This window comes from Magnolia sinica, chromosome 19, assembly GCF_029962835.1.
Source record: "Magnolia sinica isolate HGM2019 chromosome 19, MsV1, whole genome shotgun sequence".
Lineage (NCBI taxonomy): Eukaryota > Viridiplantae > Streptophyta > Magnoliopsida > Magnoliales > Magnoliaceae > Magnolia > Magnolia sinica.
In genome coordinates this window covers 58,645,425-58,717,513 of record NC_080591.1, presented here as the reverse complement: position 1 = coordinate 58,717,513, position 72,089 = coordinate 58,645,425, and the positions used below count along the sequence as shown (strand labels likewise).

At 42.0% G+C, this 72,089-nt stretch overlaps 2 protein-coding genes and 2 long non-coding RNA genes across 8 annotated transcripts; 1 reads left to right on the top strand and 3 right to left on the bottom strand.

The window, feature by feature from the left end:
• Nucleotides 1-10,943: 10,943 nt before the first annotated feature.
• LOC131235265 (uncharacterized) lies at nucleotides 10,944-12,193 on the top strand. The gene has a single exon (XM_058232401.1). It carries the CDS (start codon nucleotides 11,009-11,011, stop codon nucleotides 11,543-11,545), a length of 537 nt encoding a protein of 178 aa, XP_058088384.1. The 5' UTR covers nucleotides 10,944-11,008; the 3' UTR covers nucleotides 11,546-12,193.
• A 17,521-nt stretch (nucleotides 12,194-29,714) lies between these two features.
• LOC131234638 (pentatricopeptide repeat-containing protein At1g64583, mitochondrial-like) lies at nucleotides 29,715-30,418 on the bottom strand. Its single transcript, XM_058231563.1, has 2 exons — nucleotides 30,202-30,418; nucleotides 29,715-30,082 (listed from the first exon to the last, which is right to left on the bottom strand). Exons 1-2 carry the CDS (start codon nucleotides 30,416-30,418, stop codon nucleotides 29,715-29,717), a joined length of 585 nt encoding a protein of 194 aa, XP_058087546.1.
• An 8,294-nt stretch (nucleotides 30,419-38,712) lies between these two features.
• Nucleotides 38,713-44,825, bottom strand: LOC131235235 (uncharacterized). Of its 5 annotated transcripts, XR_009166012.1 has the most exons (7): nucleotides 44,677-44,819; nucleotides 44,478-44,586; nucleotides 43,029-43,130; nucleotides 42,850-42,930; nucleotides 42,315-42,378; nucleotides 41,739-42,199; nucleotides 38,713-38,837 (listed from the first exon to the last, which is right to left on the bottom strand). It is a non-coding gene; the product is annotated as an uncharacterized LOC131235235 (long non-coding RNA). The 5 variants fall into 5 exon arrangements; XR_009166011.1 differs by having other exon boundaries at nucleotides 42,850-43,130; nucleotides 44,478-44,625; nucleotides 44,723-44,825; XR_009166014.1 differs by having other exon boundaries at nucleotides 42,850-43,130; nucleotides 44,723-44,825.
• A 2,037-nt stretch (nucleotides 44,826-46,862) lies between these two features.
• LOC131235236 (uncharacterized) lies at nucleotides 46,863-49,896 on the bottom strand. The gene is made up of 2 exons (XR_009166015.1): nucleotides 48,861-49,896; nucleotides 46,863-46,959 (listed from the first exon to the last, which is right to left on the bottom strand). It is a non-coding gene; the product is annotated as an uncharacterized LOC131235236 (long non-coding RNA).
• Nucleotides 49,897-72,089: the final 22,193 nt, after the last annotated feature.

Here is a 72,089-nt window from a genome sequence, read left to right as displayed (position 1 = left end):
AAAGAACGAAAGACTTCAAACTCACATATAGAAGATCTGATCTATTAGAATTGATGGGATATTCAGATGTAGACTTCGCAGGCTGCGTTGACACTAAGAAGTCTACTTCAAGATACATCTTCATGATGGTGGGAGGAGCTGTGTCGTGAAAAAATGTGAAACAATCTACTACAGCCTCATCCACTGTGGAAGCTGAATTTATTACTTGTCATGAAACATCTAATCAAGCACTATAGTTATAAAGTTTCTTCTCAGGTTTGCGAGTACTGGAGCATATCCCGAAACCATTGAGAATATTTTGCGAAAGGGTTCAGAACAACAAGCATTCGTCAAGGTCGAGGCATATCGGCATCAAATATCTTGTTGTAAAAGAAAGAGTTCAGAATCATCAAGTGTCCATGGAATTCATCGGCACTAAGCAGATGATTGCAGATCTGCTTACTAAATGGCTCCCTATCACCCTATTTCAGGAGCATGTGACATCCATGGGAGTTATTGATCCCACAGATGTTTTCAGTTAGTGGGAGTTAAGCATATTTTGATTTTCACAGACATTTAGATATCTCGTTTTATACTGTTTGTTTTTTTATGATTTTGATATTGTCACGCCCCAAACTCAGAAACCGGGCTCACAAAATTCCCGATCGCCGAATCCGGTGCTGACAGCCTCCGTAGTACCCCATTCTCGGCTCCCAGCGTATATACGCCAGATTCCGATCCTAGGATCCTACAAGGAGGATTTTCTAATGTACATTTATCTCGTAATGAGCATAACCACAAGATTACCCAAATCACAAAGGCAACATCATCATCACATATCCACTAATATAATTGTTTGAATACAATACTGAAAGGGAAATGCATACATAAGATAAATCAAAGCTCCAGAAGACCGCTGCACGCTCTTGGCTCAATGCTGCTGCAACCTAACATCACCTGCACGCATCTATCATGCATAAGCTTATAGAAAGCTTAGAGGGTGGTGTAAGTGTGTGCACAAGGTAAGTGTCAAGTATTCAATACAATGCCATCATCATACAATATCGAAAATACTAGTAATCCGAAAATCATACAATATCGTAATAAACAGAGATACTGACAAGATCATGAATTATCAGAGTAAGCAGAAATACTGACAAGATCATAAATCATACGATAACAGAGTAAGCGGAAGTACGGACAAGTCCATGAGTCAATCAATATCAGAATACGCAATATAGAACAGCTATGCAAATGAGGAGTCATAAAGAGCCAAATATCAGATGTCGAGGATGCGATGCAATATGCAATTCCTGATGAGTTCACGAATAGCGTCAGCTGTACCTAGACCACATAAACGTAGAAACATGGTAATCCAAAATGTCATATGCCACGGATGTAATGCAATATGTGGTGCAAATGGAATGACCATGCTGGAGTGTGAAGTCGGGATGATAGTACGTAGTATCGCAGGCTACGGGGTCTATTACAAAGGACTTCTATCCAAACCAGTCCCATACCTAAATTTAGATAGTCAGACCCAATGTGGTAGACTCCTGATCTCAGGTTAGTCGCGCCCCCAACTGAAATCCCGGCCATGCGAAGGTACACAACAATTAGTTGCACACCACAAGCCCAAGTGGATAGTGAATGAATGAATGCATGAATGAGTATGCAACCCCTGCTCACTAAATCCACATATCAGTATAGTTCATCTTTGGGATCATCATCGGGGTCTATTACACTACGCCAGCTTGCCGCCCCTATCCGAGTGCACAACTGGGTAAGTGGAAGAGACCTCACTATCCGCCTGCCAATATCGGGCCCGGCTCGTCGATAGCGGACCCATTCCTCAAGCTGGTCAAACTCAACCTAGATATTGCCCCCTCACTCAGGCGGGTAAGGTCACACCCCCTCCCAACCGACCACGACACAGTGGGAGATGCGGCCTACTGGTATACGGCCCTCATGCGCTCATATATCCACTCGGTCTCGACGTTGGGGCGTCTCCTGGCCACGGAGGTTTAGGAATTTTCACCCAGGGACATCTATGGTGCCCATATGCTAGAACCAAACATTTTCGGTGTCCCATTTGGCCATCCACGATATGCTTGTGGAGGCTACGGCCCTGATGTCGCTAGGGCGTACAGTAATCATAATGTGAGATGCATGAGTCATACAATCCAGTCATGCATCAATCCTGCGCATACCGCGTGCTCATGTGAGATAACCTCCGCCTATCAGGGAGTCTCATAACAATATGCTCAATGACATATGCAATGATCAACCACATCTCATAACAAACATGCAGATGATGCGTATGGGCATGTATCATGATGCTATGCTGTCACATACTCATAACCGGTATCAACAACCGGCATCGACAATCGACCTCGACAATGTGGACATTTAACCAACATTGCCCCAAGGAATGGCCCACATAGAGCCAAACATATAATGGGCCCACGGCCTCACACAAAGGCCTGATATACAACACAGTGGGCCTTACTCAAAGGACGCATACACACAACAGGCGGGCCCTGCTCATGAGCCTCAAATACATGACATGTGGGCCCTACACATGGGTCTCGAATACATCAAATGGGCCATGAATGCATCACAATGGGCCTTTCTCATGGGCCTAACATACATCATAATGGGCTCCGTCACCTAGCCCTTAAATGTATCACACTGGGCCTCAACTACAAGTTGCATATACACCATATAGGTCTCGACAATTGGCCTCGACAATTAAAATCGACCTCGACAATTGGGATCGATCGATAATCAGAATCGGTCAAATCGGTCACGACAATCGGATCGATTGATATCAGAATAAGCCAATCGATCACGAGAATTGGATCGATCGAATGGAATGACCATACTGGAGTGTGGAGTCGGGATGATAGTACGTAGTATCGCAGGCTACAGGGTCCACCACAAGGGAATCTAGTCCGTTGGCTGGGTTCCTTAGCTCAAGACGGGTCTAACAAGTCCGAAGTTGGTAGGTTTGACACGTAAAAATTTCGCAGTGGGCCCTATAAAGTTTTCACTATTAAAAGTGATGTTTAGATGGTGTGGCCTACCAAAGTTTCAGATTGGCTCCATTCTTTAGCTCAACGCCTAAAACGGGTTGAGAAATAGGATAGACGGCGTACATCAGGGCCCACCATAATATTATATATATATATACACACACACAAAATAAAATATTGCATAAGTCCAGCGTCCAGGAGCACTGACGGACAACCTGGATATTGTACAAGCGTCAAGGTGGGGTCCACACGCCACATCACATGCATCACTTGGTTTCCACGTGTGTGGGGCCTACGCTGTTAGACAGCATAGATAAAACACTTACATCACGTGTGAGGCTCTACAAATGGACGGTGCGCATCAGCACACATCACAGTGGGATTTCCACTACACCGTCTAGAGCCACTGCACCGTCCAGACATCTCTGGACGGTGGGGATTAAAAATACATGCATCAAGGTGGGTTGCCACCATCCAACAGCTGGACGGTAGAGATGAGACCCATGCAATCATGGTAGGCCCACACATGTGGAAGGAAGGATGGTAGGCCCTACACATGTGGTTCCACACACGTGGATGGATGGTACGGATGGTAAGGATATAACTCATGCATCATGGTGGGGTCGGTCACCAAATGAATGGACGGTGAGGATGGAGGCACATGCTTCATGATGGGCCGGGCACCAAATGAATGGGCGGTAGGATATCACGCCTGCTGATACATCACGGTGAAGGTGGGTCCCACGTGGGGCCCACCATAACATTTATTTTCCATCCCACCTGTTGATAAGGTCACACACTGACCCAAATAAATAAATTAATTAATTAGTTAATTAATTTCATGTTAATCCAAAACTTATGAAAATCCACAAAAGTTTCAATGGTGGGCATTCAACACCACTGTTCCTTGTAGTGTGGGCCACCTGAGTTCCTTGCACAGCTGATTTTTGGGGTGGCCCCACAACTAGAAAGGTCCCACAATTGGAATCAAGCTAATGTTTTTGTTTCCAGTCACGTCCAGCGTCTCTGGACGCTGGACGGACGACTGATGGTGGGCCTCACATGCATGGACGATTTGATGCAACACATGCATCATGTGGTGGGGTCCACATTCACCAGCTTGGTGACGTCAGTACACACACTCCATATTAGCCACCCCCACTAGAGATCGATGCCAAGAGCTCAAGTGTTGAAACGAGATATCTCTACTCAGTTTGCCAGTTGAGCTATGGACCTGTGTGTGCACTGCACGGTGGAGTCCCACCGTCTATGATGGATGGTGCTGATAAAATACAAATTAGTGGGCCCCACTACATTAGAACAAATAGAGAGAGAGAGAGAGAGAGACGGTGATAGAGGGACCCCACCACTAAGGGCCCCTCATGGATACAACACATACATCAAATGGGTCCCACAACCTTAAAAATTGAAATTAACGGACGATCACCCACCTATGGCCTCCTTCTTTAGCTCCTTGGACTCCTTGGCTCCTAAGCTCCTTCTTTAAGGGAGTGAGATGAATTTTGAAGGGTTGGATGGTTGGATGAGGGGTTAAGAAAATGGGCCCTTTCTTGCATTCTTCTCTCATTAGAGATTTCCTCTCATGGAAGCTTGGAATGGAATGAGATGGAGAGAGAGAGTGATGGGATGAAAATGGGTGGGTGGAATGGGTGTTGTAAGAAAAGGATATGGATGGTATGGGCTTGTTTGAATTTTAGTAAAAGAGTGATGGGTAGGGAGAGAGAGAGTTTGACTTATGGGAAAAGAGGGAGTGGTCATTTGTACTTAGGATAGGGTGAGGTGGCATGGGGTATGGGTAATGTACTTGACTTGATGGATGTGACATGTTGTAGAGATTCTCTCAAAATTCATAACGCGCGGCGTTTCTCTCGAAATGAACGTGGGCCCACATCTTCTAGCCTGAGTATCGGTTCGGTGTGCGAGTCGCAGCGTTAGAATCGCGGCGACGGCGCGGTGGCTAAGGTGCAAATTTCGGGTCGAGCCGACTTCGGTATACAGGACTTGGCTTAGGTACATGCACAAACGTCGAATACAGGTCGAGAGTTGTCAGAATCCGACCGGGAGGACCGCGGAAGCCTATAGAATGGTATGGAATAGAATACGGGTCTTACAGATATAAAGATTCATTTCTGCTTCTCTATATATATGCACAAATTTTAAGAAAGTAGAACTACAGTCGTGTCTCGTTGGAGACAAGAAAAAGCTTCAGGACCTCTTAAGGATAGGCACATATCATCACACTAAAGTGTGTAATCCTTATACCACATTTTCTAGTTCCTAATTTATGTCGTTAAGATTGAAAGTGTCACGCCCCAAACTCGAAAACCGGGCTCATAAAATTTTCGATCGCCGAATCTGGCACTGACAGCCTGCATAGTACCCCATTCTTGGCTCCCAGCACCCATACACTAGGTTCTGATCCTGAGATCATACAAGGAGGATTTCAAACATGATTTTGACTCTGTACAAGCATAACCATAAGTATAACCCACGAACAATAGCCACAAGAACACCATCACAAAATCCACTCTGATAAAAAAACTTTTAAGTACAATGCGTATGAAAGGAAAATACAAAATAATGATAATAACAGAAACTCCAAAAGTTTGACTGCACACTCCAACTTTGACGAGGCTACGACTACATCCTGGCGTCATCTGCACGCATTAATCATGCATAAGCTTATAGAAAGCTTAAAGGGTGGTGTAAGTGTGTGCGCAATATAAGCGTGCTCAGAATGTAAGGTCAGAGTAATGCGGAATCATGGTGATGAGTATATGAATGCAATCAGCCGTACCAAGGCTATGCGGTGCAAGATATGAATGTTATCGGCCATAACACGGCCATGCGATGCGAGATGCAACTCAAACATACCAATCCTCATCATATATCAGTACAGTTCTCATTCTGGATAATCATCGGGGTTTAGTACACTCTAAATGACACTGCCGCTCTCCAAGCCGCACAGTCCAAGTGAGCGTAAGAAACCTCACTATCCGCCTGGCCAATAGTCTGTCAATACCTATCCGACACATCGATAGCGAACCCATTCACGAGCTGGTCAAACTCAGCCTAGTATTGCCCCCTACTCTGGGCGAGTAAGGCCACACCCCTTTCCAACCGACCACGATACAATGGGAGACGCGGCCTCCTGGTATTCGGCCCTTATGCGCTCATATATCCACTCGGTCTCGACGTTGGAGTCATCCTCTGATACCATCGGGTTTAGAAATTTTCACCCAGGAATATCTATGGCGCCCCGATGCTTAGTAACAATATTTTCGGTATCGATCCTACCATCCACGATGTGTCTATGGAGGTCATAACCCTGATATTGCTAGGGCGTATAGTAATCATGTCACACAAATGTGAAGTGCATGAATCACACTACCAGTCATGCAACAGTCCTGCGCGTACCGCGCGGTCATGAAGGGTAACTCCGCCTATCAGGGAGCCCATAAACAATCTGCCCGAAGGCATATGCTATGATCAGTCACTCCTCATATCAAGCATACATATGATGCGTATGGGCATGAATCATGGATCTATACTAAATAAGTTATGTGGTGATGGGCTCTGTTCATAACGATGATGGGCCTAGACGGACTACACACTACAAGTATGGGCCTATCAATGGGCCCTAGGGAGAGTTACAATGAGGACATTTAACTATCATTACTCTCACATTATGGATGTCAAACCATCATTGCTCCTAAGGCATGGCCTGCCATGAACATCATTACATAAACCACGGTGAAATCACATTACAATGGGCCTGTGAACATCCCATTGGGCCTCGACCCATGAGCCTTGGATACATCAAATGGGCCGCATAACATGGGCCTAAAATACGTCATCTCGGGCCTTATTAAGTGGGCCCCAAATATATCAAATTAGCCTCATCAAATGGGCCCCTATTAAAATGGGTCGTACCAATGGGCCATACCAACTACATACTTCAACTTTTTTAGAAATTATATAAAAAAAAAATCATATCCAAGGATCATCTGGACCATACCACAATTGACAGTGGTGATATTGATTTCCACTGTTGAATCCCAGTGGGCCCCACCATCGTACTTATTTTCCATCCAATCTGTTCATAAGGTCATAAAGACCTGGATTTAGAGGAGAAACAAATATCATAATGGTTCCAAAACTTCTGTAATCCCCCAAAAAAGTTTCAATGGTGGGTTCTATAGTGTGGTCCACCTGATAGGTGGATCTATCATATTTTTTAGTCTCAAGCCTTGAGACAAACTCACCAGATGAATGGATGGTTTGGATGCATCACATGCATCAATGGCTGCTCAAAGCTCCTGCCCGTCCCAGCAGATGGGAAAGGACGATGTGGATGCAATCGGTGGGGTCCACATCCCACGCTGGTCGTACACAGCAGCTATATAGCTGCAGTACATTGCAGCTACGTTGCTGCAAACGGAGCAGTGGGTCCCACATAGGGCCCTCCATCATGTTTATCTACCATCCAAACCGTTGATAAGGTCACACAGACCCAAATGAAGAGGGAAAACAAATTTCAAGACGATCCAAGACCTCTGTGACAACCCCAAAAAGGGTTTGAATGGCAGGCATTCAAATTCCACAACTTATTGCTGTATGGCCCACTAACAGGCAGATCTGCCTCATTTATCTCAAGCCCTAAGGCAGCCCACCAACTGAATAGATGATTTACGGTTTGGATGTAACCCCTACATCAAAGGCGGGGTCCACTGGCCATCCAGCAGCCCATGGCTGGACGGTATGCATAAAACACACACCGTGGTGGGTTCCACCGTTCATAGCCGTGGACGATGTGAATAAAACACAAACATCAGCGGGTCCCACGTGGGGCCCACCGTAACGTGTACTTTCCATCCAATCCATTGATAAGGTCACACAGACCTAGATGCAGGGGAAAAACAAATTTCAAGTTGATCTAAAGCTTCTGTGAACCCAAACAGGGTTTCAATGGTAGATGATCAATTCCACTGTTTCTTATGATGTGGGCCACCTGGGTTCCAGATCGGGCTGATTTTCGGAGGGGGCCCACTTCTCTAAAGGGAGTAACAAATGCACGGTTTAGATGTTTAACACACATCACGGTGGGGCCCACAATTGGGACCCGTATTCCCCTCCCCGTCCGTCCGTCAACCGCAGCAAGCGCTGCCTGCGCACCTTTAGCAGCTGCAGCGTCTGCTGCATATATTGTTTTTTTTTAAATCGCGTATTTTCACGGTTTTTCATGCGTGGGGCCCGCATCGGAAGAATCCAACCCGACCACTGGTTCCCATAGCTCAGGACAAGCCAAACAAGCCCAATATCCGATATATTTTGGTGTATAGGAACGACAGGGGGTATTTCAAGGGTAAACACGCCATTTGCTATGCTATGGCCCGCCCGAAAGCCGGATTGACCCCATTTTTCAGTTCAACTTCTAAAATGGTCTGGGGAAAGGAATGGACAACGTGGATTAGATGTACACATCAAGGTGGGGCCTGCATAAGCAGCCCACCCCAAAAGCATAATTATATATACATTTTTTTTTGTACACCCCACTGTCAGTTCACTTTTCATGTCTCAGCCATGTCCAGCATCCCTGGACGCTGGACGGTTTGCATACGACACATGTATAAGGTGGGTCCCATGTGGACGTGGCACACTTGATTTGGACCAACTTGATATTTGTGTTTTCCCATCTCCCTAAGGTAGGGCCCAAATGGTTTAGACGGTTGGATAAGATATACATCAAGTGAGGTACATCTGGGTGGGCCACATCGCCACATCGTCACACACAACAAAAGTGAAAGAGAGAGAGAGGCACTCACCTAAGGATCTTCTCTCCCTTCTTTCGCCAATGCGATCTAGAGCTCCAAGGGGCGCGATTCAACAGTTGAGATGGGCTTTGGATGGTGGGGATGGGAGATAGGAAGGTGGGCCACACCAAGCTCTCTCTCATGGAGGTTGAGACATGAGTTGCTTGAGAGAAATGAGAGAGATAAGAGAGATGAAAGATGTGATGTAAAGAGAGAGAGAGGGATGTGTGAGAGAGTGATGGGTGATGGGGAGAGTTGACTTTAAGGGAGGGGTGGTTGTACTTGGGGATGAGTGAGTGATGGGGTGTGATTTGTACTTGATTGATATGATTGATGTGATAGATTCTCTTGGGATTAGCAACACGTGACATTTTCCTTGAACTAAATGCGGGCTCACGTCTCCTGGCTCAGGTATTGGATAAGCGCGCGAGATGCGGCATCGGAACCATGGCGACCATGCGGTCCCAAGGGTACAAGTCTTGGGTCGAACCGATTCTGATATACGGAACATGACTCAGGATCGCGCGCAAACACCGATAACAGATCGTGGGTCACCGGAATTCAATCGAGAGGACCGCGGAAGCCTATGGAACGGTACGGGCTAGGATACGGGTCTTACAGAAAGTACTTATGATTGCGCTTAGCTTTACTTCGCCTAAATTAAATGTTGTCACAACTACCACGTTTCAATACTGACAATCTTGATGGACCAGATTGAATAGCATTACTCATATTGTCCAACTATTTCATTGGTTAACCATTTGTATATTTTCTTAAAATCAAAATTTGTTTTCAACATTATTCTATATGACAATCATTGACGTTACTCAATGAGGCCCAAGTGAGAGAATGTAAGAACTTTATGTGGTTAGCTTTACTGATCAACAGTCTGGATTGTCCTGGCAATTGGACTATGTGGTTGAATAAACCAGTGGGCCTCACTTGAGGTGATCCGCTGCGCAACCGTGCGTATTAGGGCTGGAATGTTATAGCTGTCTTACACAGACAACAGTTGAGTTGAACTAGGACACAACAATGTGGAGCAGTGGGAGAGAGTTATGATGGGATTCAAACTCTCATCTCTTTAGCTTCTATATAAGAGAAGAGCTGGATCCCCAATCTAACACAGCGACAGAACTCGAAGTCATATCTGATATTCTGTATAAGGGTGTGAAGGAGTGGAAGACTACAGCATTGGTATTCTGATATTCTTATCTCGCATCTATGACGTTTCAGCTAGATAAGTCATCCGAACCCTAGATCTCCATGTTCTATGCATAGAAGATCCTGGATTTTCGCATCCAAAAATTCTTACACATCATACTTAAAGAGTCTCGACACTAAGATAAAGGATGGTGAGCACCTCACCACACGGTCCACATCCATCAGGTCATTTCAAAACCCTGGCGGGCCACATCACGTGAACTGAAACGTTTTATGCATTATTTTACATGGTATGGGCCGCCTGAGCCTTGGGTCGAGCTTGTTTTATATAGACAAGAACATCATAAAGAGTCACATATGATGGACGGATTGGATGAATCTTCTACATAACAGTGGACAATTTTAACAAATAAATTACAAACATTCACGGTAAAATTAGGGTCATGCTATCTTTCTCATTATGCTGAGTTGCCCCACCCAACCAAACCCCCACCTCAAATTTTCAAGTGGGGCTCGACATTAGTTTTATTGCCTCAAACCATTCCAAATCGGGTCCATCGCCATTTCCGATTACGGGGCACATTGAATGAAAATGGTCACGGGCCATCTGCAGGTCTACATCAAAGAGGTGGACCGCATTTATGGGTCACGTGGACTATAATTTACACAGGTCCTGGTTTTTCGCCATTGCAAGTCTCGATTGAAGGCACGTGTATGCAAATCCAAACCGTTCAAATCTTGTTCCTCGGTCAGCCGTCAAATAAACAAGTAAAAAAAAGCAATGGCCAGCCGTTTAAACCCAGTGTCCAGATGTTTTTTATCATGTACCTGACCCATGATTTGGACGGTCCGGATTGTGGGACGTGCATAGCGGATGAGTTGCTACTGTTTAGTGAAGCGCATAAAACGCACACAATAATTATTTGTTCTGGATTTATCTCAAACAAAACCAAGAGAAGTTTTCAGAGAGAGCGAGAGATATTCCTGCATAAAATCATGACAGTTAAACTCAGCAATCTCGGCATCGGGCTGGCCTCAGTCTTCCTCTTCTTTCTCCTCGCTCTCGCAGCAGAGCTCTTCTACATCGTCTGGTGGCGCCGGAGATTCCGCCGTGAAAATTCCGCCGGAGCTGACATAACCGGCGACCCCTACGTCAGCCCTTCCAAGGAGCTACTCTTCTTCCTCTGCTGGAAGAACCAGTCCCGTGTCGAGCCCGCCGGAGCAACCCCAGGCCACGTTCTCAGCTCCGCCGGAGCCGATTTCCCCTCCCGGCCGGAATCTGACTCCCTCTCCACTAAGGCACGCTCCGATGCGGCGAACGGGGAAAGAGACGACGCGGAATGGACGAAGATGTACGGTCCGTCGAGGGTACTGTTCACGATCAATGAAGAGAGGGAGGTGTCTCTGTCCGCCGCGACGGACGATTTGGAGAGAGGGGTGAGAGAGCCGACGCCCTTCTCGACGCCCTGCGACTCTCCTCTTTTCTACACGCCGTCGTCGTCTCCGCCTCGGGAGTCCAAAGCATCGCCGTAAATCTGACGCCCTTGCCGGAAAACGATGGTATTTCCGGCGGAAATCTCGGCGGTCGTGCTTTCGTTGAATGAAAGCTGTCGCCGGAATCGTTTTTCGCGGCGTTCTTTTACTTGTAGCTGCGCTACCGAGCGAATGTGGGGCCCACGTGATTTAAGCAAGACATCCAACCCGTCCATCAGATGCATGTGCCTTATTTTACTTTCAAGTACTGAAAATGAGCCCGATCCAATCCTTGGGTGGGCCACATAACAGGGAACAAGATGGGAGGGAATGGCTACCCTTGATTTGCACTGTGGCCCACCTGAGTGGAAGAATAGCCTGATTTCTTCATCCAGGCCAGATGAAGGGTTTGAATGGACCGGATTGCAGATACACTACACGGTGGGCCTCCTATTCAAATCAACGGTAGGCGTCCAACAGAACTTGTTCCCTGTGGTGTGGCCCACCTGACTTTTGGATTGGGCTTTGGTGAGGAGGGTAAACTTAGGTCACGCATCACATGGACGGTTTTGATGTCCTGAATTCATAACGTGGCCCCCACTTCTGTACGGTACCACCGCGTCCCGTTAATTGGCTTTTGTGATTTTCTTCTGGAATTGACATTTACATCCTCTATTTTTATATAGTTTCCCTTTCTGTTTGTCGCTATTCTCTTTTGCTTCCAAACGACAAAAGCAAAAGAGCGATGAATTAAAAAAGTGGCAGTTAAGACTTAAGATTAAAAAATAAAAAAATAGGGGCAATAAATATCAATTTCATTTCCAAGGAGTTTTCTACTGTAATTAATAGTGGTTGTTTTTGCTAACGTGAGCCATGGGGTGACATTTAAGTCGTCAGCACGCGTCAGTTGATTGCTGTAAAAGTTGAATAGTGTCATGATTTTATAGCCGTTTGACGATCGTATACGTGTCACTTTGCTATTGCTTGATGAAGAGATGAATGATGGGATCCGCCACGCGTGCTGTGCATAGATTCTACCCAAGCGTTCGGTTGCGAAATGTGGGCCCAATGTATGTTTTGAGAAAAGCTCTGATACTCGCTTGGAAGCGGGTTGGCTGGTGTACTACACACCACCAATCTAGCGTCGAGCGAAGACCACCGCTAACGCTCCTCCATCTCCGAGTTGTACGAACGGTTTAAAGTAGATGAAAGTTACGTGGCCCCATAATGATGTATTTAACATATCCACTCCACCGTTGATCCATTTTGTGAAATCATTTTAGAACTTGATACCAATAATAATTTATATCCAAAGTTCAAGCGGAACACACCAAAAATAACAGTACTGACAACGATTATCCCGTTGAAATATTTGTAGGCTCATCGTAACATTTATTTTCCTTACAATCTCTTCGTAAGGCCAAACAGACCTGGATGAAGAGTAAGTTCAGAAAGTAAAACAAAATATTATATTGATCTAAAATTTATGTACCTTAAAAAGGTTTTCAATGGTAGACATTCAATTCCGACCGTAAGAAGCTCAAGCGACCAACTTGCCAATTGGACAGACAGTTTGGAAATAAATCATACCTCGTGATGGGACCCACAGAACTTAGTGACGTTCACACACCAGCCAGGTCAGTGGTGTGTGGTACACCAGCAATCCAATCTGCTTCCCTCTGGCTGGCTATGATGGATGGTAAGCACTAAGCAGACATTTAGAAATTGCACACGTGGCATGTTAAATTAAACAGACTAAATTATGGTACCTAATGTTGATGTATTAGGAGCTAGGAAGTCGATTGCGTACTGAGTAAACTCCTGATTTAAATATTTTATCTACTCCACTCCGTCCATCCATTTTAACTTATAATTTGAAGGCTTGAGCTTAAAAATGAAGTATGTCTAATTCTAAAGTGGACCACACCACATATAGTGTGAATTGAAATTCCATTGTTGAAAATTTCCTGAGGCCCATGGAAGTTTTGAATAAAGCTGATATTTGTATTTTCCTTTCGTCCATGTCTGTGTGATTTTATGAATAAGTTGGATGACAAATAAATTTCACCATGGCCCTAGCAACATTTCAACGGTGGTAGTCATTATTTCCACTGATTCCCCTGCTGTGGTCCATTTAAGCTTTGAGCATACTTATATTTTGAACTTAACTGTTAAAATGAGCTGAAAAAAAAAGGACGGACCATACATTCATTGTAGGCCCAATTGAGTTTTCGAGTGTAATAAGTAACTCAGTATGCAATCTCATTTTTACGAGCCAAGGGATAGTTGAGCGCGGAATAGGTACTACCCCCAACTGTTCGAGCTCCCGACAAGCAAAGGCAAAAGGCTCTGGGGGCCATTGAGGGGCCACCATGATATATGAATTTTATCCACACTGTTCATCCAATTTTCCATGCCATTTTAGGTTATGAACTAAAAATATCTAATATCCAATAATCAAATGGACCACATATTGGGGATTAAATTTGTACCATTGAAAAATCCTAGGGACCAAAGAAATTTTTTATCAAGATAAATTTTTTTTTTTTCATGTCATTCGGGTGTATATGACCATATCAACAGGTTGGATGGAAAATAAACAACACGGTCCACATTAAGAAGGTTTCAATGGTGGGCGTCCTCAGCGGAAGCGGACTGCGTACTGAGTAACTCAGCAAGCTAAAGCGTACTTAGTAAACTTTGTAGGGCCCACCTATGATGTATGTATCTCATCCACTCTGTCTCAGTTTTATATTATAATTTTATAAGTTTAAATTAAAATTGAACTGTATCCAAATCTCAAGTACACCACACCACAGAAAACTGTGGGCACAATGGCGTCCACCGTTGAAATATTTATAGTGCCAACAGTGATTTTTATTTGTGATCCAACCTGTTTATAAGGTCATACATACATGGATGAAAGGAAAACAAAAATCTCAGCTTGATTTAAAATTTCTTTGGCTTCCAAGGAGTTTTCAACAGTAACAGTTCAATTGAAACTATTTCCTATGGTGCGGTCCACTTGAGATTTGATATGCCGATTTTTGTAACATACCATAAAATGAGCTAGTAAAATGGATGGACGGTGTGGATAAGACATATACATAATTTCGGATCCATAGTTTACTCAGTACATAATCTGCTTCTGTCGTTAGCACCGCTGCTTCCTGTAGTGTGGTCCACTTGAGCCTTCTATTTTTATTATTTTTGGTCTAATAATCTAGAATGATATGAAAAAAGGGATGAACGGTGTGGATGAAAGTCATACATAACGGTGGCCCCTCAGTGGCCTTCGAACTTCCGCTTGTCCCGAGCTCCAAACAGGCAGAGGTACTACCTAGTCCAGGCCCGGATAGTTGCGCACCATGGATTTGGGTAAGCGGTTTGGCTAGTGTACCTCACACCACTGACCTGGTTGGTGTGGGTGCCTGTCGTGCAAGACGGGCGCTCATGCTACTCGAGCTCCGGGTTGTACGAACGGTTCAAGTTCCAGTTTGTACGAACGGTTCAAAGGGGAAGCGGATTGGCTGGTGTACCGCACACCTGCGATATAGCTGGTGTGGTATGTGTCGTGCGAAGACGAGCATTGCAGCTCTTCGAGCTCCCAGTTATACCAACGGTTTAAAGGAAATCAAAGTTATATGGCCCATTAAATGATATATTTATTACATCCACCTTTTTTTTTTTTCATTTTGTTAAATCATTTTAGAGCATGATACCAAAATTGATTTGTACCCAAAACTTAAGTAGACCAGACCCGAGATAGCAATGGAACAATGATTCTCACCCATAAAACATTCATAAGGCCTATCATAACATTTATTTTTCATCTAATTTACTAATAAAGTTACTTAGACACATTTATTTTTCATCCAATTCGCTGATAAAGTCACTCAGACAAGGATGAAGAGCAAAAAAAAAAATCATATCAATCCTAAACTTCTGTGATCCCAGAAGGGTTTCAATGGTAGACGTTCAATCCCCCACAGCTATTTACGGTGTAGATGTGTTGCACTTGATATTTGGATCTGTCTTATTCTTCTGTTCAAGCCTCAAGGCTAGCTCGCCAGATGAAAGGATGGTTGGGATATAACACATCCCTCCTGATGGGACCCACCGAACCTTGTTTCACCGGGTATGTGTGACCTTATGAACAGATCGGATGGAAAGTAAACGTTACGGTAGGCCTTAAGAATGTTTTAACGGTGAGAATCATTGTCCCCACTACTATACGTGGTTTGATCCACTTGAGCCTAGGTTTTTGGATCAAGATATAAAATGATCTCTCCAAATGAATGAATGGTGTAGATATGATAAATACATTATTATAAGACATGTTCCTTTGATATCCTTTGAACTGTTCGCACGACTCGGAGCTCGCGGAGTGTCACTGCTCTTCGCAGGACGCCTACCCACACCAGATAGGTTGGTGGTGAGTGGTACACCAGCCAATCCGCTTCTTATATCCACATCGTTCATCCATTTGGCGAGATCTTTAACAGCATGAGTTCGAAATCGAGTTATTTTCAAAGCTCAATATCAGCGTAGAGAGCCTGTTATAACCTTTATTTTCTATTCATTTTATTAATATAGTCACGAATACCTAGAGGAAGAGAAAAAACAAATATCATATTAATCTGAAACTTCCCTCGGCTGGAAGGGTTTCAATGTTAGACGTTCAATCCCTTATTGCTTTTTTGCAGTCATGAGGCTTGCCAAATGAATGGATGGATAGACATACCTCATAATGGAACCCACAGAACTTGGTAACGTCAGCACACCAGCCAGGTCAATGGTTTGGGGGATTTGAGGGGATTTGGATTCCATCGTTTTGACATCATTAAAGTAACGGGGGTTTCAAATCCAAAGAATTTCACTATACTAATCTATTGATCAAGTAGGTTAGTTGCTCGGTTGTGATCCTATGCTTGTGATTTAAGACTTAGAATTTCATTATTTTTTGTTATGGTATATATTTTAACGGGCTTATTATAATCATAGTGTCATATTAAAGTTATTTAGTAATTAAATTGAAACTTATATAAATATATTATGCATAACTACTTTTGTATTATAGGAATAATGAATCTAAGTTGCCAAATTCAACAAGAGGATTTCAAATTGATGGTATTTCAAATTTAAGGGATTTTTATTCCACGGTGCCAAACAAGGCTTAAAAATGTGTTTATCTCCATTATCGTCATTCCCTGTAAGAACCTAATTAGAGGGAGTTACGTGTGATCTGTATAGATCCGCATAGTGCATTTAAATATCTACAGAAATGTATGGAAAAGATTTCTCGATAATTGTAGCTAGAATGTATCAAATGGTGTCATGTATTGCCTAAGCAATTGATGAAGAAACAATCATGTGTAAATGGTTACAAGATAGGTGGCAAAAGAAGAAGCAGATGAATTCTAAGTAGTGGAGAATGGTTATGGTAACCGTCGGGACATGGAAAGATCTAGATGGTTGGATCAAAGCTATAAATATAAGAATAATGTAAGAAGAAAAATCATCTCATACTAATCCAAACAAACCAAATCTATCTTTCAATTATCATGTCAATTTACCAGCCAAATTATATTCCATAGTGTAATCTTTCACTTTTCCTATCAAGCAAGTTACATTTCTTAGTGTAATCTTTACTTTCCAGCCTGTTGTCTTATATTCCGTAGTGTGATCATGACGTAGGGGGAGGACGTAAGGTTGAGCACCGTCTTCCTCAAGAGGATAACTATTCCAAATCCACGGAACTTCTCTGGACTCCTCACAGAGACTTCTCGAATCCACGAGGAAAGAAAGCAGAAAATAGAAATAAATTCTAATAAATTCGAAATTGATTAATGAATGAGTAAAAACGAGTTCACAACCCTTTAAATAGAGGTACCAAGCAATGGGAAAGAAATCAGAATCAAACTACAACTAAAACTCCTAGAATTCGCGACTTACTATAAATAGTAAACTTACTATTTATAGACGGCCGTGATGTCTACTAGTGCGCAAGGTTTTCGGCCAAAAATAGTAAGTGTCCTATTTGGCTTCACCAAACCGTTCTCCTAATTATTCTAAGCTCTTTTCATGTTGGGCGCAACTCCTAAAGCCCGACGGATGAAGAGTTATAATCAAACTAAAACTTACTATTTATAGTAAAAACGAAATTAAAACCGGAAAACAACCATCGATCAAGGGGTTTTTCGTAATTTCGGGCTACGCAACCCGGCATAGTAGGGTTGGTTGGCTAAAGTAGCTCATTCTACCCCAAAATCATATATTTTACGTCAGATAACTCATTCCGGATTGCGAGATATGCCCGATCTAAGGTCCAATGGTCCGGATCACTTCTGTTGTCGACCGGGCCTTTTCTGATCCATCTTGGCCATGAAACTGTCCGCGACCCGCTCTACATCAGATCAGTAGCGATAATCAAGTAGCTTGTAACTTTTAGCCATAGTTTGAGTTTACTCTAGCGTGTTGAATTTAGTTCATCAATCGGAAATATGTTTCACAGTTGTTCTTCGTGACCGACTGTAAGAATCTCTTTTTCCATTTCATTTTATCTGTATTGACTAGTCCTTTTGTATGGAAGGCAAAGGTCCAGCCCATTATCAGAGGACGAACCCCGCCCTCTGCATATTGCCTGATCTAATTATACACATTAAGTGGGTGGTTGAATAGACAACCGATCTCCTCAAATCTTGGTCATACAGTCATACACTATGTGTCTACCTATCTTCACGCTTTGGGTCATTGTTGTTCAATTTGAATTGAAGCCGCAATTTTAATTCTAGCACACTCACACAGTGTCGAAAACAACGGCAATAAGTTTTTGGCATGCCCGGTAGGACCCTATCTCTAACATACCGGTGTAATCTTGTCAATTATGAATAGAAGAAGTTCTCGAATTATCGGGGTTGATCCCTCTATGCCAACCGCACCACCTCCAGTCGAGGACGTGCAGGTTCCCCCAACCCCTGAGGTTTTGAACTTAAACAATAGTCCAACATTTTTTGCTAGGAATCTGGGAGGAGCATTAACTTCTTGAATTGTTCTTCTACACAAAGTAGTTGTTGTGCTTCGAGATGTACAGATGAGCATTTAGCTTTTGCAAGAGTATGGAAGGGCCTAGGGGGGAACAATTTTGTATTTAAGTTGAGAACAATCGATATATGATAGCCAAACTGAAGCAATGCATTGATTGATAGCTATGATGGCCAAACAGACACCATTGGTAATGCAATACAATGCCAAGGGAAGTTCTATCGGCAATGCAGCTCCGCCGCCACCCATGCCTCTTCCACAACGTAATGCACCATCGATTCCTATCCCAGAGATGAGAAATGCGCCACCTCCTATGGAAGTTAGGTGACTAGAGTGAGAGGCTAGAAATTTTATACCTAAGAATAGGAATCAAGGGTCGCCATGAGGATTCAATCCCCAATAGTTCCCTAGATTCCAGGATAATGTAAACCGATTTGGTCCAAATTACCCGCTAGTCATAGAGCTTCAGTGGATGGATCGTGGCCAGATTGTACAAATTGTCTAGGAAGTTATCGGCCAAGTACTCGGCCGCAACACTATTCTGGTGTATCATAAACCGTACCTATTTGGTTGGCTAGACGGATAAAGGGGGGAGGGAGCACAGACTAATATCGGGGCATAGAGTCACCAGGGGATAAGACTTGACTACAGCTTTGTCCTTTATTCGATCTGATCCGAGCGCAGTTGGATCAATCCTTTCCACAACTCCTAATTTGATTCCCCGTCAGCCTACCCCCATGAGCTCGCTCTTAAAATGAAGTGAAAATCAAGAGGAGGTGCTTTTGAGTTTGCTTAAAGATTGATTTTTCAAAGGCATTTGACAAGATACGATGGAATTTCTTAAAGGTTGTGCCTAAATGGATAGATCAGCAACACCCATAGCCAAGGAACTATCGATCGGATTTTGCCTTATTTTTAGGCAAGCCCGTTTAATCGACCATCGAACATGTTGGCCGGTTTACAATGCGGTATGGAGAATTGGCCAACAACGACATCATAAATTGTGGTTATTTGGCCATTTACTAACGACAGCAGCCTTCACATGGTACTCAAACTTATTGGCAGACTCAATACATACATGGCAAGAGATGGAAGAAAAGTTTCACGCTCAATTCTTCTCTAAGAACAGAGGAATTACTATGGCCAATTTCGCACATTTTTTGCAATTGCCTAGATAATCGTATGAAAGCTAAGTCACACGGTTTAAGTGGGCGAAGGTTGTTATGACCGAGGCCGAATTTGTGCAACTTGCACAAGACGTACTTGAATATAAACTTCGTAAAAAGTTCATAGGTACGGAGTTCATATATTTGTATAACCTAACTAAAAAGGCCTCTAGCTATGAAGAACTCTTGTAAGAAGGAACCAAACAAAAGAACTCGTCCTTAGGGACATATTACAACGGCCCAAATTATGAGATCACAATTGCCAAAGTAGTGGCTAAAAAGCCATTAGAATGTTCCTCCCTGGTCAAAGAGAACTTAACCATGCAGAAAGCTCAAAAGATTTATGCCTTTGACATTACTAGAGTTGAAGATATATTTGACATTTTTTTAGTAAGAAATTTATCAAAATACCCATGAATAATAAGATACCCTAGGTTAATGAGTTGTAAAAGACCGAATACTGTAAATGGTATGGAAATCGATCTCATTCAACTCACAAATGTATCATGTTCAGGAACGTTATCCAGGATCATATCGATTATGGATTACTGAAGTTTCCAGAGAAGGGTGAGGAAGCAATGATGATCAATACAAAGTCCTTCCCATCTAATATCGAAGTCAACATGGTCACGACCAATCTGAGGAATTGGCCACAATTGAAGGTCGATCTCGAACTAGGCAATCAACGAGAAGTGTCACATCGACCAACACAAGGGCATCAATGACCCTCACATTTGAACATCAGTCAGTTGAACGTCGTTAGGAGAGCCAATCAGGGTTCCCAGCTATACAATCGATGCACTCGAAGGACTGTTTCTGAGTGGGGGACCCTCCCAAGCAAAGATGGGGAGGTCAGTACGTGGCCGCTTGGCCAGTTAGAAGTCACAACCGTCACCAACCACAACAAATAACACCCAATCATCGCCCACAAAGGGAGCCATCATCCCAAAGAATAGTCAAACCCCTTACAACACTCGAAGGAATATGAAAACGGTCACACACTTGAAGTTTCCAGTAGTGCTAAAAATTTTGATATGGACCCAGAAACGCCGATGGCAGAGCCAGCGGAATATAGTGAGAAGAAAATCAGAGGAGAATATAATACTTCCTCGATCAGAAGTAAGCTTGCCTAGGCCTTTTTGGAGGATCTTTGTACCTGAGGGCCAGGTGGCAGTGAATACCGTAGAAGTAATACTATCTCTTGTGCTACAAAATCGGGACTCAAATGCTCTCGACAAAACTAATCGATCAATGAGTCCTAAGGAGGAAGATGGTTGTGGTAACTTGTCAAACTATCTCAGCAAAGAATGTTTTCTGATGGATGAATGGTTGGTCAATGAGCTATCATCGACCATTAAAGCATTGAGAATCATCTCACTTGTTGATCCTTCAACAGAACTTGTGGCCAATGAATGTGCAAGTCAAAAAGAAAATGTCTCGAAAGAAGCAGACCCTGAAACACTAAGGGGGCAATGTTCAAGTGATGAAATTGTGTTTGGGACATTGCCACCAGTTGTATTTCATTGCAATGTGGTCTTTAAATTGCCACCTATTTTTCAGGCTAGACCTACTCAGCGGAACAGGATGACAAGCAATGTGGAAGAGTATACCCCCCGGTAATAATATAGCATACTTCTTTTCCATTTGAAGACGATGCTAGAAATTAATCCAAGGTTGATAAAGCGCTGCATGTCAACACCATCACAGTAGAGAGGGGATACATCTGAAAGGGTGATCATCGATAAGCCTACCCATTACATGATGCAACATCTCAAGCCATTATACGTATCATCTCATGTCACGCCCCAAAATCGAAAACCGAGCTCACCAGATTCCCGATCGCCGACTCCAGTGCTGACAGCCTCCATAATACCCCATTCTCGGCTCCCAGCGCACGTATGACAGATTCTGATCCTGGGATCCTACAGGAGGATTTTCAATACGAATTCATCTCATAAGAAGCATAACCATAAGTTTACCCAAATCACAAAAGCAACATCATCATCACATATCTACTAATATCAAAACTTTTAAGTATAATGCATAAATTAAAGGAAATACAATAACAATATTGGAAGCTCCAGAAGTCCTCTGCACGCTCTAAGCTCAATGCTGCCTCAACCTAACGCCACCTGCATGCATCTATCGTGCATAAGCTTATAGAAAGCTTAGAGGGTGGTGTAAGTGTGTGCATAAGATAAGTGTCAATCACACAAATACAACGCCATAATCATACAATGTTAGAAATACTGGCAAGATCATGAATCATAAGATATTAGAGTAAGCGGAAACATACTGGTAAGTTCACGAGTCATACAATATTAGAGTATGCAATGCAGATCATAACGAGTCAAATATCATATACTGAGAATGCAATGCAATATGAGAATTCTGTTAAGTCCGTCTAGGCCATATCAATGCAAAAACATGGCAACCCAGAATGTTAAATGTTGCGGATACAATGCAATATGCGGTACGAATGAAATGACCAAGTTGGAGTGAAGTCGGGATGATAGCACGTAGTATCATAGGCTATGGGGTCCATCACAAGGGACTTCTATCCAAACCAGTCCCATACCTAAATTTGGATAACTAGACTCAATGTAGTAGACTCCTGATCTTATGTTAGTCGCGCGCCCCAACCGAAATTCTTACCATTGCGAAGGTACACGTAACAAATAGTTGAGCCCCACTAGCCCGAGTGGATAGTGAATGAATGAATGAATGAGTATGTAACTCCTGCTTAATAAGTCCATATATCAGTACTGTACATCTCTTGGATTATCACCGAGGTTTATTATACACTACGCCAGTTTGCTGTCCCTATCCGAGTGAACAACTAAGTAAGTGGAAGAGACCTCACTATCCGCTTACCAATATCGGGCCCGACTCGTCGATAACGAACCCATTCTTCAATCTTGTCAAACTTAACCTAGATATTTTTCTCTCACTCAGGCGGATAAGGTCACACCCCTTCCCAACCGACCACGACACAGTGGAAGATGCAGCCTACTGGTATACGACTCTCATGCGCTCATATATATCTACTCGGTCTCGATGTTGGGACGTCTTTTGGTACCAAGAGGGTTTAGATATTTTCACCCAGAGCCATTTATGGCGGCCCGATGCTAGTAACAGATTTTCAGTGTCTCATTTGGCCATCCACAACATGCTTGTGGAGGCTACAGCCCTGATGTCACTAGGGCGTACAGTAATCACAACACACAATGCAAGGTGCATGAGTCATACAATCCAGTCATGCATTAATCCTGCGTATACTGTGCCCTCATGTGAGATAACCTCCGCCTATCAAGGAGTCTAATAACAACCTTCCTAATGACATATGCAATGGTTAACCACATCTCATAACAAACATGCAGATGATGCGTATGGGCATGTATCATTATGTTATAATCATAATCGGTATCGATGACTGACACTGATAATTGGCATCGATAATCGGCCTATACAATCGACCTCGACAAACGGAATCAGCCTCTACAATCAGAATCAACCTCGAGAATTGGAATCGGCCTCAATAATGGGTCTCGACAATCGGAATCGGCCTCAATAATTGAAATCGGCCTCGATAATCGGAATCGGCCTTGGCAATCATGATGTATGTTTTATATTCGATGCCATCCATCTGGACAAGCATGACCCACATGATGAATGTGTTCCATCCAGACCGTCCATCCACCAGCTAAATAACTGCTGGATTGACAGTAGAAAGTTCTGTGGGTCCCTTTGATGGATGTATTTCATCCAAACCGTCCATCCATTTGGCAAGCTCATCTTAAGGTTTGAGACTAAAAATGAGGCAGATCTAATTATCAGGTGGACCACACCGCAAAAATCAGTGAGGGGATTGGAACGCACACCATTGAAACCCTTTTTAAGGTTATGAAAGTTTGGATAAATATGAAATTTATTTTTCCTCTTAATCCAGGTCTTTGTGACATTATGATCAGGTTGGACAAAAAAAATGGTGAGCCTTGGGAATTTTAAGGGTGGAAATCATTATCTCCACTGCTATTTGTGGTATGGTCCAGATGATCCTCCGATGTGATCCATTTCTTCTTGGTTAATGCACTAAAATGATCTCTAAAACTAGAAGAATGGTGTAGATAATGCGGCCCATTTGATGTATGTTGGCCCATTAGTGCAGCCCATATAATGCGACGCATTTGATGCATATTAGCCCATTGGTGCAGCCCATAAATGCGGCCCATTTGATGTATATTGGCCCATTAGTGCGACCCATATGATGCGACCCACTTGATGTAAATTTGCCCATTGGTGCGGCCAATATAATGTGGCACACTTGATGTATATTGGTTCGTTGGCATAACCCATTGATACGGTCCACTTCATGTATATGAGGCCCATTGTGCGGCCCATGTAATGCGGCCCACTTGATGTATATGAGGCCCATTGTGACGTATTTAAGGCCATAGGTTAAGGTCCAATGTGATGTATATAAGGACCATGAGTGAGACCCAATGTGATGTATGTGAGGTCCATCGCGATGTATGATTCCACCATGATGTATGTAATAATGTTTATGGCGGATCATGCCTTGGGAGCAATGATAGTTTGACGTCTACATTGTATGAGCAATGATGGTTAAATGTCCACATTATAACTCTCCCTAGGGCCTATTGTTAGGCCCATACTTGTTGTGTGTAAGCCGTCTAGGCCCATCTTCGTTATGAATAAAGTCCATCACCATATAACATGCTTAGTATAGCTCCATGATTCATGCTCATACGCATCATATGTATATTTGATATGAAGAGTGACTGATCATAGCATATGCATTTGGGCAAATTGTTTATAGGTTTCCTGATAGGTGAAATTGCCCACATGAGCACGCGGTACACGCATGATTGCTACATGACTGATAATGTGATTTATGCACTTCATATTTGTATGATATGATTACTATTCGCCCTAGCGACATCAGGGCTGTGGCCTTCACAGGCATATCGTGGATAGAAAGATTGGACACCAAAAATACTATTACTAGCATCGGGGAGCCATGGATGTCCTTGGGTGAAAATTCCTAAATCCAATAGTACCAGAAGATGATTCCAATATTGAGACCGAGTGGATACATGAGCGCACAAGGGTCGTATACCATTAGACCGCTCTCCCACTGTATCGTGGTCGGTTGGAAAGGGATGTGGCCTTATTCGCCTAAGGGTAGGGGCAATTCTGACTGAGTATGACCAGCTCGTAAATGGGTCCACTATCGACAGGCCAGGCCAATATTGGTAGGCAGATAGTGAGGTCTCTTCCACTTACACGGTTGCGCGTCCAATGGGCGGTGATGTGGTGTAAAGTGTACTAGACCCCGGTGATTATGCAGACGAACCATACTAATATATAGTGCAGATTAGTATACTTGAGTTGCATTTTATTCATGATATTGGCTATGTAAGCCTTACATCATATGACCTTGGTGTGGCCGATAACATTCATGTCTTGCATCGCATAACCTTGGTACAGCTGATGACATTCATGGACTTATCGGCATTTTTTCATTAGTCTGATATTGCAAACTTGCATTTCTACCATATGCACATACTTTCACTACCCTCTAAGCTTTCTATAAGCTTATGCATGACCGTTGCATGCAGGTGACGCTAGGCAGTAGCTATTTAGGAGCAGGAGCATGCTGTAGAGCTTCCAGAGTTTTGGCTTTATTATCACTGTATTTCCCTTTATGCGCATTGTACTCAAAGTTTTTTATCATAGTCGATTTGTGATGATGTTGTTAGTTGTTGTTTATGGGTTATGCTTACTACAAATCAAATTTAAGTTAAAAATCCTCCTTGTGGGATCCCATGATCGAAACATGGTGTATGGGTGCCGGGAGCCGAGAATGGGGTACTACAGAGGCTGACGGCACCAGATTCGGCGATCGAAAATTTTGTGAGCTCGGTTTTCGAGTTTCGTGTGTGACAAGACCTGTTTATCAAATAAATTGCCGTGTGCATTGCTTCTCCCCAGAACGTCTTGGGCAACTTCGCATGGGATAACATGCATCTGATTCTCTCTACAATGGTGTGATTCATTCACTCAGCCACACCATTATACTGGGGGGTCTTGAGAACCGTCTGTTCATGCCATATACCCAGGGACTTACAATACTCATGAAAGTCACCGATGTATTCATCACCATTGTCAATGTGGATACACTTTAATAATCTACATGTCTCTCTCTCTCTCGACCATAGCATGAAACAATTTAAACATACCAAAGACATCGTCCTTGAATTTCAAAGTATAAACCCAAACCCTCCTAGATGCATCATCTATAAAAGTAACAAAATATAATGTCCCACCCAAGGTCTTTGTCCCCATAGTACCACAAATATCAGAATAAACAAAATCTAATGCATGTACTTTATTAACATGAGAAGAAGATTTAACAAATGAAACTCTATGTTGTTTCTTTGATAAACAATCAATACAAGTTTTGAGAGGTATACCTGTCACGTCTAGAATGAGTCGCTTCTTTGCTAGTAGTTAAAGCCCTTTTTTCACTCATGTGGCCTAGACGCCTGTGTTACATGTCAATAGCTGAATTTTTCGCTGCGTTCAACCACCCTTGCACACAATGACACTTACCTTGTATATGGTGCAACACTTCTTTCCTCTGGCGACGATCAATGAACCCTTGATGAGCTTCCAACGCCCACTAATAAATCGGCTTTCATAGCCATCATCATCCAACCTTTTCGTCGACATCAAGTTAAGGTGAAGGTCTGGAATATGCCTTACATCCCTGAGAACCAATGTGCAGCCTACATCGGTCTTTATACAAATATCAACAACCCCTATGATCTTCGATATGCCAGAATTTTCTATCTTCGCGGTCCCAAAGTCACCTGACTCGTAGCTTGTGAAGAAATCCCTGCGTGGAGTCGTATGAAACGAGGCTCTCGAGTCTATCACTTAGTTAGTGTCCTGACTCATAACCGTGAGGCAAATATCATGATTTGTTGAAAGAATAAATATAACATTGTCATCTGAAGTGACCGCAGTGGAATCTGATTCATCTTCCTTCTCTTTTCCTTTTCCTTTCTTGTCGTTCTTATTCTTACGACATTCATGCTTATAGTGGCCCTTCTTGCCACAATTTCAGCATTCAACATCCTTCCTAGTACTCGATTTGCCTCTTGATTTATCTCGGGTCTTCTCACCTTTTCTGTTCTTTCATCTCCCCCGTTCTTGTGTCATAAGGGCCTCTTGCTAAATGGACCCCTGAGACTTCCTCTTTATCTCTTCATTGAAGAGACAACTAGTTACTTATTCCATAGACACTTTTCCGTCTGGCACGGAGTTACTCAGAGACACCACCAATGTCTCTCAACCATTAGGCTATGAGCTAAGCAATAACAAAGCCTATAATTCATCGTCCAGGACCATCTTCATGGTGGAGAGCTGTTCAATATATTGCTGACTTTATTCATGTGCTCAGCCACAGAACCACCATATTTGAACTTGAGATTCACAAGTCATCTTATTAGAAAAAATTATTACCACCTTCTATAATTCAGAACCATTAAGACTGATCATCCTTGATGAGCCAACTTCCATAATTCAGAACGGATCCCACTCCTTTCAATAAACCTGGATGCTTTGATACCACTTTGTTTGGGGCCGTTGTACAAAACCTTATGATCCAGCCTCCCAAAAACAGAATTATGGGATAATAAAGCAATGAAATAAATCAAAGCATAAACCACACAACACAAAAGATTTTTACGTGGAAAACCCTCAAAGAGGTAAAAACCACAGGACCTCATCAAGATCAACAATTCACTATAAAGTAGAACGTTACAACCAATCACAAGCACACACCGCTTGGATCAAACCTTCTTCACTCACGCAGGAGTGGATAAACAATAAGAAAATAAAGAAAAATGGAGAAATCTCACCGATCACGAGGACGCAGAAGCACTGAGATGTTAAGTATATAGTAGATCACCTCTACGAGCAGAACCTCCCTTCCACAAGCTTCCTCTCTCTCTTTCTCTCTCACACCTTTGATAGTCATAAACCCTTTAGCAAACCCTTATGAAGCTTTAGGAAACCCTCTTGCCTTCCCTAGAACAACCCTAGGGACCCCTATTTATAGTTTAGGCAACTCCCTTCTACACCTCTATGAAAACCGCCTCAAATTTATACAGTCTGCACAAAATCCGGACATGAATCTGCATAACCTCAACTGGTCGAGCGAACCTTCGATTGGTTGAGCGGACCCTAGCTCGACCGGTTGAGCAGAGTCCTCGATTGGTCGAGTAGCGCGGAAGAATTAACACAATTGGTCGATAGACTTTAAGTCGAGTCAGGCCTCGACTGGTCGAGCACCACCCTTGACCGGTCGTGCAAGACCCTCGACCGGTCGAGCCATGAGGAGAAAATCCCCATCAGAAACATCTTAGAGGATAAATCCTACTTGAAAATTTATTTTTTTTTAAAAATGTTTCTAAAGTAGCATTTTGATTTGATAATTCTAACTATGTGATTTATGGCTCTAAACAATGGGAGGGTTGTAATAAATTGGCCCCTTTGAATGGGTTAGGATCACCTGATCGACATAATTCTGGCACCATGGCTTGCTCTTACCTATATGAATGCATGTGAATAAATCAAACCAATAATAAGTCAATTATTGAACCAAACCAATAATAAGTCAATTATTGAACCATTTAAAAGGTACGGGGACTGTGGGATGTTAGGAAAATCCTATACACATACATGATAAAATGCTCAAACACAACTAACTTTACCTAGTTCTGTGAAAACTCGAGAACTCATTTCACCTAATATGCACATGCCATCTATTTAGCTTGGATGAATGGTTGAGCTTGCAACTCAACTTAAGATTCTCTCCCACTCTACTACGTCCCACCTAATTTTTAGATTAGGTTGACTTTTAAACCATAGGCATGTCGTTAGGTGATTCTCATCCAATGGATTTTGTGCACACATCAAGTAAAATGAGTTCTCAAAAGGTTTTCACAAGTTCTCGTGAGAACCAACCCATATGTGAAACTGGTCTCCTAGGAGTAATGTGGCAGATCTTACAATGAGAGCGAAGTGGGGTGACTCATGTGGGCCACAACGTGATGTGTACAGTGAAATCCACTTCAACCATAAGATGTGTCACCGTGTTATCATGACTCATGAGGCCTAAAAATCAACTCAAAGCTGTCGCTCGAAAACGAAAATCATTTTTCCGGACGTATTCCACATGGAGATGGGATATCGGGCCAATATGGAGCCCACATGACGTATGCAGGAAATCCAACCCGTCCATCAGATGCATGAGATTATGCTACTCGTAGATACTAAATATGAGCCTGAAAGGTGGGCCACAGAACAGTGAACAACATGGGAGGGAACGCTTACCCTTAATTTGCACTGTAGCCCACCTGAGTGGCATGACAGCCTGAGTTTTTTTCTGAGATGAAGGGTCTGAATGGACCGGATTGCAGATACACTACATGGTGGGCCTCCTATTCAAATCAACGGTAGGCGTCCAACTCACAACTTGTTCCATGTGGTGTGGCTCACTTAAGTTTCTGATTGGTATTTGGTTGGCAGGGTCAAGTTGAGGTCACGCATCACATGGACGGGTTTGATGTCCTAAATTCATATGTGGGCCCACTTCTGTATGGTACCGCCGCGTTCCATTATTCAGTTTTTGTGATTTTCTTCTGGAATTGACATTCTCTCTCCATATATATATCCCCTTTTCTCTTTGTCGATATTCTCTTTTGCTTCTAAGCAAAGCAACAAAGGCAAAAGCGATAAATTAGAAAAGTTGTAGTGTAAGATTAAAAAAATAAAAATAGGGGAATTAAACGGCGATTTCGTTTCCAAGGACTTTTCTATTGTAATTTATAGTAGTGGGTTCTTCTAACGTGAGCCCTGGGTGGCATTTAAGCCATTGGCACACCTCGTTGGATTGCTGGAAAAGGTTGAATGGTGTCGGACGCAGATTAGCTACTGACAGGTTGAGTATAAACAACAGAGTTAGGACTACATTTACCCTCTCCCTTCTCCATTTTCCGAAGCAACCCAAGAGTCATTCCATTGTTCCCCGACTTGCAAAGACCGTCAATTAGTATCCCGAACGACACCACATTATAAGGATATCCCATTTCTACCGTCTTCAGAAAGAAACTACTCGCTTCCCCAATCCGCCCTTCCATACAAAACCCCTTAATAAAAGTAGCCAGAGTCACGAGATTCGGCTCATGGCCACGTTTCAGGATGTTGCTGAGAATAGCAAAACCAGAACCGATGCCATTCAAGCGGCAGGAACAATTGAGAAGAATGTTCCATGTATAGATATCGGATGGGATCCCTAACCAATTCATCTCCGATGCAAAGAAATCACAATCAAATAGTGTTTCATTTTAGCAATAGTAGTTAACAGGCGATTAAAGGTCTGGATTGAAGGCAGTGGCTGCGTGCGGATCATACAATTGAAGAGGCCCGCTGCATCTTCAAACCTCACAAAAGCACCGGCTCGAATCGAATTGAATAGATCATTCACCAAATGGTTGAATTGGGTTGGAGTCGGGATCTTGTTCTCTGTGATTTTAGAATCAAGGGCAGAAATGGTAATTTCAATAGAAGCTGGAGAGGAGAGAGTTTTACCCTTTTGAGCAGCGGCAGCGGCAGCTCTTCTCGACGACATTTTACGAAATCGAAGATTATGTGGGTGCCAAACGACTCCTGATGAGAGAAGAGAAGAGGGGATGGTAGTAGTTGTGGTCCTGTGGAGTGCGGCTGCCACCCCGGAACCATTGATGTGGGTGCGACCCTGACTGTAGGACCCACTTCGATGTATGTATTGTATATCCACGCCGTCCATATGTTTTGTAACTATATTGTGGAGCATGGTCCCAAACATGACACAGATAAAAATTTCAGGTGGACCCCACCACTTGCAGGGAAGCGGATTGGCTGGTGTACCACACACCAGAACATGCAAGGGAGATGATTTTTCTGTCATCATTGTTATCAAACTTTTACTGATATATTTAATATTTTATTTGATTTAAGCTTTGTTTTTTCTTCTTTTTTTTCTTTTTTTTCTTTTTTCTCAAGTGATTGTTAGGATTGTTGCTGGGTTGTCAATGTGCCAGTATGGCTCATTGGGCTTGCGAACTTGGCAGCTCAGGACGGGTTCTGGTGAAATATTAGGGCGCATGATCTAATTATAAAATTTAAGCCTGTTTTATTAATTTGGCTTGGGCTTGGGCTGAGGCAAGTTTGGATCGATTAAAGGAGGGTTGGTTTGGCATCCCTCGAATAAGAGTTTATTCATTTATTTCTATATAATGAAAAACGAAAGCTTTTAGATTTTTTAGTAAAAGTCTAATTAAGAAACTTATTTGTTTACAAAGTAACCAAATTAATTCCAATTTCTTTGAAAAGGAGCTTATTTGGCTAAAACCAGTACACGTTTAGCGCTAATTTTTAGATGAGTTTATCCTTAAAATTTTCAGGTACTTCCCATTTTACCCTCTTCTCTTCACTTTACTATCTCTTCGAGGTAAGCCCATATGATGAATGGTCCACATCAAAGGTGGGCCCACAAAATGCATAGTCACATTAAAGGTGAACCCCACATGATGGATGACCTATATCAAAGTGTGGCTCCACATGATGCATGATCCATGTAAGAAAAAAAAGAAAAAAAAGAGTAGGTCTTACTTGATGAATGGTGGGCATATTGAATGTGGGAGCACATGATAGAAGGTTGACATTAAGTGTGGGCCCACATGATGATGGCCCATACTGAAGGTTGGGACCTCCACGATGGAAGGTCCACAGTAAAGGTGGGACCTACATAATGGATGGTGGACATCAAAGGTGGGTCCCTCATGATGAACGACTCATATTGAACTTGGGGCCCCACAAGATGTATGGTCCACATCAAGGTGGGCCCACATAATGAACGATTGACATCAAAGGTAGGCCCCGCATGATAGATGGCCTGCATTAAAGTGTGGCCTAGCAAGATGAAACATGCACATCAAGTGGGTCCCAATTGATGGTTAGTCCACATCAAAGGTGGGACCCATATGATGGACGATGGTCATTGAAGGCGAGCCCACATGATGGTCAATTGACGTCAAAGGTGGGCCCATATGATGAACGATCCATATTGAAGGTGGGGCCCCACACAATAAATGGTCCGCATCAAGGTGGGCCCACATAATAGACGGAGTGAGTTTCACATGATGGATGACTCACATCAAAGTGTGGCCCCTCGTAATGGACAGTCCACATCAAGTGGGGCGCGCGGTTCGTTAGAGTTTGCTGAAGCCATCAGCCAAGCGAGGCTGTTGGATGCTGGTTTTACAGGCAGCAAGTTTTACATGGAGTAACAACCACCCGGGGAGATCCCTTGTGTGGGAGAGGTTAGACAGGGTGTTGTGCAACTCAAAATGGCTGCTCCACTTACCTACATTTCGGGTCCAAGACCTGGCCATGACCAATTCGGACCACGTCTAACGGCAAGGCTGTTTGATTAGTTGGCTGATGAAAGCATGAAACTTTCATAATTAATCACTATTGAATTAATTTATAGAGTAAGAAGAAAATTTACCCAAAGAACCAACTTCTCTAGTTATGCGACACATAAGGTAGTTCGAAAAGAATCAATGACATTGATAAAATGGATTTAAACAAAAGGAAAAATAAAAAATAAAAACAAATGAAGATAAGCACTAGACTCACCTTCTTGTGGCCTACCTTAGTTTCAAATCAGGCTGAGTTTTGGTCCTAAGCTTTTTCTGAGGTGACGCATCTGATAGATGAGTTGGATGGTGTGAATACATCATAACATGGACCCCACATCTGCCTGGTGTCACCATAAGCTTACTGTGGTGCTGGTACCGATGGAGCGCACCCTTTATGGGGCGCACACAACCCATGGGATGAGCAGATAGCTTATTTTCTGGGTTAGCTAACATGCAAGGCAGAGACGGATGGACGAATGGCCCTGATCATGCACGTGCATCACATGTTAATGGATTGCACATGCATGGGACCTTTTCTTGGAGCCCTATTTGTATTTTCGCTTCATCAACGTTTGTTGATGATATTCACCATATGGTGACCCCACACAAACCCATGGGGGGCATCCCATGCTCATCACTGCACCTAGGTTGTGTACTTCACTGATTTTCTGCCCCATCCTGTAATTGAGGATAGAGGCAGATGGACGGGGTGGATGCCTCACGTGTTGTAGAGGACCGCAGTAACGGTTGGTGATGGATCTACCATATGTCCATATATTCTCTTATCATATTATACGTCGGCTGCTTCCTCTGCAAAATTTGTGTAACAACCTTATTCTACCCTGCAGTGTGTAGGGCTCACCGTGTTGTAGTTATAACATCCAATCCGTCCATAAGGTGCCCCTTCAAGTTCACTCACTACGTACCAAAAATCAGTTTGATACAAAACCTGTGTTGTTCACACAACACGAGAGAGTTTGGATGAGTTTCTCACCATTAAAAATTTCCATCTTCTTTCTGGGAACGACTTTCTTTCTTATAAACCATCTAATCCATTAAGAAGATGGGTTCCACCACCATGACTGGGCACTTCAAATCAGGGCATTTCAAAACTGAGGTAGGCCATCCGTAATTTTAAAGGTTTTAAACAGGTTTTTGCACTGCTTGGGCAACCTGATTTTTGGATGATACTAAGGTTTGGAGAAAATGAGGGGCACACATGATGGACGGATTGGATGTGTGACCCATCTCTTCAAAGGAACCTACGGTCAATAGGCTGGGCCAACCTATGGGCTTATGGGCTGGTTAAGTATTTCGGGCAGGCTTAGGTATGAAAGACCAAAAACTTAGGGCTGAGCCTACTGAGAGTATTGCTCGGTTGCTTTACTATAAAAAAATAACAGACCTAGCAACTTTGGGCTGAGCTTGGACTATATAACCCCATCTCACACAAATGTAGTCTATCTGATCAGACTGATATAATCAGATAAATCTAAAAATAGAACCATTTTATTGATAAAAGCTTTCTTTAAAAAAAAAAAAAGGTGAAAAAAAAAAAAACAAAAAAAATAAATAAATAAAATAATTTCAAAACACCTGTACAATGAGCCCATTCCACAACTTAAAAGAATTGCTTTTTTAATAATCCATTTTTGAAGACTCATTCTTTGCAAAACCACAGGCATTCCTTCATCTGATTTTCGGTAGAGTCGATTTTTAAAGACTTCCTGCATGCTTATCTATGGAGGTAAAAAGAACAAATAAAATTATCAAATCTCTTCAAACTGTTGAGGCGGCATCTTGAATCGGCAAATCGGGCAGACATGGTTCATCTCCATCCATTGAATTATGCATTCACAATAAAAAATATGTGAGCATGGCATACATATGACCTCCTTCCCTATAGAGAATTCATTCAGACAAATTGTACACTTGATCTCGTCTGACTCTCCTTTGTTGAAACTCATCCTCTTCAAGGCTTCAACTGAAGATCTTAATGCTGGGACTGCACTATCCCTCCTTTCAAAAGCCAAGTCCATCGATTCTCTTAGCATCCTAGCCAGTGTCTCTTCTTCTTCTTCTTCAATCAATTCTAAAATCTCTAAAATCTCTAAAATCTCAAACTCAGCTACAATCTGTACCATCTCCTTTCCTGCTTCATGGGCTTTCTTTGCTATATAATTAATATTCAAGGCCACTGATTCAACGCAGTCTCGATGAATGTTTAAGTGAGAAATCATCTTCGCAATACGGCTTTTAGATGTCTCTGCTTGCAAGAAATAGTGAAGATCATCTGAGAATATCTCAACCACCCTACGAACTTCCACAGTGGGCTCTGATTGATGTCCTCCTGCATCTAATCGTCTAGAGTATTCTTTCAACTGAATTTCTATGGATAGTGTGGGCACTTGGGCTTCAGATACTATTTCATTCAATTTTCCATGGACACTTTGCCGATTAAAAATGGTGAGATTTCCAAAGCGGACCCTGTATGATTTATTAATGGAGAAATCAAATTCATCGGAGGAGGAGGACGTGTAGGAGTCATCTTCAACGGTGGTGGAAGGGTCGAATTCAGAATGGGATGGTGTTGTGACCGAGTCTTCTTGAACGACGGACATGGTTGGTGGTGCGACCGAGTCTTCTTGAACGACGGACATGATTGGTGGTGTGACCGAGTCTTCTTGAACAACGGACATGGTTGGTGTTGTGTACTCACCTGAAATCATGAGTTGAGAATAAGATGCGAAAGAGAAATTGGATGCTGAAGAGAAAGAGAGTAAATATTTGTTAGGAAGAAAGTCTCGGCTCGTCTTCTTTATTTATAGCGATGGTGTTTACAAGTCCTCACGCGTTTACAATTCCGCAGTGCATCGCAAGTGCATATACATTAACACGAGTTTCCAGGGAATTTAAGAAACACAAAGATCCATGGAACCCAATGTCATGTCCACCTGAAATCCACTCCGTCCATCCGTTTAACAAGCTCATGATAGATGACATACAAAAAATGAACCAGATTAAAGATGTGAGTGGAACACACCACAGAAAAGAGTAGGGAGAGAAACGCCTACCATTAAAGCCTTTCTGGGATCACGCTGACGTTTATACGCCATCTAACCCATTCACAACAGTACCCAAGACATCACCAGCCCACCTCACCCCAGCAGTGGCGTGGGTAACGGAAACGGATTGGCTACTCCCCTTACACCAGCCCCGTGGCTGGTGGTCGGTGCTCTGTGGGCCCCATCATGATGTATTTTTTTCATCCATTCCGTTCATCCATTTTTACAGTTCATTTTATGGTTTGATACCAAAATTGAGAGCGATCTAAGTCTCAGGTGGACCACAACCATGAAAACAATAGAGATTAGATATCCACCATTAAAATCCTCCTAAGGCCTACTGAACTGTTTATTTCACATCCAATCTGTTGATTAGGTCATACAGGCCCAGATGAAGGAAAAAAACAAAAATCATCTTGATCCAAAACTTTTATGGCCCCCAAAATGTTTTTAATGGTCGACACTCATTCAACACTGTTTCCTGCAATGTGGTCCACTTGAGATTGGAATATAACTCATTTTTTGTCTCATACCGTAAAATGATCTGTAGAAGTAGATGGACGGCATGGATGAAACATATACATCATGGTGGGGCCCACATAGACCGACCACCAGCCATTGGCTGGTATCAGGGGTTGTAGCCAATCCGTTTCCGTGGGTAACACCACTTGATCGGACGCGGATTTCCTGCTAAGTTCCTGCGCAAGGACGTTGGGTGGGGTCCAACGAGATGTTTTTTAGAAATCCACCCCATCCATCCGTTTTTTGAGATCATTTTAGGATGTACCAACAAAAATGAAGTGTATCCAACACTTAATTGGGCCACACGAGAGGAAATAGTGATAATTCAGTGAGAACCGTTGAAGCATTCTCATGGCCATAAAAGTTTTATACCAGGCTATCTTTTCAATGTTTTCCCTTCATCCCATTGAGAATGACCTTATAAACGGTTTGGATAACATATAAACATCAAGGTGGAGCTTAGGAAGGCTTCAACGTTAGAAATTTCTTTTACCAATTTTGGGATCAAGACCTAAAATGATCTTAAAAAAGGATGAACGCACATATATCATGGTGTGGCCCATAGAGCACTGACCACTAGCCACGGGGCTGGTGGCAGGGAGAGTAGCCAATCCGTTTCCCATATGCTAATGGGAGCGTGGCAGAAAGAGCAACATCCAAGTGACGATCTAACACCTGGTACGGGAGTTCCCATGACACAAAAGTTCCTTGATGTCCATCTCAATGTCTGGGAGAAATCCACTCCATCCATCAGTTTCACCGACTCATGTTACAATGACATTCCAAAACAGAAACAGATCGGTGATTAAGTGGACTCCACCAGAAGAAAAAGTAAGAGATGGACGCTTATCATTGAAACCTTGATAAGTTAATATTTTCACGGAAGATTTGAATCAGGATGATATTTGTTGTGATCCTTTCATCCCGGTGGCAATCACCTACCTACTGCTTTACGCGGTGTGGCCCACTGGATGTGTTAATCATATATAACCTCGGGTATATGAGCCCATAAACATCACTATGAGGCTTAAGTATTTTCATCTTAGGTTGTTGATCATGTCCTCTGATCCAATGGCATTTCATTATTCTGTTAAGCCGTTCCCATTTTTCATTTAAACAAATAATTTAATATAGACCAATTAGACCATTAGGAAATCATATTTTGAACGTGTTAACTCAAGTTGCATATCCATGTGTGAAAGCCCTTGGTACCTGTGTATCATCAGCCATCACTATCAGAGTATCAAACTTTCCTCATATTAATTTTACAGGGCATGTTCCCAGCCTTATTAGAGAAGGGCCACGTGGCAAAAATGCATGTGAACCAGATCATATCATTGAAAGGCAAATAAACATTATAGTAGGCCATAGGAAGTTTTCAATGATAGGCATTCATTCACCAATATTTTCTAGAGCGGATTGGGTGAGACCTTGGAACCACGGAGTTGGGTGGACCCTCAAGTGGGTCATACCACAGGAAACAGTGGGGATAATGATTTCCACTGTTGAAACCTTGCTAGGTCCCACAGTGATGTTTATTTGTCATCCAACCTGTTCATAAGATCATTCAGACATGGATGAAGGGAAAAAACAAATATAATCTTGATCCAAAACTTCTGTGGCCTCAAGAATTTTTCAACGGTAGATGTTCAAATCAACTTTTTCATATGGTGTGGTCCATTTGAAGATTTTATATACTTCATTTTCGGTCTCAAGCCGTACAATTATCTGTCAAAATGAATGGATGGATCAGATAAAATACATAAATCATGGTAGACCTCACAGAGTTTAATCACTACGATGATAAGCATAGTGAGTTACTACGCAATCTGCTTCCATTAAAAAATGGCTTGTGTGTTAAGCTCTCCGCAGTTGAGTATCATAAAACTTCTTCCAGGAAATAGAGGTACTAATAGACTCATATATAGTAGGATAAGGAAAAGATGTCAGTTTCTAAACTCATAAGAGCGTAATGTCACCACGTGGGACGGGGAAGTAAACACTTCAGGACGCAGCTTCGGTGGAACCCCGACTCTGGGACTACCTTGATGTATTTGTATCATATCCATGCCGTTCATTCTTTTCTCCGGATCATTTTATGAAACAATACAAAAAAAAAATACAACAGATCCAAATCTCAGATGGACCACACCATTCAAGCTGATATTTGTGTTTTGGCTTCATCCAGATATGCATAACCTTATCAACAGCATGGATCGAAAATAAACATTACGTGGGCGGCAGTAGGTTTTAATAGTAAGTGTTCAATCACCAATGTTTCTTGTGTTGTGGTCCACCTAATATTTTGGATCTACTGATCCAACCTAAAATAAGCTTATGAAAAGGATGGACGGTGTAGATATAAGATACATATATCACAGGGGGCCCAACATGCAGGTCGGTGGATCCTATCCACTTAAGCAGCGTCCAAAGTTGCAATATATAAGCCTTCTGAATACCACCAGAATGAAGTTGCTAATTACAAACTTCAGCTTCTTTGTTTCTATAAATAATTCAATATAACAACTCATCCATCAGCTAATCTTCAAACACTTCACTTCTTCTTTTCTTTCTCTTACTACAGAAGCAGCTATGTCATTGGGTGGAGAAGCTGACATCCGATTTCATCGGGACACCAAAACCATCTACTGCAACGCCAATACCCCGAGCCGCTGCTCAGTCCGCATGCGTGCCTCTCTCGAACGAGTGCCTGAAAACAAAGAACGTTCTCTCCTCATCAAAATCACCTTGAACGAGCAGTCCCAGCAGCTCACGGCCACCTCCCATGGATACATACTACAAAATCGAGGATTCAAAGGCATATAAGAACATCCAGATATTCTCAGACAAGCTTCATCGACACTGCCAACGTATAATAGATCCACCTTACGTTTCCAAAATATTATGTCACACTTCAATATTCAACCTATGGCCTGTAAATTCTCTGCACAGAGCTTGGCCATTGGTGCTAGCAATATGGCAAAGCAGGCCATGAAAGCTTGTAAGGAGTTACATATGGCCATGGAGATTAATATTTTGACATTGTCGTTGGTGCAAGATGATGGAGATGCAGATTCAATGGCTAGGATTTTGACGTGGTCCCCTGTGGTCCCTGTATCAAGATCTTCTATTGAAGAATTGGAGAGGATGGGCTTAGAATCCCATGCAAGTGTGTAATATGTCAAGATGAATTCTTGGGAGGGGTTGGGATATTGTGTATGCCTTGCTCACATATTTTTCATGGCCAATGTATAATCCGATGGTTGGAGGAAAGACACGTATGCCCAGTCTGTCTATTTGAGATGCCGGTGAAGCACATGCAAGAAAGCTGATTTTTTATTTTTTTATTTTTTTTATTTTCTATAATCAATCTTGTCAAATTTTTACTGGTATGTATGATATTCTATTTGATTTTAGCTTTTTTAGTTTTTTTTTTTTTTTTTTAAGCCATTCATCCAATATTCAACTTTTCTATTCATCTAGTCACTTGCTTATTCAAAACCTTGTACTTGTGTAGGGTCCACCTTGTTATTTATGTGGGCCATGCTATAGAAATTAATTAACAACTTTAAAAAATAAAAATAAAAAATAAAAACCTTCCAAATTTAAATAGTGACCCACATGATCTGGATGGGCCCGATTCTTGGGGTAGTGCCGTGAACCATCTGCACAAGTTCTATGCATCGTTATATGTTTCAGAATCAAAAGCTATGCCGGACTTTTGCCAGCCAACGTCTGGATATGAGGCACACGCCGTTGAAACCTTCACGAGGCTAACCTTGACGGATAAATGGCATCGAACTGTTCATGAGATTATTCTTGGAACGGACTGAAAACAGAAGCATTGGCCTGATTGATGTAAAGTGGGTCTGATGTAGAGCGGGTCAGGGACAGTTTCATGGCCAAGATGTATCAGAAAAGGCCCGGTCGATGAAAGAATTGATCCGGACCGTCAGACCTTAAATCGGGCATATCTCGCAATTTGGAATGAGTTATCGGGTGTAAAATATATGATTTTGGGGTAGGACGAGCTACTTTAGCTACCCAACCCCGTTATGTTGGTTGCGTAAGCCGGATTTGCGAAATACCATCGGATCAACTGTTGTTTCCCTGTTTTAATTACATTTTTATTATAAATAGTAAGTTTTAGTTTGATTATAACACTTCATCCATTGGGCTTTAGGAGTTGCGCCCAACGTGAAAAGTGCTTAGAATAATTAGGAGAACAGCGTGGTGAAGCCAAATAGGAAACTTACTATTTTTGGCCAAAAACCTCGTGCACTAGTAGACATCGCAAATGTCTATAAATATAAGTCTACTATTTATATAAGTTGCGAATTCTAGGAGTTTTAGTTGTAGTTTGATTTTGAAATTTCTCTCGTTGCTTAGTATCCCTATACAAATGGTTGTAAACTCGTTTATTTTAATCATCAATCAAATTACGAATTTTCTAGAATTTATTTCTATTTGTCCGGTTCTTTTCATCATGGATTCGAGAAGTCTCCGTGAGGAGTCCAGAGAAGTTCCGTGGATTCGGAGTAGTTATCCTTGAGGAAGATAGTGATCGACCTTATCACGTTCATTCCTGCGTCAAATGGTATCAGAGCGAGGATTCCCCTCGGGCCGATGGTAAACAACGAAGGTATGAACCAAAATTCTGTGGATGATGATACAAGGATTCGTTATCTTTCAGAAAGAATGAAAGCTTTTCACCGGGTTAGTCAGTTAACTATGCAAGGGCTGTATGCAACACTCAACCGTCTTGCAGATGCATTACTTCCGCCCCAAATCCTAGATGATGCTCCACCGCCTGTGGTTGCTGTACGACATAACCCCAATTTCCGTAGAGCACTACCAGTGATAAATCGTAGGGCAACACTAGGTGATTCGAGCTTTAGCGACGAAGACCTTAATGAAGGCTTTGCTTGACGACCAATCCATGGAGGCGATCATCTAAATCATGCTGAAAGAGACTATCGAGACAAGGCCAAACTTTTTAGTTTTAACGGTTTATTATGCATAGAAGATTTGCTCGACTGCCTAGCCGAACTAGACATATATTTTGATTATATAGACGTGTCAAAGCATAAAAAGGTGAAATTAGTAGCGTTTAAATTAAAATCTGGTGCTTCTGTATAGTGCGAGCAATTACAACTCTTACAAGCCCAACAAAATAAGGCGCCCATCTCAACATGGCCACGGATGAGACGCCTTCTTCGATCTCGATTCCTTCCTAATGATTATGAACATGTATTAATCCAGCAATACCAAAACTGTTAATAGGGGAATTGAACTGTCAACGACCGTCTATAAATAGTAAGCTTACTATTTATAGTAAGTCATGATTTCTACTAGTTTTAGTTGTAGTTTAATTTTGAAACTTCTTCCTATGTTTCATGTCATTATTTAAAAAGGTTGTAAGCTTGTTTTAATGATCAGTCAATTATTACGAATTTCTAGAAATTATTTTATTTTCTTATTTTCCTTGTGGATTCGATGTATCTTTGCGAGGAGTCCAGAGAAGTTCCGTGGATTCAGAATAGTTATCCCTTGAGGAAGACGATGCACGACCTCAACACGTCCTTCCATGCGCCAGTTTGGTATTAGAGCCAGTCTTTCTCCTCGGATCTATGGCTTCTAGCAACAGGTTGGGCAATAATCCCATGGATGTGCTCCAGGAAATTTGCCTTTAATGGCAGCGACTTTCGAAGTAGCACAACAAGAGAATCAGCAAGTCATGCAAGGGCTGCAGGCTGTCATTGTTCACTTGACGGGGGCCCTACGGCCACTCTGTGTTCATGGCGGTGACCCGCCACTAGCAAGTGTGGGAACTCGTAAACGCACTGATCGTGGGATAGTGTCGACAGTGAACCAAAGGATCATCCTTGAGGTGGGAGACCCATCAACGAGGAGGTCGACGACGTGGTACTCCAATATCCAGGACAAGACATCGATTGAGTAGATCGAGAGTTCAGAATGAGAGTCGATATTCCTAATTTCAATGGATGGCACCCCCTTTCCTTAACGCCGAAGATCTGTAGTTGGATGAGTCCTTGGTCCACCAACTCCCCTCTAAACGCCCATACTTTTTCTTGACTAACGTATTCCAGAGGGTCCCGTCCTCCGTCCCTAGTCTTCAGGTCCATTTGCCTCAGAGGGCCCAATTCATACTCTTAAGGTCTTTTATACCAGCCCCGCCTTCTTGTACGTGCTTACACACCTCCTTCCAATCGACCAAATGAAATTTCTTCTCTTCCTTACCATGCCATAGAAAACCTCTTCTTAACTTTTCCAGTGTTGCTAGTGTCAAGGCCGGGCATTTGAACATCAACATGAAATAGAAAGTGCTATGGAATCCCACTATATCAAACTCAAAAAATAAAAAAATAAATATAAATAATAAATAATAAAAAAATGCTGTGAGTCATGCTAAATTGTCTTAATATTTCTCAAGCATATTGCACATGGGTCATACCTCATTCTCTTCAATTCTCATTCTAAAGTACATCCAGACAGACTTTTGGGCTAATATATTACACCTGGGATTGATCAGAGCCGAAATCCAAATTAACAAATTTTCAAAAGAAAAACTAGTAAACATACAGATGTAGGCATTCATAAACTTGAAGCAACAAGAAAAGGTCATTATTTGTTGTCTATTAGACCCTCATGAATTTGAATTAAGGAATAAGAAATTCATGCAAACTTATTTCAAGTTGTGAAAACTAGTATGATGAATTGAGAAGCACAGTCTACATGCTATAACATATTGCAATAAATCAAAGTTCCTACAAAGACCTGCATCACAGACACCGAATAAATTTTTATTATTTTTTTTAATTTTATCAACAGAAGAAGAATACTACCAAAATGCAGCCCAAGCATCTACCTTGAAATATATATAAAAATTAGTTCATTTCTGATGGGCATCAAATGACAACATCTGTACATTAAATAAATAAATAAATAAATAAAAAGAGTTAAAAAGTATAAGATTAGCTGCCTTATACCTGCATGTGCACCTAGCAAATCTCAGTCATTAGACCTTCAGTTGCATAAATTTTCTTGTGCTTGGGATCATGAAACAAAACCTGCACAGAAATGGATTGTCATTTAGGATCAATGAAGATGCACAAAGATTAGTGCCAAAGCACGAGATTTAAGCTCATTTTCATATAATCTCTTATACATTGCGACCTATGCCAGAAAATAAGAAAAAGAATTAGGCATTATTGCTCCATAACAAGCATCACATCCAGCTGCTCTTGAATGTGATTAGAAAAAAACATCGCTTGCAAATTTGCAAAAAAAAAAAAAAGAAAAGTAAAAAAAGAAAAAAGAAAAATTAAATGACTGCTGCTCAAAATAATCATGTAACAATTACCAAAGATGTTTGCCCAAATTACAGGGTAAAGACAACAGGCAAACTGCACCCCTCACTGAAGTTCACACTCCAATTTCAAAGGCCTCAACAAGTCCCTGTCATTTGGACTACAGAATATAAGAAGCAACGTTTTTATTTATTTATTTAGCTGGAGTTGCTTGAATCTCTCCCTTACACAAAAATGTCACCTTCGAAACTAGAGAAATGGATGTCAATTTTGGGGCTACCACAGAAGGCAGTCTACTGTTTCTGTAGGTTGAAGCAAAGGACTACCATGAAATGAAGGGCCTGCTCCTGTATTGCATGGCCGTTAGCACTCTAGCCCACTGTCCACCAAACCAAATCTCTGAGAACCTACTCCACAACTCAGCTTTTTCAAACTTTTTTTTTTTTTTTTTTTTTTTTAAATTATTATTTTTTTTAAAAAAAATTTCTGGGTGAAATTATTGAAACCCCTTGCAGTAAATAGCCTTGAAGTTCTGATTTTTGAGCCAACATATGAGGCCAACTAAACTTCCATCTCACTCTCCAAAGGAGTGAAAACAATTCTGAGTATAAAAACCACTTTCTTTTCTTGTGAAGGACACAGGAATGGACACAGGAATATGTTCTGAGTTAACTAAATTCTCTTGAAGCTTGCAAAAAGAAATTAGTTTTCAGTGGTTAACGTTCAATTCCCACTATTTCCTTTGGTGGTGCGGTCTACTTGAGCTTTGGATCTACCTCAATTTTGGGCTCACACCTTAAAATGATATGACAAAATGGATGGATAGCCTGAATAAAACACATACATTATGGTGTGCCCCACGTGATGGGTCAGTAGGCAATCAGCATCCCCACAATGGTGGGAGCCTTTCCAGACCAACCTAGTACTGGAGGGGTCACTAATGAATCCCATCTGTGTTTGACCTAAACCTTCCATCCATTTTTCAATACTCATTATGAATTAAAATATGAAATAGATCCAAATCTCAGGTGGCCGCACTACTGTAAATGTCAGTGATTAAATGGCCCCAATAAAAACTTCCTAATGCCTATTATCATGTTTATTCACCATCCAACCTCTTGTCAGGTCACCTCACCTTAATGAAGGGAAAACACAATTATCAGTTTCATACAAAACTTGTGGCTCCCTGTAAGTTTTAATCACTCCTGTTTTCTGTGTGTGGTCCACCTGAGATTTGGATCTGCCTTATTTTTTAGCTCATGACCTAAAATGAGCTTAGAAAATGAATATACCATGTGATAAAACACATACATCATGGCAGGGCACACCATAACCAGTGTAAGACAAGTGATGGCTATTGCATAAGCAGCTCACCCATAACCAGTGTGTGACACAAAAAGATAGCAACCTCCAGATCTGCAGGAAAGAAAAAGTCCTTCAGTTAGATTACATCACCTGAAATTAACAGAAAAAAAAAAATTCTTAGTTAAATATAAGAGAAATCACCGTAAAACAGATAATAGTTGCTAGCTGTCTGATACATGATACATACTCATCTTGACAGGAGTGGATTGCGTCAATATCTGTCAATAAGGCTTCTCTTTCTCGTGTTAGCGGTATCCTCTTGTATTCAATATTGTAGCCTTCAGCTTTCATTCTGTGTGTGTGTGGGTTTGAAGAAGTCTTATGTTTCTTCGGTGCACTTTGAACAGGCATTTGAGAAGGCCTGGACGAAGTCTTGCTCATCAGCTCCTTCTGTTCTTGTGGTGCCTGCAAACAAGAACTACCTTCTCAAATCAATCACCTTTTCAGGCCCTTGCAGATCTTCCATTACAGTGATAGTGAGATGAATCTAAACCCAAAAATATCAACCATATCTTATTCAAAATTGAAGATGGTTTCACAGAACGTCTTCATTGTCTTCAGGGGACAAATACAAACACAAGTGTCCTATTCTTCAGTACTATTCATATCCAGTTGTTGCTTTAACTTGAAACACCTACGACCCATTCCATTCATTTAAAGTTTTATTAATCAATGTAACTCTTTTTTCTTTTTTTTCTTTTTTTCTTTTTTTTGTATTTCTAGAAATCTGAATTCAGTGCAACTATCAAGATTTACAGGAAAGGTAAGGTAAGTTGACATTATATAACAAACAAAAACAGAGAAGGACATAACCCTTTAAAAACTGAGGTTTCTGCCCAGTTGCCCAACGGAAAGAAATCAGAAGCTCCCTGGTTTCAAAAGAACAGTGAGTGATATTAAAATCCTTCTCTTTATTTTAAGCAGCTACATTAAATAGATCTTGTTTAAGATGGCCACGTGTGAAAACCCACAAGAGCACATCGATCATAAATAATAAATCTACCACTTTATTTAAAAGCTCAAAGAAAATAAGAGACGATACTTGATCATGCCAACTGTAACGGTGCCCCGTACAGGAGCTTGTCAGACTTTAAAAAGATCTTGGATCAGCTCCCAGCGGCGAGCTTGTGCACAAACCAAACCAAACCAGCATACTTAATGACCTCTGGCCAATCTTGTGAAGCCACAACCTTTTTTTAATTAGAAATCAAAGAGGATTTCATTAAAGAAAACTAAAACCAAAAATGCAGAACCTGGTAGACAGAGGGCCACTCACTGGACAAATATCCAAATCTCTTTCACCAGATTTCAATACCATCATTTTGCGACATTTGTCTAGGCATCCAAGGATTACAATTTCTCTGAAACCTTTGACATTTATAGTAGTAGTCCTAGGCTCCTAGCCATAGAAGATATCCACTTAAATCAGTCTTAGATAGAGTAAACCAGAAGTAAATAATTTGACCCATGATAAGTGTTTAAAGTTCGGCACAAGTTAAGATGATTTATATTACAAGTCAATTGGATCTCAACATTAATCTGTTGGTAAAACCTAATTTGGGGGTATCATTGACTTGGAGGCATTTGATTAAAGGCATTTGACATCATTCCTCCCAAGTAATTATAAGAAAAGATTGAAATTAAATTCAGATGAAAAGATTATTTATATTACATTAATGCTGCCAATAATCCCAGTGAAAGCATATCCATAAATCAAAAGATATGAATTATATGGTACATTCCCTTCCAAAAATATGGTTATTCACCCAGTGTGAACATTGAGTACAAAAAACTGATCGAGAAAAAAACAGAAAAAAAAAATCTCAATGCAATGACTAATATCTTGAAAACATCTACAAGCCTATTTTATTTTATATTCAAACTTCTTCAATTTGCACCATTGGCCTGCTGACATTAACAGATCAGCTAAAAAGAAAAACATGACAGCATAGTTTTGAAAAATTTTAAAGCATGGGATGATGTGTTATGATTCTTCAACCCTGTAGTCATTTTTAAGATGAGAAAAATGCAACCAAAGATGTAAGAAGTGTCTGAATCAAATTACAAATCCATGTAGCAGACTTATTCCCATTTGAATATCTGAATGAAGGGGGAGAGAGAGAGAGAGAGAGAGAGAGAGAGAGAGAGAGAGAGAGAGAGAGAGAGAGAGAGAGAGAGAGAGAGAGAGAGAGAGAGAGATACAAATACAGATTTTTACAAGTAGAAATAAATTAGCACAAATGGCCTTACAATTACAGCTAATAGATCAAGATACTATAATTCAGCAATCAAGAAATGATCAATTCTAAGATTGTGTGATTAACTAGCTTGTGACAGTACACCCATAGATCGTCCCCAAAGACCTATGCAGGAAATTTTTGGGTTGCTTTGTAGATAGGACACCACAGTTCTAAGATCATCTTTCTGACATATAGATAAACAAACACATCAAAAACTTGAGCACATGTAAATAGCACAAGATTAGGTGAAGTTGAGGATGAAGAAATTGATATATATATATATATATATATATATATATATATATATATATATATATATATATATATATATATATATATAAACTAATGAAACTAATGAGATGTTGATAAAGTGTCTACAGTTAGCTATAGAGGTGACAGAGGGATATAGAAGTGGATTCCAAAAATGGGAAAAGCAATGGGGTACATCAAAACAGAGGATTCAAATAAGCAAATATCCTCAATTTCCAACTCCTGCCTTGACTGGTTTCCAAAAAAACACGAGTTAAGAATATAAAAGAAAAAGTAACGATGTCAGCTAAAAAAAATAAAAGAGAGAGAATCAGCTAATGAATACAATCCTATCAAGTTATCAAGCCAACTCCAGAAAAAGGTTAGTTCTTGAATTCTTGGCCTGAGGCTAGCTTGCAAATCCCAAGGGAAACGTGCATATTTCTTTAATTTGTCATATAAATTGACATTCCAAGGTAATGAATTCTAAGTTCCCAAGCACATTTCTAGATTCTGCAGAATTTTATTCCCAGTTTCTAGACATAACCAATTGATTCAATTTCTCGGAGAATTTGTTTCATGGAAATAAATTCTTTAGTAACTTCTAAATTCTAGGTTGCCAAATGACCCCTAAAACACATTGCTAGCACAATTTGTATTGTATATGAAAAAAGAAGCCTCTATATAGAAGCAAGTACTTTATTTGTGTTCATGGGTGGTCCCCACCATGCAGTGTCTTTCCCAAAATCAAGATGATCTGTGTTGTCGCAACATTTGAGTGAAAAACCAACGCTCAACATTCGATCTAGTGTCATAATTCATTGGAACCCACTCTTAAGGTTGAGACTCTAGGGCCATTCATAGGTGGAACCCACTCTTAACATGTGGTGGCTCAACAATTTAAGCAACCTCACTCATCATGTGGTCATGGATCTTACAAAGCTATGGCATGCTCTGATACCAATTTGATGCAGGACAATTAACCACTTGCTCTAAAAGCTCGAACTGTTAGAGTATGGCGAATTAATCACTTTATCTCATAGCCCAGGCCCCACATCTCATGGGTTAGGACCTCCGCTGAACCCCCATCGTGGGATTGTGGGCCCCAAATCACATGGGCCGCCCATCCCGAGTGTGTCCCCGCATCCCACGGGCTACCCCACTCGAGCCCGGTGTGAAATGCCCATGCATTAATATGTTTTTCATCCCAAGCAGTGGTGGACTAGGGGTGAGATGATGATACATACCATGTGTTCAAGGGGGAAGAATAGAATGTGGTAGGGCTATCTTTCCACAACACAACTTGCAGGTTGAATTATCGATTTGGTTTAACCATCTACTAGGCCCTACTAAGGATATCTTATTATGTAGAACTCATCCCTACTATACAATCCTATTTACGACCTTTATTCAATTTACTCCACCGAGTATTTCAGTGTCAATTTTTCATTTTTCCATTGGCTTGATGTCCATGATCAGATGGATACGAATTTCTAATCGGTGTGATTTTGATACATAAGCCGTAAATCAGTATATAGGTTGACCTGATTGGTACAAAACTGTGCCATGTGTGTTGTATTATATATGGCCCTACCATAGTCTGATTCCTATGACTCTACTTTATCATCTATTCATGATCATTTCTAATATGTCTCAAACTCAAAATTGAAATTGAAAACTAAAAATGAACAAATCAAAAAAAGGGAAGAGGAGTGGCCTAGTAGACCTACACTCTTCCCCGGCCTAAACCAGCAGAATAATATCTCAGAAAATGGAAAAAATTAAAAAAATATTAAAAAAAAATCAAGAATCTAGAACTAAGAATCGAGAATTTACCCTTGTTTGTATGGAAATCGAGAATGAAACTGACCGAAGTGGTCCTACGCACATATATTCTCTAGAAACCTTGTAAAAAAATATAAATCATCATAGAAACTATATAAAGAAGAAAGAAAAAGCTATATGGAATCAATAGCAAAGCAACATAGGAAAAGCAAAAAAATAAAAAAAAATAAAAAATAAAAAAATATTACCTTTGTTTCAAGCATAAAACCTTGTTAACTATTGGGTATTGCATTTGAAACAGTTTTTTGAATACGGAGCTGTGACAGTTGTCCCTATTTCTTCCCGAGGAATGATAGGTTACTTCCTTGACTAAAGATATGTGAATGGTATAATGGCGTGGACTCTTGCTGTTTTTTCTTTATTAGACATCTATTTGTTGAACACCATGAAAAGGTGAGGACACCGCATCCACTGTAGTCATCTATTTGGATTAGTGAACCATGGGCTCCACTTGTAAAAACTTAAAAACTTGAACAGAGCTATACAATCTTTTGGGTTGAGCTACACTTGAATCAAAAAAAAAATAAAATTTGTTGAATTTGTGATGGTAAAATAGTGTGGGGTTTCTTTCATTTCCGCCTAATTTCTGAGAATGAGGATTCTTTTGTTGACTTCAAATGAAATCTGATTAAACATGGGGACTTGGTTCTTCTTAATTTCTGGTTTTTGGTTGATATGATTGCATGGTGGAAAAAAGAACATGGTTATGTGAATAAAAATGCAATAATAAAATAAGTGCAATGTGCATGTGTGTGCATCATAGCTATCAAAATCATTCACCTAGGCATTTCAATGATTGCACAACTACTAGGTGTATACTGTCCTGGTGGCCTAATACAATCATGTACGAAATTCAAAAGGATTGTAGGTTGATTTTGAAAATAAGATAATTCAACCACATAGTAAGATCTCTAGTAAGCCAATGCATCAAAACTATCTCAAATTTATGGATAGAACTTCACTCAAACATTTCACCAAACACCTAAATGGCAAGTCAAACGAGTGCCTGGAAACAAAGAACCTTCTCTCCTCATCAAAATCACTATGAACGAGCGGTCCCAGCAGCTCACGGCCACCTCCCATGGATACATATACAAAATCGAGAATTTAGAGGCTTCTAAGAACATCCAGATGTTCTCAGACAAGCTTCATCGATACTCTCAACGTAATAGATCCACCGTACGTTTCCAATATATTATGTCGTTCTTCAATGTTCATCCAATGGCCCGTGAATTCTCTGCACAGAGCTTGGCCATTGGTGCTAGCGATATGGCAAAGCGGGCCATGAAAGCTTGTAAGGAGTTACATATGGCCATGGAGATTAATATAGTGATATTGTCGTTGGTGCAAGATGATGGAGATGCAGATTCAGTGGCTAGGATTTTGACGAGGTCCCTATATCAAGATCTTCTATCGAAGCATTGGAAGGGATGGACTTGGAATCTAATGGTAGTTAAGTGTGTAATATGTCAAGATGATTTCTTGGGGAGAAATTTCCGCCCACGGACCTTTTAAGCCCACTTATTTTCAGCTCCCAAGAATAAGCCCCAGCTGTACGGACAGCTTTTCACAGGTTGAAAATTCCCTCCTCTTTTAAAAATGTGATATTTGAAAGCTGGGCACTATTGCTACGGATTATAACCGTAGCCATTATCGACTGCCGTGAAACAAAAGTCTATGCACTTTTTTTTTTTTTTTTTTAACATGGAGAACTTTATTCTACCTACATTTTTCTCTAATGCATTTTTATATAAATATGTATATATAAGCATATATAAAAAAATTTCTCTCTCTTTTTTTTTCATTTCTTTCTTTATTCATTTAACAAGAATATCTTCTAAACCAAAATTAGTTACTTGACGTACCATATATGATTTTCTAGTAGGAGAAGCTACTTTAGCCAACTAACCTGGTCATTTTCATAGATTCCATTAGGTCGATGGTCGAAAATTCATTTCATTCACTTCGCGGTCAATGTCATTCATTTCATTCACTTCGCAGTCAATTTCAATCAGTTCGCGGTGAATTTCATTAACTTTCTGGTTAATTTCATTCACTTTGTGGTTAATTTCAATCACTTCAAAGTCAATTCCCTTCATTTCACGATCAATTCCATGCATTTCACGATCAATTCCGGCGATTCCCCTTCACTTCACAGTTAATTCAATTCATTTCACAGTCAATTCCCTTAACTTCTCAGTCAATTCAATTTATTTCACGGTCAATTCCATGCATTTCACGGTCAATTCTAGTGATTCCCCTTCACTTCATGGTCAAGTCTCTTCATTTCACGGTTAATTCCCTTCATTTCACATTCAATTCCAGCTATTCCCCCTCACTTCACGCTCAATTTAATTCATTTCATAGTCAATTCCCTTCACTTCATGGTCAATTCAATTCATTTCATAGTCAATTCCCTTCACTTCATTGTCAATTCAATTCATTTCACAGTCAATTTCGACAATTCCCCTTCACGGTCAATTCAATTCATTTCACGGTCAATTCCCTTCACTTCATGGTCAATTCCATGCATTTCATGGTCAATTCCCTTTACTTTACGGTCAATTCCCTTCATTTCACGGTCAATTCCGGCGATTCCCCTTCACTTCACGGTCAATTCCATGCACTTGATAGTCAATTCCGATAATTTCCCTTCACTTCACGGTCAACTCAATTCATTTCACGGTCAATTCCCTTCACTTCATAGTGAATTTTATGCATTTCACGGTCAATTCCCTTCACTTCACAGTCAATTCCATGCATCTCATGGTCAATTTCGGCGATTCCCCTTCACATCACGGTCAATTCAATTCATTTCACAGTCAATTCCCTTCACGTCACAGTCAATTCCCTTCACTTCACGGTCAATTCGAAGCATTTCACGGTCAATTCTGACGATTCTCCTTCACTTCACGGTCAATTTCATGCATTTCACGATCAATTCTCTTTACTTCATAGTCAATTCAATGTATTTCATGGTCAATTCCGTTCATTTCATGGTCAATTCCATGCATTTCACGGTCAGTTCCCTTTACTTCATGGTCATTTCCATTCATTTCACGGTCCATTCCCTTCACTTCACGATCAATTCCATACATTTCACGGTCAATTCCCTTCACTTCACGGTCATTTCCATTCATTTCACGGTCAATTCCCTTCACTTCATGGTCAATTCCATGCATTTGACAGTCAATTTCCTTCACTTCACGGTCAATTTCATGCATTTCACGGTCAATCCCAGAATTCCCCTTCACTTCATGGTCAATTCCATCATTTCACGGTCAATTCCCTTCATTTCACGGTCATTTCCATTCATTTCACGGTCAATTCCCTTCACTTCCCGATCAATTCTGTGCATTTCACGGTCAACTCCCTTCACTTCACGGTCAATTCCATGCATATCATAGTCAATCCTGGCGATTCCCCTTCTCTTCACGGTCATTCCTGGTGATTCTCCTTCACTTCATGGTCAATTTCATCCATTTCACGGTCAATTCCCTTCACTTCATGGTCAATTCTGTGCATTTCATGGTCAATTCCTTTCACTTCATGGTCAATTCTGTGCATTTCATGGTCAATTCCTTTCACTTCATGGTCAATTCCATGCATTTTACAGTCAATCCCGATGATTCCACTTCACTTCAAGGTAATTCCATGCATTTCACGGTCAATTCCCTTCATTTCACTGTCAATTCCATGCATTTCACGATCAATTCTGATGATTCCCATTCACTTCACAGTCAATTTAATTCATTTCACGGTCAATTCCCTCCACTTCACGGTCAATTCCTGTAACGCCCTGAAAATCGGGGGTCGAGTAAAAGTCCAACTCCTGAGTTCTAACGCATTACTTATTCAACATATTTAATGATGATTAAATGTTGTCTGTATTAGTGCATAAACATGAATAAGATTAAGCCAAAACTGCAAAACATAATCCAGGGACAGTTGTAATACGCAAGCAAAAGACTGAAACGAATATATATAAGTTTACAAATCAGTATAAGTCCCCAAAGTATGTGTGCATTGCCAGGTCAAAAATTACATGTATTGTTTCAAAATGTAAAATATCAAAAATGTAACAGTCCACTACAAATATAACCCTGAAGCCCTCGCCGATCAGAGCGGTCTATGTGAACCCGCCTGAATAGTGCATATATGAGAATGCCTCCTCATCATCCTCGAAGATCGGCTCCGCCTCGCAGGCTGCGCCATTAACTGAACCTACAACAGGATCTGGTTGGTGTTTAAAACACCGTCTCGTAACGTGGGAGTGAGTGATCAACTCAGTGGAACAATAAAGTAAAAGTTAACATGTTATCAATTCAGTCAAGCAGTAATGATAAAGCAATACAATCGAACATTCCTAGATACTCTGATTAATGCAGGATGGTATGAATAAATGATGTATGCCCTCGCCTGCACTCCCTCAGCGATCTTCATCTAACGGTCGCGCATGTCAGTCACTTCCTCGTGCTCTCTACACATCGCCAAACGGCACATGCAATGTGGTGCATGAGCGTGATTACCAAGTTCTTATTAGTCCTTTTTCATACAGCAGGATTGGGAAGCTAAGGTACCTCCATTATATCAATTCTCAAATGATGATCCATTCTAGGGTCGTCAGTCTTAGTAAGTCTCATACGATGTTACGGTTCTAGGTCACTGTAAAGGGCTCGTCACTTGATCAGTGCAGGCCTAGTTTGTACTCTTATTGCTACGGAAAGGCTCGTCGCCTCTACGTAGTCTCAGAGTACGCTTGAGGTCACTACAAAGGGCTTGTCACCTGATCAGTGTGGGCCGACAGCTCGAATACAGTGTCCCATACCACCGTATTCGGCTCACGAGTCTGGGTTGCTCACTGGTCACTACGGGGAGGCTCGTCACCCCAGCGTAGCCCGACAGCTCGACCACGGTGTCCCATATCACCATGCCCGGCTCATGAGTCTTAGCGAATCGAGGTACCAATGTTAAAAGGGTTTCACTAGTGAGTTTGGTACCTTAGATTCAAGTAGTAACATTCATACATGGTGAACATACATCGGGTCAATCGGGTTACTTGACGAGCTCGACTAGTACGAGCGCACGTTGAGTTAATCGACATAAAATACGTAAGCACTCTGTGTGGCTTAACCTCTGCCAATAACCAAGGTACGACTCGGGTTCATCGAACACGTCTTATGTGGCGAAATCAACTTCAACAACCTATTCAATGCTTGTTACCGATTGCCTGGACTATTCCGTAGTCCCAAACACATTGATTATACAGATAATCATACATGCTAATCAGAACAGTAATGGATCAACAATTTCAATCATACCAGCATGTGAGCACTTGATGGATTTCAACTTAAACATGAATTCACACATATGCAGTGTCTAAGTAAAACAGACAACGAATATAAGTTACATGGAGGAAATCATACACATCGTTATGGTAGTTGAGAATCTCTTCTCAATGCCCGTATAAAGTACAATATATCACACACTTGTTCATTCAGACATTTCTACAAACACTTAGACTACATATTCCAACATACGTGACGTATGTTGGTTATAGCATGTATTAGGGCAAATCTTTTCATCAAGGAGTTGTTACACATACAACTAGCATAAACACACGAAAACTTATCATGGCAAACATACGTTCAAATTCCATATGTATACGATACTTTCTACATATACATGGAATACACTAAACTCAAAATAGTTCATATATATAAGAAACAAAAAATAAACATCGCATTTAGCATGTGAAATAACACCCACATCAGTAATAAACCATTAACCGACATTGAAAGCCTTGAAAACCATAACCTATACGTTTATAGTCCGCACCTTTCGCCGGTAGACTCGTAACGAACTCAGTTTTAAAGCAAAGTCTTTATCTACGGCAGATGGCAACCTATAGCATAAATTAGGTTAGCTATTTCATAACTTACACTATTTGAAACCCTAAAATAGGTTAGGGTTAGGTTTGCTTACCTAAGAACAGAATCAGAATCGCCTATATAGCAACACAGGAAAGGTAGTTGAGTGCGTCGAATAGTGGGATGGAATCCCAGGAAGATTCTCCAACTCTCATTCTCACTTTCTCTCTTTTCCTCTCTTTTTTCTCCTCTCTCTCCTAGGGTTTTCTCAAATTCGTATGCCATATGAGAGGGGGGGTTTAAGGTCCTTATATAGGCCCATATTTGATGGAAATGGCCCTAGGGCCAAGGTATACTTAGGTTATGTCCAAATACGGACCATTTTGGTCCAACGGAGGACTTCTGGTGGCCCCTTTTCCACGCGCGGTCGAACTTAAGCTCCCTGACCATGGATCTAGGTCAGGCTGAGTTTTCGTTCCGATCGGATTCACAGATCGACCGTGGCAGACCAGTTTCAGTTCAACGGTCACGGTCACTCGATCAGGGCCACAAGTACATCGACATGTGTGGGACATTTCTCCTGATTCGAGGTTGTATTTGTGTCAGATTCTGACGGTCTGAATCCTTATATTTGGCCCGCAAGCGACACGACTCAGATTACTTAAATTCGGATTTTTATTTCTAAATATTTTCACGTTTCTCACACACTTCGCTCTGGGCTCAAGTTGTGCACTTCTAGACACAGTTAGGACTTGATTTCTGAGGTGGTTGTCAAGTCCAGTAATGCGGTCATATCCATATAGTTTCGGGGTAATCGGACTTTCGACGTACGGTTCAGGTCTAATACGGAGTTTCGTTGTGCTCCCGAGAGCAACCGGGTTTAGGGATGGATTCTAGATTTCAGGGTAACGTAGCGTCAATGATTCTGCACGTTTTGAGTCTCACAGATCATATTTAAAGTGATTAGTGCTAATTTCACAAGCACTCTAGTTCAACACTTGCTAACTTTAACCTAATTTCTAAAGGTTTTTGGTCCTGGGTAATTTTTGCCTGAGGTAGTACTTAGGTCTTTGTAGAGATTTTTTCGAGACATTACAATCTACGCCCCTTAAAGAAAAATTTTATCCTTAAAATTAGTACCTTTTCGTACTCCTCGAGAATTTGAGGGTAGTTCTTTCGAACCTCGGCTTCTGTCTCCCAAGTAGCCTCTTCTTCCGTGTGATGTGTCCATAGCACTTTCACAAGTGGAATAGCTTTGCTACGCAGCACTTGTTCCTTCTTGTCCAGGATACGCGTCGGTCGCATTATGTATGTAGCGTCCTCGCTCAACTGCATCTGCTCCCACCTGATGATGTGGGAAGGATCGGGAACGTATTTATTCAGCATAGAAACATGCAATACGTTATGCACACCCGCAAGTGGTGTGGCAAAGCAAGGCGATACACTACCGCTCCCACTCGATCAAGTATCTGGAATGGGCCAATGAATCGAGGCGTAAGCTTCCCCTTCTTGCCAAACCGAATGACTCCCTTCATAGGGGAAACCCTGAGAAATACATGGTCTCCGACCTCGAACTCTAGAGGTCACCGCCTCGTATCGGCGTAGCTCTTCTGTCTGCTCTGCGTTGTCAGAAGTCGGCGCCTGATAATGTCGACTTTCTCTGAAGTCGCCTAAACTAACTCCGGACCAATCAGGCTCTTCTTGCCAACCTCTGCCCAGTAATGCGGTGCCCTACACAGACGCCCATATAGTGCCTCGTAAGGAGCCATGCCAATACTCGCCTGAAAGCTATTGTTATAGGCGAACTCTGCATAAGGAAGACAGTCATCCCAACATCCTTAAAATCCAACACACAGGCCCGCAGCATGTCTTCCAGAATTTGATTCACCCGTTCCGTCTGCCCGTCAGTCTGTGGGTGGAACATGGTACTGAACTTCAACTTCACACCCATCGCTTCCTGGATACGAGTCCAGAAGATAGATGTGAATCGTGTGTCCCGGTCCGACACGATCTCCAAGGGAACTCCATGCAGACATATAATCTCCTTGATGTACAACCTGGCCAACTCGTCTGCAGAGTTTGAAACTCTTATAGGGAGGAAATGAGACGATTTCGTTAACCGGTCCACGATCACCCAAATGGAATCATAACCCTTCCTCGTCTTCGGTAGCCCCGAGATGAAATCCATATAGATGAAGTCCCACTTCCATTCTACTATGGGCAAGGGCTGAAGCAAACTAGGAGGTCGGCGATGCTCTGCCTTGACCTGCCGGCACGTGAGACAACGGGATACATAATCTGCTATGTGAGCCTTCATGTTGTCCCACCAGTACGACCTCTTCATGTCACGGTACATCTTCGTACTGCCTGGATGCATAACCATCCTAGAATCGTGAGTGGCCTCAAGAACTTCTTTCCTCAAGTCAAGGAGGTTCGGGACGCATAGGCGGCCACGGTAACGTAAGCCCCTATCTGTACCAACGCTCCACTCTAAATTCTCATCTAGACTAACCTGCCCTCTCATCTTCACTAATAGCTCATCGTCTGCCTGAGCCGCGATAATCCTGTCATCAATGAGGGGCTGTACTCAAATATGTGCGATGCCCTCATATGGCTCCTCCACTATGAGTTTCTGCTCAAAGTCTCGCACAAATTCTACCATGTCCTACTCTGCTACCATCAATGGAGCCGCGAATGCCAATGCGCGGCTTAGTGCGTCTGCCACAAGGTTGGCCTTGCCAGGATGGTAAGAGACTTCGAACTTGAAGTCCTTCAGGGTTTCCATCCATCGCCGCTGCCTCATATTCAGGTCCCGCTGAGTGAATATGTATCTAAGGCTTTTGTGGTCACAAAAGAGCTCGAACTTCTCTCCGTAGAGGTAATGTCTCCAGAGCTTCAGTGCGAAGATGACGGCTGCCAACTCCAGGTCGTGCGTCGGGTAATTCTCCTCGTGTTTTCTCAACTGTCTCGAGGCATATGCAATCACCCTGTCCTTTTGCATAAGGACACAACCTAAACCGATGCGAGACGCGTCCGTGTATATTGTATACTTGACCCCTTGCTCTAGCAATACTAGCACAGGGGCGGACGTCAACTTGTCCTTCAGCTCCTGAAAAGCTGCTTCTGCCTTTTCATTCCAGGCGAACTTCAAGTCTTTTCGTGTCAACTGAGACAAAGGTCTGGCTATCTTCGAAAAATCTCGAATGAATCGTCGATAGTAACCTACCAGACTAAGAAAACTCCTCACCTCGATAACCGAACCGGGTTGCTCCTAGCCTTGAACTACGGCTACCTTAGCAAGGTCCACAACTATCCCTTCCTTGGACACCACATGTCCCAGGAACTTGACTTCTTCTTTCCAGAAGTCACACTTCTTGTACTGTGCAAACAACTGGTTCTTCCTCAGAGTATCCAAGACTACTCGCAGGTGTTCCTCGTGCTCTTCCCGACTCTTGGAGTATATCAGGATGTCATCAATAAACACAATGACAAATCGGTAAAGGAACGGCCGAAATACCTTGTTCTTCAAGTCCATGAACACAGCCGGAGTGTTCGTAAGGCCAAACGACATCACGAGAAACTTGTAGTGACCAAAACTGGTCCCGAAAACCGTCTTCTGCACATCCTCATCCCTGATGCGTAACTGATGATACCTTGACTGCAGATCGATCTTCAAAAAATACTACGCCCCTTTCAACTAATCGAACGGATCATCTATCCTGGGCAAGGGATACTTGTTCTTCACCGTCACTTGGTTCAACCTGCGATAATCAATACACAATCCCAGTAAACCGTCATTCTTCTTCACAAATAACACGGGTGCTCCCTAAGGAGACACACTCGGCCGTATGAAACCCGCATCTAACAGATCGTCGATCTGTTTTCTCAGTTCCTCCATCTCACATGGAGCCATGCGATATGTCGGAAGAGATATTGGTGTTGCATCGGGCATAAGGTCGATAGTGAAGTCGATCTCACGCCAAGGAGGTAGTCTAGGTATCTTACTGAACACGTCCTCAAATTCTCGAACCACTAGTGTGTCTTTAACTACCGGGCCATCAACATTCTTCAGCAAGAAAGCATAACAAAGGACTCGAAAACGGCAACTGACCTGCATGGGAAACGTAAAGGGCGTGCCGTCAGGTCCGTGAGCTGTCACCAATCGGGTCTCACGGTCAATCTCGGCCCTCACTTCAGTTAGCCAGTCCATACCAAGGATGACGTCGAAATGGTATATCGTGGTGACAATCAAGTCAATACATATCGTCTTGCTCTTTAGATCTATCAAGCAACCCTCACACATCTTGGTGGCATCCGTAAAAGTCCTTGGTGCCGTGATAACTCGCACCCCAACCATCAGAGTCGTCTTCAGTCCTAAGCGCTGAACTGCAGAACACGATATCACAGATATAGTGGATCCTGTATCTACCAATAGAAATATAGGGGTACCTTCAATGTGGGCGGTGAGCTCAAAGGCCAAAGGCACGGTAGCTGTAGAATCAGGTGCCTCCGCTGTGAGTGCATGGACGGCCTGCTGAGACCGGTTGGGCTGAGGAGCCATAGGTTGCTGGGGCGGCCTAGATCGAGGTACGGGTGGCCGAAAGGATGGATGAGCTAGTGCCGAGCGTAGAGGTGGTGGTAATATAGTCTGGGGAAGCTGGTGATTGATCCTCTGGGGCGGTGAAAAGTCGCTATCCCTCATCCTGGTGAAGCAAGTCACCTCCGTGTGGCCTAACCTCTTGCAGTAGGCACACCACACATCAGGTCGCCTCACAAGTGCAGGTGGAGCCATCAGCCTGGTGGTGAATCTACCCGTGGCCTCTTCCCAAGGAATGGTCTGCTCTGAATCTCAGGTCGCGGCCTAGGAGTCATCGGTGCTCGCATACGGGACTGCCTGTCCCCATCCTGCTCGGCCCTCATGGACATGCTCACTAGCTCAGCGTAGCTAGGTATGCTAGCGCAGCACATGTTCGATCGAATATCTAGTCGCAAGCCCTCAGAAAAATTCCGCATATGCATCGGCTCATCTGTCAGAATCAACGGGGTGTACCTGCCCAACACCGTGAACCTGTTCTCATACTCATCCACTGTCATCCCTCCCTGTCGGAGGCAAAGGAACTCACTCTCCTTCTTGTGGCGGTAGGTGACGGGATAGTACTTCTGGTGGAAGCGTGCCTCAAAATCTGCCCACATCCACATGTGTCCAACCGCAACAGTACAGAGGACACTATCCCACCATAAGCTAACATCCTTCTCGAACATGAAGGTGACCAACTCCACCTACTTGGACTCTGTGCAGTGCAGTGGCTTTAGCATCTTAGAGATGTGCTCAAGCCAATACTCGGCCTCCTCGGGTCTGTGAGTACCCGCAAAGGTAGGGGGCCGTAAGCACGTGTAAATGGAGCAGGTGAAGTCACACCCATGCTCTGGGTAAAAATTCCCGCCATGGTGGTAAAAAACTGCTGCTGTTGCTGTGCCTACTGATGCTGCTACTGTATCTGCTGTTGATGCATCAACAACATCATCTGCTCCAACCTATCAGTAGGGGGAGCCGACTGAGATACAGGTGGCGTCGAGGAGGACGCACGGTTCTGCTCTGGAACCGGTGGTACAACAGGTGTAGGCCCATTAGTGGGGCCAGTGGCCGGCTGAGAGTCTGGCATGGTGTCAGAAGGAGACGGGCCTGCACTAGGGCCGTATGGCTATCGCTTAGGGGAGGTGCTCCGTCAAACGAATCGCCTAGCATGAGACGTGCCGTACTCCGTGTGGTCTTGGGTGGCATCCCCTATATACAACATAGGGTGCAACCCAGGTCAGATTCAGCATGCCATAACCTCAATCACACAGCATTTACACACAGCTTAAAGAAACTTCATGCATTTCATTTACCAAAATTGTCACAATTACATGAGATACGTCATAACATGAATCATGACAAGAAATGCATATGAGCTATTGCAAATAAAGCTGTAAACATTAAGACAACTAACAAACACAAACACACCATTTACCTACGATACTACTAAGCCCTTAAACATTGAAACACAGACATTGTAAGACAGCAATAAAGCAAACTACTAGGCAACAACATGGACGACTAGACATCCGAGTCTGGCGATGGAGGAGGGGCGTCCTTATCCTGCAGGCAACATAGGATAGCTTTCAAGGTGCCGGTCACCTTCTTGAACTTATGCTTCACAAGGGCCTAAGTATCAATGATCTCCTGTCGCAGGGCAGCCTGGCCCTCCTCAAGTCGAACTAGACGGGCTTCCCTAGCAGCCCGATTAGGGTTATGCTCCGTTGCCATAGGAGGGGAGCTCTCATCCGTGTCCTGAGCCTCTACTTCTTCCTCTTGTTCTTCTTCTATCTCCTCTCTGTTTTCTTCCTCGCTATCATACTCTTCACTAGCCGTCTCGTCCTCACTCTCATCGAGGCGGGCTTGTCGCTGCCGTGGCCCAATTTTCATCTGGTTGAGAGTAGCCTCGTTGATGTAATGGGTCGGCACCGGCACTTCCGCCCCAAGTCTATAGCCAAACTCCCGTGCAATCTTGCATATGAGTCGGTAGAATGGGAGTGAACCAGACGCTCTAGTGGAGCGTGCAGTAAGAACTATTTGCCGCAGAACATGCGTAGGCACGCACAACTTCTCTCCCTGCCCTACTTGGTACAAGAAATCCACCATCAGATGGGTGCACTCGCTGCGGTTGCTTCACATAGGGTACATGTTGTACGTGAAGATGTGGTGGAGTAGGAGGAAGTCGTCCGTCATATTGGTCGCTAGGAGACTGTTGTTCAGATTTCAGCGAGCCAGTTGTCCACAAAGGAATCGCGTGCGGCGATTCCTTTCACGTACACTCTTCAAATTCTTCTCGATTGCATGCACTTCGCCAAGCGGCATCTTCATGAGTCGAGCTATCAGCCCAGCATCAATTGTGGCCTCCCAATCTCTACCTACTGGGATCTTGAACTGTAAGGGCTCCAACGTAGGCTCTCGAATGTGGGCGTAGAAGGCTCGGACTGTGCCCACATTTACGCGGTACTCGCCCTCGAACACAGGACCCCACCCGGCCTCAACCAGGTGGTCCATCACCAAATATTGCCCAAAGAGCCTCTCATCCATATGAGCTTCAAAGAGGACCCTGCGACCCTGAAATCTCCCATGAGACATATCCGTCAGGAGGATCCTTTCGAGGGGAGCCTGGGGATCAAGCTCCCGCTTGGTCCGTATCTCCCGATCAACATTAACACTTGTAGCCGCGCCTCTAGGCCTCCTTGAAATAGTAGGGCGACTAGGCCCGGCCTCATCCGTAGGCGTCCTCTTTTTTCCAATGAGAGAAAGAAGCATGGAAATCGAGAAAATGGGCGTCACAAGCTCGAACAAGGCCATGGAAAAGAGAAGATAGGTGGAAAAAGGAGGGGTTGTTGAACTTGAGGGTATGTGGGACACAAATGAGGGATTTGTGCTCTCAAATCAAAGGAAAAGAGAGAGATAGGAGAGGGTTATGATGGAAAACGGTGGGAGGGTATGTGTGTTGAAGAAAAATGACGAAATGGGTGAATGGAGGAGAGATTTGAGAGAGAACCAAAGAGTTTTAAAGAAAAAGGGAAGCTTGGAGGGGTAGTTTATGAAGGGGAGGCATGTTTGGAAGGTTTTAAATGGACCCAACATGCATCAGTGGGCCACACAGCGCCCTAGGGGCGTCGGCCCGAGCCGACCAACCAGCCGGCGAAGCCCTCGCCAATCTCTGGACATTATGGCGAGGGCTCACCTTTTGGGTGAGGTCCTCCTACCCCCTGGACTGTAAAAATATGTGGGGCCCACCCTGGGTCCCCCTGGAAGTATTTTGTTTGGCCCCCGACTCCGTTTTGAGTCGTTTCGGGTCATTTCGAGTAACTTCTAATGTAATTACGTATTTTCTCGAGTGTTGAAGGCTGAAATTGGGTAAATTACGGTCTAAACCCATCGATTGATGGTCTAAAAGTGGTCCGAGGTCGCCTCAAGCGATCACGGATGTGTACGAACCCGATCTCGGTGATCATTTTCGGCAACTTTCGCCAATCAGCATAACTGGAAATCCTAAGCTTGTCTCTACATTTTTCTCGCACCCACTTAGGTCTATATGCATCAGCGTAGGTTGTGTGACCATAACCCAGGTCTGGTTTAATTCAAATTATGCTCTGATACCAACTTGTAACGCCCTGAAAATCGGGGGTCGAGTAAAAGTCCAACTCCTGAGTTCCAACGCATCACTTATGAAACATATTTAATAATAATTAAATGTTGTCTGTATTAGTACATAAACATGAATAAGATTAAGCCAAAACTGCAAAACATAATCCAGGGACAGTTGTAATATGCAAGCGGAAGACTGAAACGAATATATATAAGTTTACAAATCAGTATAAGTCCCCAAAGTATGTGTGCATTGCTAGGTCAAAAATTACATGTATTGTTTCAAAATATAAAATATCAAAAATGTAATAGTCCACTACAAGTATAACCCTGAAGCCCCCGCCAATCAGAGCGGTCTATGTGAACTCGCCTGAATAGTGCATATATGAGAATGCCTCCTCATCATCCTCAAAGTCCGGCTCCGCCTCGTAGGCTACGCCATCATTTGAACCTACAACAGGGTTTGGTTAGTATTTAAAACACCATCCCGTAACGTGGGAGTGAGTGATCAACTCAGTGGAACAATAAAGCAAAGGTTAACATGTTATCAATTCAGTCAAGCAGTAATGATAAAGCAATACAATTGAACATCCCTAGATACTCTGATTAATGCAGGAATGGTATGAATAAATGATGCATGCCCTCGCTTGCACTCCCTCAGCGATCTTCATCTAACGGTCACGCATGTCAGTCACTTCCTCGTGCTCTCTACACATCGCCAAACGGCACATGCAATGTGGTGCATGAGCGTGATTACCAAGTTCTTATTAGTCCTTTTCATACAGCAGGATTGGGAAGCTAAGGTACCTCCCTTATATCAATTTCCAAACGATGATCCATTATAGGGTCGTCAGTCCTAGTAAGTCTCATACGATGTTACGGTTCTAGGTCGCTGCAAAGGGCTCGTCACCTGATCAGTGCAGGCCTAGTTTGTACTCTTATTACTACAGAAAGGCTCGTCGCCTTTACGTAGTCTCAGAGTATGCTCGAGGTCACTACAAAGGGCTCGTCACCTGATCAGTGTAGGCCGACAGCTCGAATACAGTGTCCCATACCACCGTATTTGGCTCACGAGTCTGGGTTGCTCACTGGTCACTACAGAGAGGCTCGTCACCCCAGCATAGGCTGGCAGCTCGACCACAGTGTCCCATACCACCATGCTTGGCTCATGAGTCTTAGCGGATCGAGGTACTACGGTTAAAAGGGTTTTACTGGTGAGTTTGGTACCTTAGATTCAAGCAGTAACGTCCATACATGGTGAACATACATCGGGTCAATCGGGTTACTTGACGAGCTCGACTAGTACGAGCGCACGTTGAGTTAATCGACATGAAATGCGTAAGCACTCCGTGTGGCCTAACCACTGCCGACAACTAAGGTACGACTCGGGTTCATCGAACACGTCCTATGGGGTGAAATCAACCTCAGCCACCTATTCAATGCTTGTTACCGATTGCCTGGACTATTCCGTAGTCCCAAATACATTTGATTATACAGATAATCATACATGCTAATCAGAATAGTAATGGATCAACAATTTCAATCATACCAGCATGTGAGCACTTGATGGATTTCAACTTAAACATGAATTCACACATATGCAGTGTCTAAGTAAAACAGACAATGAATATAAGTTACATGGAGGAAATCATACACATCGTTATGGTAGTTGAGAATCTCTTCTCAACGCCCATATAAAGTATAATATATCACACACTTGTTCATTCAGACATTTCTACAAACACTTAGACTACATATTCCAACATACATAACGTATGTTGGTTATAGCATGTATTAGGGCAAATCCTTTCATCAAGGAGTTGTTACATATACAACTAGCATAAACACACAACAATTTATCATGGCAAACATACGTTCAAATTCCATATGTATACGATACTTTCTACATATACATGGAATACACTAAACTCAATATAGCTCATATATATCAGAAACAGGAAATAAATATCGCATTTAACATGTGAAATGACACCCACATCAGTAATAAACCATTAACCGACATTGAAAGCCTTGAAAACCATAACCTATACGTTTATAGTCCGCACCTTTCACCGGTAGACTCGTAACAAACTCAGTTTTAAAGCTAAGTCTTTGTCTACGGCAGATTGACAACCTATAGCATAAATTAGGTTCGCTATTTCATAACTTACACTATCTGAAACCCTAAAACAGGTTAGGGTTAGGTTTGCTTACCTAAGAACGGAATCAGAATCGCCTATATAGCGACACAGGAAAGGTAGTTGAGTGCGTGGAATAGTGGGATCAAATCCCAGGAAGATTCTCCAACTCTCACTCTCACTTTCTCTCTTTTCCTCTCTTTATTCTCTTCTCTCTCTTAGGGTTTTCTCAAATTCGTATGGGATATGAGAGAGGGGGTTTAAGGTCCTTATATAGGCCCAGGTTTGATGAAAATGGTCCCAGGGCCAAGGTATACTTAGGTTATGTTCAAATACAGACCGTTCTGGTCCAACGGAGCACTTCTGGTGGCCCATTTTCCACGTGCGGTCGGACTTAAGCTCCCTGACCATGGATCTAGGTTAGGCTGAGTTTTCGTTCCGATCGGATTCACAGATCGACCGTGGTGGACCAGTTTTAGTTCAACGATCACGGTCACTCGATCAGGGCCACAAGTACATCGACATGTGTGAGACATTTCTCCTGATCCGAGGGTGTATTTGTGTCAGATTCTGACGGTCTGAATCCTTATATTTGGCCTGCAAGCGACACGACTCAGATTACTTAAATTCGAATTTTTATTTCTAAATATTTTCACGTTTCTCACACACTTCGCTCTGGGCTCAAGTTGTGCACTTTTAGACACAGTTAGGACTTGATTTTTGAGGGGGTTGTCAAGTCCAGTAATGCGGTCATATCCATATAGTTTCAGGATAATCGGACTTTCAACGTGTGGTCCAGGTCCGATACGGAGTTTTGGTGTGCTCCCGAGAGCAACCGGGTTTAGGGATGGATTATAGATTTCATGGTAACGTAGCGTCAATGATTCTGACCGTTGTGGGTCTTGCAGATCATATTTAAAGTGATTAGTGCTAATTTCACAAGCACTCTAGTTCAACACTTGCTAACTTTAACCTAATTTCTAAAGGTTTTTGGTCCTGGTTAATTTCTGCCTGAGGTGGTACTCGGGTCTTTGTATGAATTTTTCCAAGACGTTACAATTCTGTGCATTTCATGGTCAATTCCCTTCACTTCACAGTCAATTCCATGCATTTCACTCCATTCACTCTCTTACACTCAAATACACATTCGAACTCATCTCTGCCATCTCTATGGAGATTTAATGAAGAAAACATGTGAAAAGAAGGAATAAGGATGGCAGAGATGAGTTCAGACGTGTATTTGAGTGTAAGGGAGTGAATGGAGTGAAATTGATAAAGCACCAACATTTTCGACCTGTGAACAGTTGTCTGGGAGTGGATGCGATGCAGAGAAAGAAGGAAATGGAGTGAATGAAGTGAAGTGGACGCGTCATGCTATAAATACATGCGTTTCTTCGATATATCGAATGGAGTCAAATGGTCGGGACAAAAGGCTTGATAGTTTTTTGAGGTATTTGCAATCAAGTAAACTTCGAGTGATATTGAACTGTCCTTCGATATATCAAAGGTCACTCGATATCATCGAAAATTCGTTTTAAATGAACCCAAGGTCTATAGACAGTTTTGGGTCTTTTTCAATATATCGAATAACATTCGATATATCGAAGAATATCATATCGAAAAGGTTTCGATATATCGTAAAATGCAGTGAATGGTTTAGTACAATAACATCGAATAGACTTCGATGTTATCAATAACTTAATCTCCATATCATCGAGTAGTCTTCGATAGCATCGAAGAGCACTTGATAATTTTACCTTTGACATCATCAATAAATTCAAGGTCTTTGTAATCGAGTAAACTTCGAGTGATATTGAATTGTCCTTCGATATATCGAAGGATACTCGATATCGTCAAAAATTCGTTTTAAATGAACAAAAACTCTCTGGACAGTTTTGGGTCTTTTTCGATATATCGAAGAATAGCATATTAAAGCGGATTTGATATATCGAAAAATTTAGTGAATTTCTCGTGTATAAATTGCTGGATGAAACTGATTTAGTTACGGTAACATTCGTTATTTAAGGAAGAGACTCACGATAGTTTTCGACGACATTGAAGATCCCTTCAAAATTATAGGTTTTGTTTTAAAGAAATTCATGGTTCATGTAATCGATTGACATTTGATGATATCGAATTCGAGGTCCATGTAATCGATTACAGTTTTTTCACTTATAAGATCATATCGAATTCCGTGAAATGCATGAAAATGATTGTGAAGTGAAGGAAATTGACCTTGAAGTGAAGGGATTTGACCGTGAAAGGCATGGAATTGACCGTGAAGTAAAGGGAATTGACCGTGAAATACATGGAAATGACCATGAAGTAAAGGGAAATGACCGTGAAATGCATGGAAATGACCATGAAGTAAAGGGAATTAACAATGAAATGCATGGAAATGACTGTGATGTGAAGGGAATTGACCATGAAGTGAATGGATTTGACCATGAAAGGCATGAAATTGACCGTGAAGTAAAGGGAATTGACAGTGAAATGCATGGAAATGACCATGAAGTGAAGGGGATTGACCGTGAAATGAATAGAAATGATCATGAAGTGAAGGGGAATCGCCGGAATTGATTGTAAAATGCATGGAATTGACCGTGAAATGCACGGAATTGAGCATGAAGTGAAGGGTGAAGTGAAGGGGAATCGCCGGGATTGACCGTGAAATGCATAGAATTGACCGTGAAGTGAAGGGAATTGACCATGAAATGCACAGAAATGACCGTGAAGTGAAGGGGAATTGCCAAGATTGACTGTGAAATGCACGGAATTGACCGTGAAGTAAAGGGAATTGACCATGAAGTGAAGGGAAATCGCCAGAATTGATCATAAAATGAATGGAAATGACCGTGAAGTGAAGGGAATTGATCGTGAAATGCATGGAAATGACTGTGAAGTAAAAGGAATTGACTATGAAATGCATTGAATTGATAGCGAAGTGAAGGAAATTGACTGCGAAATGCATGGAATTGACTGCGAAGTAAAGTAAATTGATCGTGAAGTGAAGGGAATTGACCGTGAAATGAATTGAATTGACCGTGAAGTGAAGGGAAATCGCCATAATTGACCGTGAAATGCATGGAATTGACCATGAAATGAAGGGAATTGATCGTGAAAAGCATGGAATTGACCGTGAAGTAAAGGGGAATCATCAGGATTGATTGTGAAATGCATGGAATTGACCGTGAAGTGAAGGAAATTAACCGTGAAAAGCACGAAATTGACCGTGAAGTGAAAGGAATTGACCGTGAAGTGAAGGGGAATCGCCAGGATTGACCATGAAATGCATGGAATTGACCCTGAAGTGAAGGGAATTAACCGTGAAATGCATGAAATTGACAGTGAAGTGAAGGGAAATCATCAGAATTGACCGTAAAATGAATGGAAATGATTGTGAAGTGAAGGGAATTGATCATGAAATGCATGAAAATGATCGTGAAGTGAAGGGAATTGACCGTGAAATGCATTGAATTGACTGCGGAGTGAAGGAAATTGACCGTGAAATGCATGGAATTGACCGTGAAGTGAAGCGAATTGACCGTGAAATGCATGGAATTGACCGTGAAATGCATGGAATTGACCGTAAAGTGAAGGGAATTGATCGTGAAATGAATTGAATTGACCGTGAAGTGAAGGGGAATCGCCAAAATTGACAGTGAAATGCATGGAATTGACTGTGAAATGAAGGGAATTGACCGGGAAGTGAAGGGAATTTATCTTGAAATGCATGGAATTGACCGTGAAGTGAAGGGGAATCGCGCAGGATTGACCGTGAAATGCATGGAATTGATAGTGAAGTGAAGGGAATTGACCGTGAAATGATTGAAATTGCTCGCAAAGTGAATGAAATTGACTATAAAGTTAATGAAATTCACTATAAACTAATTGAAATTGACCGCGAAGTGAATGAAATTGGCCACGTACTGATTGAAATTAACCGCGAAGTGAATTAAATAGATTTTCAACCATCGATCTGATGGAATCTTGGAAAATAAGCAAGCAGGTTGGCTAAAGTAGCTTATCCTACCCCAAAATCATATATGGTATATTAGGTAGCTAATTTTGGTTTAGAAAATATTCTTGTTAAATGAATATAGAAAGAAATGAAAAAAAGAGAGAAATTTTTTTATATGCTTATATATACTAGAGAAAAATGTATATAGACTAAAGTTCATGTTAAATAAAATAAAAAATAAAAAAATAAAAAAATAAAAAAAAATAAAAAAGAGAAAAAAAGAAGAAGAAGAAGTGCACAAACTGCCATGGTACCATGGTTATAATCCATATCCACAGGTCCTGGCTTTTTTCCTAGCCTCTTTCTTTTTTTTCTTTTTTTATTTTTAATTCTCACTGCTTTTTGTGGGTGCTATTAGGAGATATGTGTTATATCCAAGCTGTTCACCTATTCGACAAACTCGTATTAAGGCTTGAGACGAAAAATAAGATATCAACTGGACCACTGTAAAAGGCAGTGGAGGATTGAACGTCTACCATTGAGACCCTTTTAGGGTCACAGAAGTTTTTGGATCATTATGAAATTTGTTTTTCCTCTTCATCCAGGTCTTTGTGACCTTATGAATAGATTGGATGGAAAATAAATGTTACGGTGGGCCCTACAAAAATTTTTAACGGTGAAAATCAATTTTCCCGCTGCTCTTTGTGGTGTGGTCCAATTGATCTTTTTGGATATGATTTTTTATTTTTTTTTTGGATAATGCTCCGAAATGATCTCGAAATATGGATGAACGTTGTGGATATAATAAATACATAACTGTAGGGCCCATGTAACTTTGATCTCTCTTGAACCGTTCGTACAACTCGGAGTTCGAGGAGCGTCAGCGCTCGTCTTCGAGCACCAGCCGATCGCCCGTACAGCTGGGGCATATTCTGGGGTTGTAAAAATAAGTGGCGTGAAAAAGTTAGTTGGCCATTAATGGGTCGTACGGTAGGAAATTTCTCATTCTTGGGAGGGGTTGGGATACTACGTAAGGCCTGCTCACATTTTTTTTTTTTTAAGAGCTTTTAAATTTTTTTTTTTTTTAACACACGCACACACCCCCACACACTCACGCCTGCTCACATTTTTCTCATGGCCCATGTATAATTCGATGATTGGAGGAGAGACACGTATGCCCAGTCTGTCGATTTGAGATGCTAGCGAAGCACAAAGCTGATTTTATTATAATCAGTATTCTCAATTTTTTTTAAAATTTTTTTTTAATGTCACTCACCCTGATTGAAAGCCTTGTATTTGTGTAGGGCCCACCTTGTTATTCATGTGGCCCACATGATCTGAATGGGCATGACTCCTAGGGCGTTGCCGTGAACTATCTGCACAAGTTCTATGCATGGCTTGGTAACGTCTGGATATGAGCCACATGCCGTTGAAACCTTCCTGAGGCTAGCCATGATGTAAAAATGCCGTAAACTGTTCATGAATGAAATTATTCTTGGGATGAACTGAAGACACAAACATTATCCTGATCCAGAGCGTCCGTGGCTCCAACAAGGTTTCAATTGTGACAGCTTGATTCCTACTATTCTCTTTTACTATTTCTCACTTGAGTTTTAGATATGCCTCAGTTTCATACTTATGTCCCAATTAACAGAGGCAAAAGATATCATGGTGGGCCCACATACCACGGATAATTTTTTTCCATTGGGCTTCGGGCTCTAGCAGCTTTAGGCTGGGCTTGGGTTGAATATTAGACTTGTTAGGCAAGACCTACATTTATGCCCATTTATTAATTAGGCCGGGCTTGAGCTGAATATAAGAGCCAGTTAGCCTGGCCTGAACCTGGTACAGCCCAGCCCATTTAAAGTTTTCAAGGACAATTTTGTAAATATCATGCTTGATTGGGCATTTTGGTCAATATCTTGAACAATCGAGCATCGCCCGGCTTGAATTCGGGATGCAGAACTTGGGCGAAGGCCATGCATATTATGTGTATTTCAACAGAACCTTTAAGTTTTTTAAAGTCAAAGTATTGATTGGGATTTTTGTCCTTTTGTTGTTTTCCTTTATCCCATATTCGATGGAATGAGACAAAAAATAAACTTATATATCTTTACTCAATATAAATTCTTATTAAATATGTTGAATTATGCTCAAGCCCGTATGTGTGCGCAGGTGTAACCGGTGGTAAATCTAACCCATAAACATTTAACCGCTGCATATGCTTGTAAGGGGAGTGCAGATTTTATACAATTTTGTAGAATATTTTTATATAAAACATCGCAGTCGTTTCTCTTTAATGGATCTTCGTGGGGTTCCTACGCATATACCCTTTGTGCTGAATATTTCAAGTTTACATTTCCAGTACTCCTAATAATGCATGACAATCATCGGCCAGGCTTGACCCTGTTTGTCTTTGCCCATCGAACAAGTTGCTAAATGACCCTTACCTTAGATGGGTCTCACCAGCATGACTGGGTACCTTAAAACCTTCCACTTTGTGTGGGAACCACTTTGTTTCTTATAAACCATGTAATCCATCCGGAAGATGGGTCTCACCAGCATTACTGCAAGGTACCTCAAAATCAGGGCATTCCAAAACTCAGGTGGGCCACATGTGATTTTAGAGATTTCAAGCAAGATTTTGCACGGTGTGGCCAACATGAATTTTGGATCATATTTAGCTTTAATTTAGAGAAAATGAAGGGCCGCACATGATGGACGGATTGAATGTGTGACCGACCTGTTCAGAGGAACTTACAGCTGTTAATAAGCTGGGCCAGCCTATGGGCTTTTGGGCAGGGCAAGTATTTAGGGCGGACTTAGGCCCACATTTAGACGGTTGAAGTTCTAACAACTCATTTTTCTTACACAAATGTGATCTCTCTGATCAGTCGGACTGATATTATTTTTTGTTAGTGCAGGGGCATGTTCACATGGTAACTGAAGAATGGTCCTAATCTCTAACATGCGTTCCCTGTAACGGTGGAACCGCCCCTACATGATAGCTGTTATGCAGAGATACTAGGCAACGAAATTAAAAATGCGTCCTAATATTGATTCAACTTATGTCAGGTC

Coding starts and splice junctions, on each gene's coding strand:
- LOC131235265 (XM_058232401.1), top strand. CDS start 11,009: ATGACAGTTAAACTCAGCAATCTCGGCATCGGGCTGGCCTCAGTCTTC.
- LOC131234638 (XM_058231563.1), bottom strand. CDS start 30,418: ATGTCGTCGAGAAGAGCTGCCGCTGCCGCTGCTCAAAAGGGTAAAACT. Junction 30,083..30,201: donor TGCAGCGGGCCTCTTCAATT/GTATGATCCGCA, acceptor TGAATTGGTTAG/GGATCCCATCCGATATCTAT.